The sequence below is a fragment of the Mytilus edulis genome, chromosome 5 (genome assembly GCF_963676685.1).
Source record: "Mytilus edulis chromosome 5, xbMytEdul2.2, whole genome shotgun sequence".
Lineage (NCBI taxonomy): Eukaryota > Metazoa > Mollusca > Bivalvia > Mytilida > Mytilidae > Mytilus > Mytilus edulis.
The window spans coordinates 42,130,513-42,198,585 of NC_092348.1; the positions used below are offsets into that span (position 1 = coordinate 42,130,513).

The window sequence follows — 68,073 nt, forward strand, 5'->3', positions numbered from 1 at the left end:
TATTTTATATATTTTACTTTAAGTTTAGTAAATAAATTTTTCTTAATATATAGAAATTATCTTTCAATTTTTATTATTTAAAAATAAATTGGGGTTGGATTTTGTCATCCATTACATCGTTAAAATCGTCATCTGTTATAAAGCTTAGCAATTAAAATACATAAAGTTATTTGTTTGAAGTTTTCTCAAATATAATGACTGGTTTTTTTTGTAAATTTTCTTTTAAATTAATCAATTAATAACTTTTATTAATTCAATATATCAATTTAATTCAATTCTTTTATTACTTTGACCAAACAATGCTCATCAGTACAAATTAAGACATATAACAAATATGCAAATATAATACATGAAAAATAAATGCATATAATGCATACATAACTGATTATATATCAGAATCAGAATAATTTATTATAGTGTCACATACCAATATAAAACACTATGAATACATATAATTACATAAAATGAAATTAAAAATTAAATATTACAATTAAAATATTGGTACCCAGCGAAATTACTGACTTATGAGACACTTTAAAAATATAATACATATCATAAAACAATTAAAACTAATGTACTTAAATATTACTGTACACAATATCTTCTTCGATAAAACATTTGATACAAAGTTTTAGCTAAAAAGGTTGAATAGCATCATTTGACATTAAAAAAATTAATTTGTCCTGTAAATCAAGATCGTTAAAAGAATCACAAATATCACCATATTTTTTTAATAAATCATATCTTAAATCTGCATAAAAATCGCACCCTAGTAAAAAAATGTTTTTCATCCTCAACACAATTATCTGTACAATATATACAAGTACGCACATTTAAAGGAATTTTTGGCTTGGTGTATCTACCCGTTTCAACTGCCAGTGGTAAACAGCCACTTCTAAAATTTGACAACACACGTCTATGCTGCCTGTTACGAACTAATTTTACATAAGAACTAAATTCTAAAACATGTTTATACTCTCTATAAATACGTAATTTATTACCATTACATTGATTTTTGTCATTAAACAATTTTTCAACCCACTCATTTTTATCTTTTTCACATAGTTTAGATTTGATCTCTTGCAGTTTATGTTTGATGGAAAAATTATCATTAATAACATTTTCAATACCTAAAATTTGTGCTTTCTTTATACAGTTTTTATCCCAAGACCTAGAACAATCCTTACTCCCCACATGGACCTTATATGTAAGTCTTGTATCGTAAGTTTTGCTCACTCTAAGAAAAAGTCGAAAAGTTTCCAAAATTTGTGCTGATTTCGTACTTTTAAGTCCCATATCACCTTGAATGGCTATATTTGACGCATTTGAAGCACTTCCTAAGAATAACCGATATGCTTTGTTCTGTATAACTTGTACCTCTCTCCAATTTGTATGTCCCCATATTCCAGAACCATAGTATAGAACAGGCTCAACTACAGACCTATATAGTTTCGTAAACACATCATAACTCATTCCACCACACGAAATAAATTTAGCATATAAGGCTGAAAGTGCTCTGCTTGCTGATTTAGTAATTTCTCGTACTGTATGTTTATAATCTAGAAGTTCATTTAAATGTAGTCCCAAATATCTGTAGGATGAAATATAATTAACTGATACTAGAACACACCCGCGAAATCGCGGTCATATACAGCTTGTAGACTGTTATAGGATGGTTTTTTGTAAAAGATATTATGTATGGAGAATTTCATAAAAGGTATCAAAAGCCCTCTCCCTTTTTCCAAAGTCCGATATTTGTTTCCTTTCTGTTAAATTCAATTATTTTCGTGTGTCTGGCCTCAGACCACAATTATTATTCTCCTTTGCTACAATGCTTCTTTTGGTAAAAGTCAAATGAAATTAACAATTTGCACCGTTTCAAACATGAAATAAATGTAAAGTTCTGCTTATATATAGACCATTATTAGTCTAATAAAATATACTTCTAGGACAATCCATCAGTGTTTTCTTTTTCTTTTGAGAGCCTTATTAACATGCCAATGGTAGAATATGAATCATGTATAAATGACTACTTTAAGGCTAATTTGAGGGGTGGTCGGACGGGTCCTGATCCCGAAATCCCGGGCTTAAAACCATGAAATCCCGAGATGCAGAATTTTGCATATCCCGAAATCCCGAAATCGAAAAATATATTCCCGGATCCCGTAAGGATCAATTCCCAAATCCCGAGCTTAAAAACACCCGATCCCGACGCCCCGAAAAAGGTCCTGCCTAGTTCTAATCTCTACCTTACTTTCATTTTTGCCAAATCACTATTTTCCCTTTCAACAATAAATTGTTATGCCCCATTTATGGGCATTATGTTTTCTAGTCTGTACATCCGTTCGTTCGTTCGTTCGTCCATCCGTGTCTGTCCCGCTTCAGGTTAAAGTTTTTGGTCGAGGTAGTTTTAGATGAAGTTGAGCATGTTTTACTTATTTTAATATATATGCAAGTGGTATGACCCCTTAGATAGTAAAAATTTCAAAGAAAACAGTAGACAGAATCAGGGCCGACTGTCTATACTAACATACTAACATACTAACATACTAACATAGAAAGTTCCTGACAGAATACAGACAGTCTCTATATATTAAAGTAGTATAATCGTAGTTTTCATGTAGATAAACGCGAAAAATAATTGTCTTCTCTAAGGAGGTATAATAGTTGTGGTTCTTGCGATCTAAACACCATGATATGAAACGCGAAAAATAATTGTCCTCTCTAAGGAGATATAATAGTTGTGATTCTTGCGATCTAAACAACATGATATTGAGAACGCTCTGAATGGCTTATTTTTTTTTCTCCATTTTTGTTATCCATCATACGATTGGTTGTACTTGTGTCAAATGTTTTACTTATTTTAATATATATACAACTGGTATGACCACTTAAATAGTAAACATTTCAAAGAAAACAGTAGACAGTATACAGAGAGTCTCCGGCTATATATTAAAGTAGTATAATCGTAGTTTACATGTAGATAAACGCGAAAAATAATTGTCCTCTATAAGGCGGTATAATAGTTGTGGTTCTTGCGATCTAAACACCATGATATGGAGAACGCTCTGATTGGCTTATTTATTTTTCATTTTTGTTATCTATCATACGATTGGTTGTATTTGTGCATCTTTAAAACCAGAAGTCTTATCTATGACTAAAAGTCAGTTCGATGACGGAATCATATCCGGACTCCTTTTTTGTCGTTTTTCTCCCAAAATAACTCAATCTGAATAATCATAAGAATGGATGACAAATGCGACTATGCATGTTACCTATAGGACACAGAGGCATGATGATTGATTTATTGTGGAAGGAAGAGAAGCGACACCCAAAATGAGGTCTTCTCGTTTAATAGTATAGATATCTCCGCATTTAAATTCAACGGCAGATCTAGCAATGTTTTTATTACGAAAATGAATAACCTTTGTTTTTTCTGTATATAGAGTCATTCTCCATTTCCTACACCAGGTGTTTAAACAGTCCAACATTCTTTGTAAATTCTGCTCATTTGGAGCTATCAACACAACATTGTCAGCGTAAAGAAGAATAGACACATTTAAGTCACCAATATCTACACCAGCATTAAGCGAGCGAATATCATCCGCAAGATCGTTAACGTAGTAGGGGAAGTGGGGGTCCTGGGCCACTTTGTCTAATGTTAACCCTATGGGAGAGGATACCCATGAGGATACCCTCTGACGTCATCATTAAGTATTACGATACTAATTAATTAATTTCTTTAGATAAGGTCATTATAAAGTATTACTAATTACGTTTTATTATATTGGATAATATACAGATGTGTGTGTATGGGTATGCGTATTTGTGTGTGTGTGTGTTTGTGTGTGTGTGTATTTGTATGTATCGATTCAAGGTTTTGCTCATGTTGATATAAGCAAGGAATCAACCAATTTGATTCCCCCCTTTTTTTTCTTTTTTTAAGTTGTGGCTTCTTGGTACCACACTAGTAACAATAATAACAATAATAGTATGTACAGTATTTAATATCCCCGTCAATTCAGACAAACATGGGTCGGAGAGCCATCCACATGATGCCTTTACAATGTAACAAAATTATATACAACTATTTTATACATCGAGATAATATAATTAGAGAATCGTCTACCACTCAACAGTTTCTCTTACCTCACGAAAGGGCCAACAGTATGCTATCTTTCGTGCAGGAGTGTAAACTGTCGAGACTTGAAGTTAGTCTTTCCGGGGTAGTTAACTCTCTCAAATATCAGATAAATCGCGAGCTTTAATACAAGAGTTAAATTTCTTTGGCCAGTGTAACCATTTCACATAATATTGTTTGTTGGGTCCTTTTCCTTTCGTTTTGATGATGTTTTCAACTTTCCACATATCGTCTTCTCGAACATCCATTTTCTGCACTTCTGATTGGTAGAAGGTTCCTGAAATTTCTTCGTCTTGAAAATCAATAAGTCGATAAACTGGAAGCCAACCACGTAATATTCTTTGATATATTTTAAATATCTCTCCGCTCCATTTCTCATCGTATTCCCTGGAAAAAGTATTTCTTATGTATGTAATCCGAACACTCACGGATTTTGAAACGGAAAGGTTTTCGTACTTTCTCTGTCTTAGGTTGTAATCTTTTCGGCCAATACATTTTCCACCACAGGTTTGTCTCTTTAGATATGGTGACTTTATCTGGTGCCATGCCAATCGTTCTATGGAAGGTCTTATTGTGGCTGTTAGCAAAATTCTGTAAGTTATCCATATAATATAACTCTTTCAACGTAATTAGCTTTGATTTTTGTATTTTGTGCAAATAAATGTTGAATATTTCTCTGTTTTCGGAGAGATTCTACTAATCTTGATCTGAACTCTTGTCCTTTATCTGTTCTTATTCTATTTGGTGATCTTCCTTCTGATAAAACATGTTTCAAAGCATTCGCCACGGATTCGCGTTTCTTATTCTTTAGAGGTCTTAGCCATACGTATTTGGAGAATATGTCAATCACCACCAATATGAAATTAAATCCACTGTTAAATTTGGAAAATTTCGACATGTCCATCAAATCGACATCCCATTGGTCGTCTATTCCAATAACGATAACTCTGTTCCGCTTAAACGACCTTTTTAAGGGTCTTTGTAAACTGTATGGTTCCTGTCGTTGTAGCCATTTTCGTATTTTATATTTACTAAGAACGAATTTTCCATCTGTTCGAACAAATCTGTAAAGTTTATCAGGCCCTGCAAAATTTGCTGGGTTAACTGGATTGTAATAAATATTTTTCAAGTACTTTTCCCAAGAGGCCATCTTTACACATGGAATGATGACTATAGAATGATATACAGATTCAAACGTTCTTTTATTTATATAGTTGAGCTTTCATCGTCTTCGTCCTCCTCCTCTTCTTCTTCCTCTTCATCGTCATCAATGCTATTATCACTTTCAGAACCATCATTATATGTTTCGTTATCAATAGCTTCTTCTAGATAGCTTTCCAACATAGGTTTATATTTCCTAATGGCTACTTTAATGGCTTTCTCGTTGTCCATGCCATCGTTAACTAATTCTGTAATCATTTTCATGACTTTACCATGCAGTTTACCCTTTTGTAACTGTAGTAAATATTCAACTAAACTGTTATATCTGATCAAAAACTGATCCATATCCTCGTCTTTTAGTTTGCGATTGGCCTTACTTATGGCATGGTCTTCATTCATGTCACCATCGATGTATTTATCAACTTTTTCTTCCCATATATCTACATTTGCCTCTCTAGCAAGTTCAGCTAATTTTATAAAAGCCATATCTTCTCCACCTTCTATATCAATTTCGTTTACACGAGGCTTCTTTGAGGGTATGTCTTCATCCTCAATCTCCCTTTTTCTTTTTAAATCATTATTTTCCGGGCACCACTTATTCATATGTCTAGCTAAATCAGGAACGCTTTCAAAGACTACACCGCAATCATCACACGAAGGCATGATTTCTTTCTCGTCTTGTCTGCTTACTTTGAAATGATTCTTCAAACTGGGGTTGATTTGGTTCTTTTCTGCTTATATTCTCTTCAGAAACACCCCCACCAACCATGTTCTTGTTTTCGAATATATTAATTTTTAGTCTGTCGTCTTCCGGTATATTCTGTTTCAGATCAATGAATAAGCTCCCATATGGTCGCTGTGTTCCCTCTCTGTACTTATTCATAAATTTCTTCGGATTATTAGGATAGATCTGTCTAGCAAATATGGCTGGTCCAACTTGATCACGTGGGTTTTTGAATAAGACTATATATTGGCTATTGATGCTCATGGTTCGACTCTCCTTTCCCTTCGAGAACGCATTCTGCATTATACAAGCTACACTTAGGTTTCGGTGATGACTTCTTTCGACAAATAATTCGCACACATCCTTACTATTAGTGGCGTCTCTCATTAAATCGTCTAGAATGATTAAACTTGGAAATCTAGAGTCTATGAATGATTCATCATTCAAATTTCCAGGTAAACCTTGAACAAACAAAATGTTTTTAATGGTCTGTTGCATTTCACTAAATAATGGCTGCCATCGTTTATAACACCATATTATCCTCTCTGGTGATGGTGTAATCATAGTCCGTGCTCTCTCCCATAATGTTTTCATCCAAAACGTCTTACCTTAACCAGTAGGTCCAGCCAGCATCATAGTGAACGGATGATGTAGCATCACATTATGTGGCAGCTGTTGGCTATTTTCCTTCTGCGGAGGAGGCATGCTACCTTCTTTTTTCGGATGCGGCGGAGGAGGAGGATGCGGCATGTTATCTTCCTTTTGCGGAGGCGGCGGAGGAGGAGGAGGAGGAGGAGGAGGCATGCTATCTTCCTTTTGCGGAGGAGGCGGAGGCGACGGAATCGGCTGTGGATATACACCATTGCTCTGTAGATATAATTGACTAATTCCATGTTTATTTCTATGATGTCGCAACATATTATCTTTTCTTGAAAATCCTATCTTACACACGGGACAAATATTTGACATCGTATAGAGCTCTCTAAGCACGTCCGCTTCCTTCGAATGATAGACGTAGAGTGATTAAAATATTGATTTTCATCCTGATTATATTCTCCAATGTCCATAGGCCAAACTTTGTATCCCATCATCTAGTAAGTATCTTTTATCATCATAAGGGGATAAGCCCAGTTTGTTGATTGATATATTATATAACGTATGGTCATATGAACGGATCTGTGTCATAGTAGACATGTGGATCTCTTTATTGAACAATATGATACGGACAACCAGACATTATTTATATCAAAGGAGCCTATCGTCACTGGTACTCGCCCACGGGTCGGAGAAACGACTCCTCGGTCAATCGACTGTATGGGTTCCCAGTCTTGATACTGATATGAATAAAGATCTGATTGATATTCAAGAATGTTTGACTAAGGCTTTCGCCAAAGTAGTCACCGCCCGTCAACATTTCCATCACTGGAAACAGAGCTGCCCTCGCAGTTAAGCAAAACTGCAAAGGTTTTGGTCGGAGAGGTCTTCCTGACTATAGCGGGGCATGCCACATGACACTTCCTCTCCATTGTTAGCTAAATGACACTGCCCTAAGTCAGTACACCTTACCAGTGCAGGAGACTACTTGAAACTTTCGAGAACTTAAAATTAAAATACAGCCTCCCCCCTTTTTTCCCCCATTATTTTGAAAATAATTCAATCTATCCTAATATGGGATAGATTGCTTTAACTCTGTGAAGCTGCCGTTTCAGTTATTCGAGTTACCTTTCTTTATACAGTTTCTTTATAATGTAGGTTTGCAATTTTCTGAAAATCAAACTAAGTTTCTCGAAAAAGGGTCATGTGGCCTAGCGTACCAATATCGTCTGTGACGTCAATATATCGCCTGCATTGGCGTTCAGAGATTTAAGAAGAAAAGGCAGACATTTTTCGTCTGAGTAAATTCTGGGTTTTGTATTAATATATTTCTATGTAATGTAAAAAAAACCCACCCTCCCACCTCTTGATTTCAAAACGTGTATTTTGGCGATATACTGCTGCTGTTTTGATTTATTTTTCAGGTTTTCTGGACATATTTTATTTCCTTGCACCCGATGTTGTATGATGATTCGTCATGGCTCACCAAGTGTAGAAATTCCAAGATGACTCAAGATGAGATTATATTCGCTATATTCCGTTCAACTTTTGATCGTGATTCTATAATTGAACTTTGTACACCTTAACTAATGGACAACTGTTGAAATATTTTGACACAGAAGCGTTGGATTAACGAACTTTTCATTCTATTAATTTTCAACTAATTTCTTGAAGGACTATCTGAAGAAATTTGGCGGGAAAGCGACACAACGCCAAACATCTTGCTTCATGTTCACATAATGGACTCTAATATCCGTTACTGAGCTTCTGTTCCCAGGGCCAGTATTTTTAAAGTCAATGTCAGTATTGGACAGTAATGATAAAGTGCTCTTTTTGTACAGATGGTTCTAATTGATCATTCTTGATCCATGCTAATGTTATAATTGATCAATCGTGATCCATGCTAAAGTTTTTAATTGATCAATCGTGATCCATTCTTATATTATAACTGATCAACAGTGATCCACGCTAATGTGTTAATTTTGATCATTTGTGACTCATGATCATGCTAATGTTTCATCTTTATTGATAAATTAATGTTTGATTAATTTGTGAGCCGTGGCCTTTATTTTGCCAATAAAAATAATAATTTATTTATATCTCTTTGGTATTTATTCAAGCATGAATCTTAAGTTAAGCATATGTCTATTCCATTTATTTGTTATTCGTAAAATATGTTTAAACTAAAAAAATAAAATTATCAAGAAAACTTTAATTTATATCATACAATCCTTTACTATTAAACGTTAAAAGTTGTTAAAAATAAACCAATTATTAGCCATACCAAACCTTTGAATCGTTAAGATACTGTTAATCACTGTGGTAAAGCTGATGACCGTAACTGCATTCACGGTCATCCCAAGATGTCGGATGAAAATTTAGGTCAGAATTTGTATTGTCTGTTTAATTGTTTCTAAATCATTTTTTTTACAAAGCATACCTTGGTACGATGTAAATGTGTAAAAGAATCACGCGGAATCAACAAATTTCTATCAAGAAAAGTGTATGAAACAAGAAATTGGATTTGAAAAAATCGCTAAGATGACCGTAAATCATAATCGAGATGACCGTAACAGGATCAGCAATTCATAACAAGGCTGACCGTAATTTGTGAAGGATGACCGTAACTTTTAAAGGATGACCGTCAATTCTAAGAAATATTCATATTTGTATTCATAACTGTTTGTTGAGTTTGTCTCAATAGGGGCTCGTTTAGCGGTTATAAAAAATAAATATGCTTTATCAATTTCTTTTCAACTATTTGCCGTATTTAGAGTTTATGACAATGATAGTAAATTGCATGTTTCTCGTAAATAATTAAATATTTATTGATAACAACGTTAAAATTTGAATACAAATCTTTTTTTTTTTATTTTTCCAATCAGGGCATTTACAATTATCAATAATGAAAGTATATATGCAACAAACATCGTACATTATATAACGTGACAGATATTATAATAGACGAATGCAAATAGTATTAATTACAAATATACATTAAAAGTTCTTTTTCCCCCTTCCTTCCTTATTATCATTATTATTTCTATGTCCAGCAATGCAAAAAAAAAAAAAAAAATACATTAAAAGTAAAGTTTGAACAAACTTAAATTATTATTTATAAAGATGGAAATTTGTTTATCGGTAGGAGACACCAAGGGACGGTGCTGTAGGATATACTGTTGATTGCAATAGGCAATAACAGCAATCCTCCCCGTGTCAGGAGCAGATGAACAAAATAAATAGAGAAACTGAATCGTGTCACTTAAAATTTTATTTTTTTTAATAACAACAATAGCTAATTTTGCGAAACATGGAATATAAATCTGCTATATGCAGTGTTTATCCAGGAATATACACTACTCCTTTCATACAGTTCAGTTTTCACAAGACAGCAGCCTTAGCAAATTCTCTTGGGGAATTTAAGTTAATGAAATTGGAACATGATTCAGATGTGATATAAACGGTGTCTGTCTTCGTTATATTTTGTGCAATAAAAGAGAAAATGAACTTCATTTTCAATATTACCAGAATTACATTGCTGACATAGTCTAAGGTTTGGAGGAGTACCCTGGTATCGTTCTATTTCAATCTGCAAATGGTCAGATGACATCCTCAATTTCGTTAATGATCTCCTACGCTAAAATTTTGTTATGATATTTATATAGATACTTTTCGAAATCATAATTATTCTTAACTTTCACATAAGTGCGGAGCTCTCCTGATTTCTTGGTCAGTTGATCCTTCCAAAATTTTTATGAACGTCCCTTTCAATATTTTCCTGATGGTATTATTTGAAATATTTTTCCCATCATTTAGATTTGCAAAACCAGGAAAGAGTTTTTAAAATGTGTTGGAGAAAGCCATACCATGACGATTTATACTTAGAACATAGATATTTGAATGCTGGTAATAAAGGAAATTAGTCTAAATTTTCTAGTCTAAGCCAATAATTCAAAATAGACCTCACTAATTAAAAGTACAGTCGAAACCGACCAAGTTTCAGATAAGGCTGCACAATTTGTGTTTTAATTTGAAGAATGAATTTACAAAATTTACTGTGTAGCTTTAAGATTTTTTTTTAAATTTGAATTAATTTTATCCATGCAAATTAGTTGGTTTCCATATCTAAATTATTCCATGTAGAAGAATAAGCTTAATAGCATGATCAAAAACATGCATAAAGTACTAGTTTTTAAGGATTTAGAGATGATATGCCTATTAATATTTATGGTCTAGAGAGCTTCCAAATAGTTGGGAAGGTCATTGATGAAAATCTTGAACAGGTTAGAACTAATGTTATCTCCTTGTATAACTCCAAACTGTGTAGGTAAGAATATAATACAAATTGACAGCGATACGACGAAAAGTTGAAGAAAACAAACATTGATTAAACATAAGATTATTCAGCGAAATTAGATTAAAATCTCAACATCTGCCTTGAAATATACAAACAGTCCCTTGACAATACCGGATCCGATGGAACTGTAAAATTTATCCTGCATTCAGTTGCTTTGACTGAGATTAAACATTCCGACATTTAGTAACAAATGAAAAGCAATATGTTCAGTAAATATTCCATTAGATAAGGATTTCAATACGGAAATGAAGTCTTTGTATCGCCCTATCTCTTTTAGGTTTGCTTCAATATTTGGCAATAGTTCATAAATATAAAAAAAAATATGGTATAATTGCCAATTAGACAACTCTCCACTGGAGACCAAAATGACATAGAAATCAACAACTATAGGTCACCGGACGGTCTTCAACAATGAGCAAAGTACATACCACATAGTCAGTATAAAAGGCCCCCTAAATAACAATGTAAAATAAATTCAAACGAGAAAACTATCGACCTAAGAAAGTTCATTTTTAATTTCGTTGGACACCCTTCTTGGACATAATCGCCACTGACTTTAAAATTGGAGGAACATCTTTTGAATGCTATAGTTAGTTCTTCTAAATTTATAATTTTGTTTTCGTTGTATAATTTAGATTTTTTACATTACTATATACATTGTACATCGGATAGAATTAGAAATGTAAAAATTGTTGAACAATCCAACCCCCTTGTATATATAAAAGGTGCCCTCCCATAATATATATACAACACTATCGTGCAAAGCAGGTCCAACATATATACACCTGTTTCCTTGAGTTATACTACAGACAGGTTAAAATGTTTACATTGTAAGCACATTGTCTACAATATAGCTCATGTTCAAAGCTAGCAAGATTCCTCTTTCATTCGGATACGATTTAACACAGTTGGTGAACTATGTATTTGAAGCAAGTCTTATATTCTTCTACCTATAGGATAATGCAGTCTTATAAATACGTTTTATACCAACACAATCAATTATTTGATACAAAAAAGGTAATACAAATACGGATATTTGTTAGAATCGATGGTCATTATTTATAAATTACGGTCATCCTTTACAAATTACGGTCATCTTTTTACCAATCACGGTCATCCTTGTTTTATGTTACGGTCATCTTGAAAATATTTTACTGACGATTTACGGTCATCTTAGCGATTTTTTCAAATCCAATTTCCTGTTTCATACACATTTCTGGGTAGTAATGTGTGATTTCCGTGTGATTCTTTTATACATTTACATCGTACCAATGTATGCTTTGTAAAGAAAATGACATAGAAACACTTAAACAGAGAATACAAATACTGACCTAATTTTTCATCCGACATCTTGGGATGACCGTGAATGCAGTTACGGTCATCAGCTTTACCCCAGTGGTTAATGTAAACTTGATTTCACCTTTAGAATGTCATCGATAAGACTGTACGAGCCCCGCAATTCACAGCGTTTATATAGCAGAATGTTCATGAATTGTGGAAATTAAATTTACGTAATCTGATTGGTTAATTTCAAATCCGGCAAATTTTTTCGATCGATAATCAGTTCAGTCTAATTTACCTGTTGGAGCGATCAGACGTTATTTTCTTTGCTAGCAAGGCAAATTTATGTTTGCAGTCTGGTCCTGATGTAATACAAAATAACTTGAAATAAAAGCATATTTTAATGAATAAGTTTGTCAAAAATTTATAATACTTAAAAGTTTCAATACAGCCTAATAATATAACAGGTTGAAATAATCATTATTTGATAAGAACTACTTGACATGTTTACATTCATGGTCATTCACCCATGTACTTAATCACATTAGGTTATTGAGGTCAACAGAAGTTTATCAGTAAAGGATTTCAGTAATTCTCGACTCCTTCTCGACTCCTAGGAGTCGAGATTAAGAATTGAACGATGGACACTAAGGGCGTGAATTTTTCTTGCTACCTGATTGGAAGATATCACGAGACGTGAATAATTAAAATTTATTGATTGGTTAGGACAATCCAAAACCAAGTAAATGTCCTTCAATCCCGTAGAGTATCGGATTTGTCGTCTCTATTTTAGCAATTAGATTTTACACAGGTAACCTTTATCTATAAATAGACGAATCTTCTGGAGTAAACAACAACGTTAAACCTAAACGATACTACAAGTTCATAACGTGTGACCTCACGTGTGTGGTAAAATTTGTTGATTGATGCACGTGGCTATTCTTGTAAATGAATATAATATATTATATGATTAACGGAGGGATGATAGTTGGATATTAAAACAAAAATAACAGTATGTATCATCGAACACATTAAAATTAACTACTTAATAAATCTCATATTTATTTATATATTATACTATTTAATTCAAGTAATATTATGATTTACTTATTTCAAAAGACTGCATAACGCGACAATGTTTATAATATTTTCAACATGGCGACTAATCATTTAAATCCGTTTATTGACAAGTCTAAGGCAGCAACCATTTGATTTTCTGGGGGGGGGGGGGGGGGGGGGGGCTATGGTTTTTTTTGGAAAAAAAGTTTGTTTCCAGTTTTTGGAGAAAAAAATAATTTGTTTTTGACAAAGATAAGTTAACGCACGCGTTCACTGATTTAACAATTATATTATAAATTCAAATACTTTTTTTTATAAAAATGTAAAGATGTGTCGCATCGTAAAGAGACTGAATTGCTTTTAGAAACGTTCCGTTAATACCAATTTTCATCAGCTTATACCACAACATGTCCCGATTAACATTATCAAAAGCCTTCTTCCCATCCACAAAGCACACGAAAGAATCTTTCCTTTGTAACTTTCTATTTTTAATAATTGTTGTTAGTATATATAAATGATCCAAACAACCTCGGTTACGTCTAAATCCATTTTGCTCTTCTGCTAACATGTCATTTTGTTCTAACCAATTTGTCAATCTTTTATTCAAAATATCCGCATATCAAGTTTTTGCACGGCACTGATATTAACGAAATTGGACGATATTTAAGTGGATTAAGGGGATCCATTTTCGGCTTCGGAATCGGAGAGATCATACTCGTTAACCATTCACTCGGAACGTGCCCTTCTATGAAACAAAACTGAATAATTTTATATAGTAAGCCTATACACGTGTCATTTCGCAAAATCTCACTCGGTATCTCATCAATTCCCGCGGATTTACCTTGGTTACCTCGGAAAACGGCCTCGCGTACCTCATCCCTTTCTATGGCTCTATTAATAAAGTTCAGCTGTATCAATATTATTGTCATTGACTAAATTATTCCTATTTTGAAGTTTATTTTTAATGTCCTTCAGAAATTCATCATCATACGAACCATTCATATCAGCACTGCTGTACAGCTTTTCATAGTCTATTTTCCATTTTTCTAATACAGAGTCAATGTCACTTATAATTTCTCCTGTTTCTGATCGAATTTGAAACGTCTGTCTCGATTTGCGATCATTAGCAAGTCCTAATTTGCCGATAGACTTTCAAAATTCAGAAGAATTCTTATCGCCAAGTTTTTGAAGTTTATTTTGTTGTTCTAGCTGATAATTTCGTTTCGCTTTACGATTTAATTTGTCGAAATCTTTTCGTGATTGAATAAACCGAGTACGGAGTTTAGATTTCACAATAGATTTACATCGCTTCCATTGCCTCTCAGCATCACACGTTTTGTTCCACGAGTCCTGTAATTCCTCTGACCAATACGGTTTCCGCTTACACTTCGTTCGCATATTATTCACGTCTTTACTGCTGACTTGTTGTGATTGTTAATTCGACAACTCAACAAGATAAAGGCAGCTACTGGCATTCATTCATCTCGACCTCAAGACGAGTTGCCGAGGTAGCTTTTGTCGACTTGTCGCGATAAGTATGTCGACATGTTGTGTTAACTATGTAGACAAGTCGATTAAATGCTTCCATTATGTCAACTTGTTGAGATAATTAAGTCGACATATCGAGATAATATGTCGGCTTATCGTGATAATATATCAATTTGCCGTAATAATTATCTGGGCAACTGGTAACTCGATGGCAGCTGTATGCCACCATACATCTCGACATCAAGACGAATTGCCGAAATATCTGTTGTCGACTTTTCCCGATAAATATGTCGACATGTTGTGTAAACTATCTAGACAAGTCGATTTAATGCATCCTGGAAAATAAAAGTTAATGTAGAAAAAAACTAAAATTGTAATTTTTAGTAATGGCCCAAAAATCCCAGTTTTACATATGATAACTCTGTAATAGATGTCGTTCAAGAGTTCAACTATCTTGGAATCTATTTTTCACGAAATGGCACATTCAAACACTGTAGAAATTACTTAGCAGAAAAAGCTACAAAGGCAATGTATGAGGTGACCAAAAAGGAGAGAAAACATGGGCTATCTAGATCTATTAGTTGTCAATTAGATTTTGTCAATTAGTGAAACCGGTCTTATTGCACGGTTGTAAAATTTGGGGGTTTGGGAATAACGACATTCTGAAGAGAGTTCAATTAAAATTATGTAAGCTTCTTCTGCACCTAAAGTCTTCTACCCCAAATTGTGTAATATATGGTGAACTTGGACGATATCCCATCAATTTAGATATTAAAGTCCGTATGGTATCATTTTGGGTGAAATTAGTATGTGGTAAACAGCTAAATTATCAGCGACCAATTATAAACTTCTGTTTAAGCTGTCAAATGTAAATGATGTAAAGTTTAGTTGGTTAAACTTTTTAAGCCCCAGACCTATATATATTACTGCACTAATGCTTGAAATTGCAGAATTTAACATAGAAAGCAATTGGGCTATGAATTAGTGGTTTTACACCTATTAATGATAATTTCTACCCAGTTGTGTGTTTTTAGAATAAATTATTGCAGTCGGTCAAAATCTAGTCGTTATAATTGTGATCCATGGATTTTGAACGATAACTGAAGTTGATTACACAACTTTGGTACTTTTTTGTCGAAACTTTGATGATATATTACCATGTTTCTAAGTCTGACAACTTAGTGTGTGCTAGCTTTCTGAGACAAACTAAGGATCTTGTTGAAAACTGTTTCTACAAAACACGTACCGACACATGGTAGCAATCTGAATAAAATATCAATTGCAGTTATCGTCCTTTTATATGGATGTTTGCAATTTTCTCAATAATTTATTTAATAAAACATGTTTCGACAATTATATTTGAAAAGTACATAGAATGATGAAAAATCATCATGCAAATGATAGCAAAATATCATAAACATCCTTCTGTAAGATAAAACTGCTAGAAGTCATTTGTAAAAATACCAAAGCATACAACATTATGGTTGAGATTTATAGTTTCATGTCAAATTCATATAAACTTGCCCCTTACCTAATGAAGTTGAGGGTGCCGCCCTTTGATACTGGTAGACAATGGTGTTCTCCTGGATATACTGTGATTTTTCACAGCGGAGTAGAACATAAGCATTGCTGGTGGCACGGTAGTATTTCCTGGCCCATAGGGATAATGATAGCCTTTTTAGAATTTTCAGCACTTTCTAACACTGCAAAAAAATCTACATTCACACTTAACTGAAGTACTTTCATTTTACTATTCAGAAATGAATTTGAATATGTATCATGACCGTTTACTTTTTTTGCTATTTTTAGAAACCCAAGGCCACTAGTAATTTTAGGTCTTTTATGGTGCAGTGAATACAAAATTTAAAAAAATTCTCAAAAATTCATTTTCATCTGTATGTAAAATTATTTCATATTTTTCTACACCTGATTCATCCCTCAGTTTGGGAAAGTATGTTCAGTTGATACTGTATTTTTTGTCCAATCACACTGTTTAGATACATTTACCTAAGTAGGGTACACAAAAGAGCAACCTAAATTCTGGAATGCAAATACTACCGTGCCACCTGCTTCTGCCAGTCATCGTAGAAGTGGACTAAGTCCTACTGGGTTGTAAATTGCCTAGAAGGATGTCTAAGGAAAGGTTATATACTGAGTGCCAATAAAAACGCAACACTTGGTTTTTCAAAAACAAAATTTATATTAGAAATGATAATCTTTTAAAATAAATTGTTCTTGAAAATTAACAATTTTAACAATAGATCGATATCAAACAAAAATGTTTTAGGCACTGGCTACGGTTACATGGAAATGTAACAATAATAAAAATATTATTGTTACATTGGAGACTAATTGCCGGAATGCAAAGTTGGGTGAGGAACCGATTAATTACGAATGTAACAATAATTACTGAAGCTACGGTTACATTACGTTATTGTTACATGAAAAACAGCAATGTACGCTAGATTTATTAAACTTAAAACTTCTGTAGTTGTTTTGCTTAATTCTTTCATATGTACTAAACAATACTTGTAATACTGATAAATAATAAATATTATTATTCAACAATCAAATGGTGTATAACCTGAATATATTTACGTATTAATGGTTTTGATGTTCTTAATGATACTACTCAAGATTATGAGTGTCAAAGGCGAAACATATAGTTCAATGGTTTCACTTTTTAAAAGTATTTAACTGCACACCTACTCTTATTACTGTCATTATACTTTAAACCATTTTGTTAGGGTGAAAAACTTTAAAAAATGGGATGCGTTTTAAACCGGCGAAACTTAAACAAAATCAAGACATAAATTTCATACAGCTATACTACTTGACCCAAATTGATACATCAAAAGCAAAGTTTGCTAACTGTTACTTAAATACTAAGAACTTCTGTATGTACACGTAACCGTAGTGGACGTAATTTCGTTCATCAAAAATGTGTCGGACTTTAAAAACCACTTACTTGATTTGTAGAAAGTGTCAGTGTAAATAAAAAATTACAGTAAATAAATTGTATGTAATAAATGTATGTATTGTAAATATAAAATAAATGTCTTCATTTTTATTATTTAGTACATATTACTAGTCCCATCGTACAGCTGTTTTTCATGTAACAATAGCGCTATGTAACCGTAGCCTCAATAATTATTGTTACATTCGTAATTAAACAGATCCTTACCCAACCATGCATTCCGGCATTTAGTCTCCAATGTAACAATAATATTTTTATTATTGTTACATTTCCATGTAACCGTAGCCAGTGCCAATGTTTTATTGTCATCTGTCGTGCGCAATAGGTAAACAAAACATCCAATGTCGAATCATCAACTCACAGTCCTAACAAAAATTGTTACAACCCCGTGGTGCAGCGCAATCTCAACAGCGCCGTGGCATTGATCATCCAAGACGTTTAACGTGATCCCGAGGAATGTTATTCCACTTGTCCCGCAAAGCTAACTCATGCTGACTTTATGATATTGGTGGTGGTTTTCATCGTCTAAACCATGTCAAATCTGATGCAAAATTTGCGCGATCGGACCAAAATCCGGCGAAAAGCATGACTTTTGGCCAAGGCGGGTGCCAAATGTCTATGTAACCACCAATGACGGTTTCTGGTACATAATGACTGCTTTTTGGTCTACAGAATTTGATTTTTACGCCAGACGGCCGTTGAGATGTAACTAAGGAAAGACTGTGGTGCTCTTTAACAATTTCTGCGCAAATGGTGCTTTACTGGAATTGCTCCAAAGGTTCTACCGTGACCACCATTGAACTCTCGTGACCTTTGAACAACCATCAGAGTCGATATCGGATATGTTAAAGGCCAAATGTATCGGTCTTGCTGAGCGTTACTTGCTTTTTGTATCCCGGGCTGTGGCTTATCATTAAACGATCCGTTTTGGTTGAATTTGTAGAGGCTACAACTTCAGTCTTCTTGTAATTGTATGCTGTGAAAGGCTTTATTGGATCATGCACAAAACTGCATGTAGCTGGTTGTCAGAAAGTCCTGGCATTTACTCAGATGTTTATTGCAGTTTCTTAACAATAAGGGCGGGAAAATTCATGACATTACCCAAGCTTTAAATGACAAAATCGTGAAAATGTGCGTATGTTGAAAAGCGGTGAACTCCGGTTTTGTCCGTTCAAAATAACCCTTACTTCGCATTTGTTCCAAAAATCACACAATTGTAAAATTGTCGACAATTATCTTAAAAGTCATTTTCAACCAACTATACAAAGTTCTAATATAAATATAAAAATAAAAATTATAAGATTTTTTTGCAAAACAAAAGTGTTGCGTTTTCATTGGCACTCAGTATATTTAATGGTAAGTAAGAACGAGAGAGTGAGTAAATGAGCTGGAGAGAGTGGGTCAATGAGCTGGAGAGGTGAATGAGCTGGAGAGAGTGGGTGAATGAGCTGGACAGAGTGAGTTGGACAGAGTGAGTGGGTGAGTTGGACAAAGTGAGTGGGTGAGCTGGACAGAGTGGGTGAATGAGCTGGACAGAGTGGGTGAATGAGCTGGACAGAGTGAGTGGGTGAGTGGGAGAGTGAGAGAGAGAATGAATAAGCGACAGCATGAGTGACAGAAAGAGTGAGTGATGAAGTGAGAGATACAATGAATGAGTGGGCGTGAGTGAGCTAGAGTGAGCTAAATAGAGATAGAAGGAGTAAGAGAGAGAAAGAGAGGGATAATGAGGGATGTCAGAAATCATGTTACATTATTTATTTTATGTAACAAACATGCTAGTGTCAAATTACAGCCTTCAAATTGTTACACTAAGGTAGTTTTCCCTTTTTTTCGACATACAGCATGCCCACAGTTAAGATTTTACCTGAAATTTTAATTTTTGCATTTTCTAACACTTAAAGAAATGAAACTTCTATATTATGACTAGTTTACAGATAAATATTGGTTTTGGTTCAATTATCTAGTGAGTGTTCATGTTTTATTGGGTTTCTTAGTGAATTATTTATTTCAAGGAAAATTGGTGTATACTTATATAGGAATTCCAAAATCTCACTGGAAATGCATTTCATAACCATTTTAGCAAGTTGTCTAGCTTGGAGATATATAAATTACTCTTGTTGATCCATGTTTATACACAAAAGTATGGTTCTCATCAAATCACTCTCCTTTTTAAACATGTAGAAAAAAAACAATTTTCATAAAATTTGCAAATTTTAACTAACATTTTCCACTGAAACTACTGGGCCAAGTTCATTATAGATAGAGATAATTGTAAGCAGCAAGAATGTTCAGTAAAGTAAGATGTACAAACACATCACCATCACCAAAACACAATTTTGTCATGAATCCATCTGCTTCCTTTGTTTAATATTCACATAGACCAAGGTGAGCGACATAGGCTCTTTAGAGCCTCTAGTTTGTGAAGCAAAGACATTTTCTATTTAACTACCCTCGTCACCTGGTTTTCGCCCACAACTCCCAATTCCCTCTAACCCAACTCCCACTCATTCCCAAGCTTCAATTCAAGAATCATGTCCACCACAAGGCTGATTATGGAGTGGAAGGTCCTAGGGTTGGAACTCCCTTTTCCCTTGGTTGAGAACCCACATTACAAAATGGCTGGATCCACCCGCTCTTATTTGTTATCATAGTAGTTATATGATCTAGGGATCAACTTTGAGAAAATATTTAATATTTGAATCAAAAAGGAATAACTGCAAAATTTAATTTCTAATTTATGGAGGCTCACACAGAGACAAGTTAAGGGAATATTAAGCTTCTCAATGATCAAAATTAGTATTTGTAAAACCAAGGATTTGTATACTATACAAATCATTGGTAAAACTGCTATCTATCCTTTATGTTCATAGCATACAAATCATGCAAATACTGTCTTTAATGGTCATGTATACATCATTTGTTTGCACCTGTCCTAAGTCTGGAACCTGTTGTTCAGCGGTTGACGTTTGATGTGGTTCATAAGTGTTTATGGATTCTTTTATAGATTAGACCTTAGATTTTCCTGTTTAAATTTTCTGAATAAAAAGTAAAAAATTATAGGTGAACACAGAGCCTTCAAAACAAAGCTTTGGCTCACACCAAACAGAAAGATATAAAGGGCCCCAAAAATACTCTGTGTTCACCTATAATTTTTTACTTTTTATTCATTGTGACCTAAATGGATTTGAGAGTTGTCTAATCGCCACTTATACCACAACTTCTTATATCTATGTATTATGTTTTGTAAATCTATATGCAAAATCAATACATGTAGCATTAATTTTTATTAACACGGTACTTGTAACTTGAAAAAAAACTTCAATAACATTTTATGTTCAAGATGTTTAGTCATTTCTTTCATATGGCCATCAGTTACAATATCACATGACACCTGATAAACAAACTCAAATTTTATGTGGTGTAGTCTCTTTGACCGTTTATGTGTCACACACTTCTTTTTTCCAAAGTCAATGATACACTAAAAATTATCTTGCCATTTTTCATCTCTATAAAGTCGACCATTCCTTCACAAACTTCTAAAATAACTGGTAAACTTAAGAGCAGTTTTGGACAGTGTTTCTCACTATTTTAATAACTTAATTGTGTCTGTAGGAGTTTTACAAAGAATATGTAATTGTTATCACCTTCTATAACTTGTTATGGGTTTTTTTTCTAATGAATATGCCTGTCTAAGCACTGCTCCTTGTTCAACATCCTAGGACAAAGTTCATTTTTTTTACCATGCTGACTTGGTTATCTGCTATTCACTGTTGGATTTCTAAACCCCTTTTGGGTCACAAGCTTCGAGGATTTGGCACTATGAGCTTTTTTTTTTTATCACAGTAGCAATTATTCTTATTTCTGTTTTTTTTAAATAGGACAAATAAAGATAAAATATTTGTCACAAATGGCATTTCCTCTAATTTCAGTAGTACTATCATGTACCAAAATTGGACAACTTCAATGACAAACCCATGTACATGAAGAATTTACTTAATGTTGTTAAGTCTTATCATTGCTTCCATTAATATGTCTCTGTCAGCCTTTTTCAGGAAATCTTTTGGTTTTGAATAATATATCGTTGCTCTCGAATCAATTGGATCCTCAGAATAAACTTGTGATAGGTGTTTAGGATCGATTTCCAATACTGTAAATATCACCTGAAATAGAAATATGTATAACCTTGATGCATTTCATTAAGGAATGACTGTAATATTTTTTCTGTCTATGAAGAAATAACATAAGAAATGTGGTGCACACTGAATAACGCGTGTTGCGGGTTATTTAACAGTGTGCACCACATTTTTTATGTTATTTCGAATAGACAGAAAACAGTCATTTCATATAATTTAATTCTAAATTCCATTTTAAACCATAGAAAACCATGAAAAAACGTTGATGATGTCACGGTCCAAGACTAAATTATGTCTATGGGATCATAACAAAATAACGTCAGCCAATCAGAAGACGTGTTACATCCAAAATTAAATTATTGTATTTTAACACCCCTTTTAACACCCATGCTATATCACGACAACTACCTTTTACTGATGGAAGAAGCTGGAGTGTGTGAAGGAAAATACAACTGTGAAGAAAACATTTATATAAACAAATCACATAAATGAAAATACAAGTACTTTATGTCATGATGAGAAAGCAAAACTAACATAGTACAGATAACAAAGTGTGTGTTTACTTCATATTGTTCAATATAGTTGTATCAGTACTATTAAATGAGAAGACCTCATTTTGTGTGTTGCTTCTCTTCCTTCTGCAATAAATCAATCATCATGCCTCTGTGTCCTATAGTTACTATGCATAGTCGCATTTGTCATCCATTCTTTATTATTCAGTTTGTGTTATTTTGGGAGAAAAACAAGAAAAAAGGTGCCCGGATATTGTTTCGTTTATCAAACTGTATAAGTACAGAAACAGTTGGAGAGCTATATAATAACAGACTTGGGGTAATTGTAATTGTAATCATTAATCAGCTGTAATTGATTACAATTTTTCAAGTAATCAGTGTAATCATTAATCAGCCAAAAATCTGATTACATGTAATTTAATTTAATCAATTACTTTTCAAAATACCCTGTAATCATGATTACTTTTTGATTACATTCTGATACAATGAAAAAAATCTAAAATTGTGTTTTTGGTCATTAAATGAACCTCTTTGTTCATAATTGATAAATTTTTAACAAACTAAAATGGTTTGGTTACTTTAAGCTTGTCTACTTCAGTAAAAAATAAACTGTTGTAAACAGTATTGAAAAGTCATCATTAGCCTAAGCAGAGACATATAATACAATTATATACCTTTTATCTTGGTAAAAGATATTGTACATACATGTATATTCATCGTTTTATAATGATCTTCATATTAATATTTGATAATAACTGTTACATATTCAAGTAATACTTTTCTTTAACCCTGAATTATAATCTTTTGTTAATTTTTGTGATTTTTGTCAACTTTGAATTGACAGGTAGGAGACTAATTAAGGTTTGTTTTTATTGCAATTACCAATTGAGTATAGCTATAGGGAAATATATATGATAAAAGAAAAATCAGACATGAAAGTTTATCTACATGTAATTAGCACAAACTAAATTAAAAGTTGGACAAATATGTTGTTTAAACTTTTTTTTGTATTTGGACTGGACGTGTAAAATGCAATGGTTTTTAGTACTTTAATACATATTGTTTACAATTTGATTAAACATTTCTATTAAAATTTAACATAGTTTTAACTGGTACAAATGTAACTTTATTTCATCCATATTTAAACTTCCATAAACTGCAACTTGGAATACATATAAATTATGAAAGAGGTCAGAAGAGAAACAAAAAAACTCTTGATTATGATATATCTTTATTAAATTTAATTCAAAATAATTTAGAGATCATTGGTGATAAAGTGTAATGTATATATATGTAGTGAAATTTGGTGTTTATTTAAATAGACGACGTTTAATTTGAAGTCATCATTTTATAATTGAACCAAATAAAATACGCTCTCAAAAATGCTTTAGTTATATTTAACATTTATTCATCCACATCATTCAAAATTTTTGTTTTTAAATTCATTGTAATCAGATGTAATCATGATTACTTTGCCAATGTAATCATTAATTTAATCAGATACTTTCAGAAATGATGTAATCATTAATTTAATTTAATCGTACAAATGACAAAGTAATTGTAATTTAATCAATTACATTGAAAGTAATCGGACCCATCTCTGTATAATAAAGCAGTAATGGACGCTGAGAAGAAACTTGGAATTGATAGTAAATAGCAAATACACTTTATTTATGATATATGTATGTTCATAGTATACAGAAACACGAAAAATCATGGAATTTAATAGGAAAAAAATTAAAAAAAATTATGGACTTTGAAAAAAAAGGGAGAGGGATACCTTTTCTGAAATTTTCCAAACATAAAATCTTATTCATCCTACAACAGTTAACATACTTTTAACCAAGCTCTATATGCCCATGATTATGCAGGTATGTTCTAGTATTGTATAAAACGATATAATCCAATATGATTTCAAGCAGTTTTTGAATATAATTTTTTTACTGATAACTTTTAATTTTTTTAATTTTCCTAACTTTAAAATTGGGTTTATTACTAAGTTTTGATAGACTTATTAACTGTAGTTTTCTTTTTAAAATTGTAATAAGTGGTTTATCACAATTCTGTTACGCATGTTTCAGTTAACATTATTGTCAGTAAAGAAAAATTCAGTTAAACTTCAATATTTTTTTCAACTGTTTGTCTGAAACCAGGACAATACAAATCCTTTATATTATTCTGTCTTTTACAAGTAGGTAGTCATGGTAGTGGAGTTGAGTTATTTCAATTTTGTCTCTTTTTAAAAATTATTTGTTTTTAATATACCTCTGTTCCCATGACTATTATTCCAGGAAGTAAACGTCTTCCTCTTGTAAGTTTGTTGTTATAGTTCTGCAGATGTAACAGTAGTTTACCTCCGTGCTGTCCCAGAGTTTTATGGTCTATGTCATCACATATGCTATTCTGAGTAACCAATTCCTCATGTAGCCTCCTAGATGGAAATATTTTCCCCTTTACAAAAAAAAAATGGATATAAGAAAATTTTGAGATGGCAATTCAGTGTTCTCCCTAGGGCCTTTTAGCATCATGGTAATGTGATGCTACATGTATAATCTTAAATGAGATGCTATCTGATGTGGTTTTCTTTAAGATTATATTATGGATGTGATGCTATAATTTTTAAAAACAAGATGGTATTTCAATTTCCCCTTTTTACCTGGATGCTAAATGAAATATCTGGGGAGAACATTGGGCATGTATGGATATAACATATATACTTGTTAAAAATAAATGGTGAGGCAATTTGTTTGTATCTATAAATTTGAATGACTATGCCTTCTGACTTGATATGACAGTCTCTGACTACTACCAGGGCTAATAAATATAGGAAATGACATGTAAAATTAATCATTAAATATTTATTTTAAAATACATTTATATCCTTCTAGGTACAAACTATTCATGTTAAAAAAAGATGAAAAGAAATTGAAATAACTTAAATATACTTATTTATTTGCGACAAGCTTCAATTCAAAGGGTAAAATAGTTTTGGATTTTAGAGTAAATAATATCTACCTCTACAACTGAAACAACAGCCGCTGAATCTGCTTCTGGATAGTCTTTACGGAAACTGTCAAGACATTCTACTGGAACTATTAAGATGTCTGCTGTTGATGTTACATCTGTATTACGTACTTCCATTTTATTCTTCCACAATGATCCCGGTCTAAAAGAAAATTTAACATGACTGTAAATTAATTCCTTGATTTTGATCTTCAAATATGAAGTTACTGTTTAGAGCTATGACATGCTTTAACAATCTAGATGGATCAGTGTAAAGTGATACAAATTCAACCTAAAATTCTTCCAAAAAGCTTTTTCTGCTGTATCTCTTAGCTTATTAACTTACATAACTTAAATAAAGTAACATCTTCCAAATTGAAATTAGCTGAAAGTCAAGTGTTTCAAGTGCTACAGCTTCAAAATATGACAAAAAATCTAACTTCTTCTTTATGTTCTTCTTAGTCCTTGCTATGCCTGATGGCACATAGGAAAGGATTAGTAGTAAATGTATATACCTCTATAAGGTCATTTATATTTTCTTAACTCACATTGTCATTTTGGTCTCTGGTGAAAACTTGTCTTATTACACTTAATCAATTGTGTAACCTTTGTAGGCCTTTAAAATAATTTTATTAAAGTGTAGCAGAAACGCTGCAGAAAAATGCAATTTTCAAACATCTATCTATGGGCCAGCTGATTAGATTTCAGATACCCACAAGAAATTATTGTGACAGTTATATAATTAGCTTAAAATTCTATGCCCCAATGAATATGAGACTTACATAGTTTCAACACCACACATTCTGGCAAATATGTTAAAGACTGTAACATATAAATCCTCTGTTGCAGGACACATCCTTTTTACAGACTTGTATCTTCCCAGTTCATATCTCAAAACCTGGGCAATAACTTTAACAAATTCTTCAGGGACACTCGCCATCCTTTTTCTGCAAAAATAGAGTACAGAAAGTTATTTTACTGTAATATACAACTATAAATTGGGTCATTCTATTGCACTTTAGAAAATTTCGCTACCAATAGGACTGATGATGGTAATCAGATACAGAATACAGAGAGTCAGATACCTTACGATTAAAAAAAATCTACATGTCAAAATACATTTTTGTAAATTACTACATGTGTATTTTAAGTATGCATTACTTAATTCTTGATGTGTTCTACCCTCTCAGTCCCTCTGCTTGCCTAACTTTATCCATTTCCTCCCCCCTCCCTTATTTTTTTTTTGCCAGAAATTCAACAAAGCAATTGCCTCATCTGCCTCGTCGGTGCAAACATGAAAGGAATTGAACATTCAATAAGGTTGGGGCGTACATAAATTTTGGTACATTTGTAAAAGGACCCAAATTCAACACTGAAAAAGTATTATTCAAACATCCAATACCAGGATCTAAATAAAAGTTCAGACCTTGATGAATAATGTTGACGTATTTTAAAAAGTTCTTCTTCCAACTTTGGTAGAACTTCATCTTTCAGGACAAACTGTTCAGGTATTTGTTCATTTTCTGAACTCTCTTGCAGTGAAATATCAAAACAAAGTGTTTCTTTTAAATCACCAATATAGTCTATCTGTTCACCACTTAGTGACCCAAAGCAACCGGTTTTAGAATTAATCATATCTAATATATCTAATGGTGAGGCATGATATTGGTTGTTGTAGTAAATTCCTAATTTGTCCAAACAGAGCATGTCCCATTGGCTAGTTGATTTAGGCAACGTGTCTCTGTAGGCTACGTAACAGTCATTGGAACCGCTGCTGGACACAGAATTCGAACGAGAACGTGAATAACTTGATGCCATTCCTACAACAACAAAAATTTGCCGCAATATTTTCAGCAGGGAATAAAAGTGAGGGGGAAAGAAATTAATTTGATAATGCTTGTTATTTTCTGTTGTAATTTTCGATCATTTTCATGCATTACAAATGACATGTTACAAATATCTTGTTATATGAACATTGATGTTTATGTAAAATTGTTTAATCTTATTCTTAAGTCTGGTATCCGCCCAACTTTATGGAGAAAAAAAATTATTAAGCCCATTTTCAAGGGTGGGTGTTTTAATGATCCATCTAATTACCGAGGTACTGTATAGCCCTTTCAAGTTGTTTAGGAATTTTTTTTCTAAAAGTTTTATATAACAGATTAGAAAAGTATCTTGAAGGAAATGAACTTATTTGTCGTGAGCAAATTGAATTCAGAAAGGGAAGTCGAACTAGTGATCATATTTTAACTCTAAAAACTATAATTGATAAAGCATTTAAATCATCAAAAAAGATATATGCCTGTTTCATTGATTTCAGGAAGGCATTTGATACTATTAACAGAGATGCCATCTTTTAAAAATTGTCTTATTACAACATAGATCACGGCCGACACTCGGCTAACCGAGAGATTGGTCGGTTAATCTATATTGAGTATGTGGCTATATGGGCGGTTGGTCTGTTAATCGGGTTGGTTATACGTCTGTTAAGAGTAAAACGCACAATTTAATGTCAAATTCTGTTAAATGTACAGATTTTTGGCATATTATAAGAACCAAATGTAAAAAAGAAAAGTGTCTGACAAAATGATATCTATCATAGAACATTTTCCACCTGTAAAAACAATTCATAGTCTGCGCAGTTTTCAGCAAAACAAAAAGGCGTCGCGCAGTGATGTAGTATTTATGCTTTAATTACACCTTATATAAGAATGCCAGCTTTTGATTGGCTGATAGCCAGTGTATTTTTCGCATATTCTAACATTTTTCCTCATTTCAAACGAATCTGGCTGTTTTTCACCACTGCCGGTGAATATGCCTCAAATACCATGGTATTTGCCATTTTGGATATTCCTTTTTTACCCTCGCGAGTATCTTCCCGCCATTTTTTTTCGGATATGACGTTACATAAAGACAGCGCGAACGCGTATAAGTACTTGTATAGTTCCCGCGGTATATTTTATGATAGAACTTGTCCTCAAATAAATATTTCCTTTTCCTAGTACAGAGAGTTTAAATTAAAATGTATTCGGTGTAATTAAACAGATATATCATGTTATGGAGGGGTATTTGCAAAAAATACAAGTCTTGGGACAAAATTTCCCTTGCCTAGCGGCTCGGGAAATTTAAGTCCCTCGACTTGTATTTTTCGCAAATACCCCTCCATAACATGATATATCTGTTCAATACGCACAGCAATTTTTTAATAAAATGCGAAATAAACAGTTTTAGATATCATTTAAAGGACACAAAAAAGTACTTTGGTTCTAAAAAAAATAGATTGAAATTAGTAAATATTTCATGAATGTAATATAACGTGAATAATACCACGTTTTAGTGAAAATTATGGGAATAAAGTCTGTTAATGGGTTGGACAATTAAAATTGTGTCAGTTAAGAGTTATTTAGCCACGACAATAGTTTTGCTACCTTTATATTTTCCCATTGAAAAAGTTAAAAATGAGATGTTCTTGAGTAAATAAAATGACAATACGGTGCAACAGTATCCTTCCAGTAAGAGCATTTTTATTTTGACTTTCTTTGCATTTATTGAAGGGTGTGCCACTTCAATTTAGCGTAATATAGATTGGCCGCTGGAATATGCATGCATTTATTATTAACGTTTTCAATCAGCCTTAATATTTGTGTCTGTTCAAATTAAAGTAGCACGTTCTAAAATCCGACTGAAGGTGTCTTTCTGATACAGCATTGGTACAGCAGATCTTTTTTTATTTCCTGCTATGGGCCCCAAAGGGCATAAACATTAGAACATCAATAATTTTCATAATACAATACAAACAATGATATAAAAAAAAGATTAATGAGAAATATTTAAGTTCTTAAAGAATATGTAGATAAAGAATCTATAATATGTGATTTTTTTTAAATACTAATGCATTTTAATGCAAGTGTGGTTGAAATAGGTAACAAACAAGCAAGCAACCCAAAAAGAAAAAAAGAAAAATAGATATACATATAAAAAAGAAGATGTGGTATGATTGTCAATGAGACAACTGTCCACAAGAGACAAAAATGACACAGACATTAACAACTATAGGTCACTGTACGGCCTTCAACAATGAGCAAAGCCCATACCGCATACAGTAGTCAGCTATAAAAGGCCCCGATATGACAATGTAAAACAATTCATAGAGGGGGGGGCAAGGGGTTTAACTGTTATGCTGTTATGGGGCAATTTAATTCTTTGTTATCTGTTATTCTGAAAATATAATTGCTGTTAGCTGTTATTGTCTTATTCATTGTTAGCTGTTATTGGGCTTTTAGTTTTTTTGTTATCTGTTATTGTGATAATGTATTTGCTGTTAACTGTTATTGAAAATTGGAATGTCAGCATATTTTGACAGCCAATATTCGATAGAAATTGAAGATTATTGGATATTCATGATATTGGGGTCTACCACTACTAATATGTTTGTCCCGTATTCGGAGAAGGATTCGATTAACATATACCCATTACAGAAGTGAGGTCCAGGACAATTCCGGTATATCTTATGATTATCCTTTGTAATAAATTCCATTTTTTTTTGGAACATGTATTTAGAATTATCTTATTTTTTTGTATGAGGATAATGTTCCTTGTTTCCCGTACCAACATATTAAATCAGAACAAAAGTCAATTATTAATATGACAAGAAGGAAAACATATGGCCAGGAATATCTGACAAGAATCTCAATTAAGGACTAGGTCCTTAAAACCAGTTAACCTTTTATATGATATGGTACATTGACTCAGCTCTGTGATTCTTTTCAAAGCAGAACCAAACTCATTGTACAATGAAAGTTCCAACCATGTACTGGGTCCCGAAGCAGCACATAGCTCATTAAAAACAAAGATTTATTTCGTCTTCAAGCCATTGCTCCCCTACTAAACTATATGTATTCTACTTACTTAACTAGTACACTTGGTCCAATCAATAGCCTGATAAAAAATTGTTCAAATTGAGCCTTTGAAAATAATGGAATAAATTACTTTTTGAGTGTCAAAATTGGTTCGAGGTACTTGATAAATTGCATGCTTATAGTTGGTGCTTTTGATTTTTCTACCCTATATACTGACCACTTTGCCTCTTAGTCTTATTAAGAAAAATTCACACACCTCATTAAATGGGCATTTAGAAAAAGTCAGAATGCGAATATATATATTCAAACTCTTTTAGGTCATTTTTTAGTAGCAACAAACACAAGAACTATGTGAATTGAATACCATAACAGCCCTTGAATTTTTACTAGATATCATTTTTGTCTCTTTGACATATTCCTAATTTCCATTCTCAATTTTATTACACACTATTTAAATTACAAGCATGTGTGAGTTTCTATAACTGTATAAAAATAAATGCTGAAAAAAAGTATTCTATAACAAATAAACAGCTACGTCATGAGCTCATGATATGCCCTTCACCCTTTTGAAATATTCGATAACTGCTTTATGTCATATCAGATATTTATAAAAATTGAAAGGGAGCTTCAGTCAATATATATAAGCAATACACCAAAGTTTCATGCGAACTGCTGAAAACATTTTTGAGTTATTGACCGAAAACTGGAAAATACCACCTTTTTTAATGAATAAAACCCCTTAACTCAATAACATAAAATCTAAAATTAATGAAAATAGAAAGGGCGCTTACAACAATAGCTATAAACAATTCAGCAAAGTTTCATGATAACTGCTGAAAACGTTTTTGTGTTAATGTCCGAAAACTGAAAAATCCCCCCTTTTTAATTAACAAAACCCCTTAACTCGGAAAAGTAAAATCTAAAATTTATAAAAATTGAAAGGGAGCTCATGTCAATACATGTAGATAGTAACAATTCACCAAAATTCCTTGCAAATTTGTGAAAGGATTTTTGAGATATTATAAGAAAACTGAAAATAAAAACAACATTTTTATTGAATAAAACCCCATTACTCAGAAACTTAAAATCTGAAATTTATGAAATACGTCAATAGATATAAACAATTTCCAAAAGTTTTATGCAAATTGGTTAAAGAGTGTTGGAGTTAATATTCGACATGTTGACGCCGGACAGACGGACAACAGTATTCCATTACGTCCTGTAAACGAGCGTATAAAAATATATTGAGTAGTAAACACATTCTAAATACATAATTTTAAAATCATGTTCATGCAAAATGGAATTCATTACAAATGATTATACCCGTAATAAGAAATACTGGATTTGTCAAGGTCCCGACTTATTTTAATATTTCATTTACTGTTATCTGTTTTTGTCCATTTTTTAAAATTCCTTGTTATCTGTTATCAGCCAAATCAATTTGCTGTTTTGCTGTTATTGGGACCCCCCTTGTCCCCCCTCATATAAGAATATATGTATAGTACACAATAAGTTGGAGCAATTAATATACGTTTATCATATGTTTAGTAGTAAATACAGTAGTTTTGCATATGTGATAAATAGCCTGCTGTTTAATCCATATCGCGCAACTTTGATGCGCACCCTTTATCGCACCCCTACTTTTTTTTCTTTTTTTTTTTTTTTTACATAAAGTCAGTTTTGGGGTTTTTTTTGCTTAAGAAAATTTTTCCTTAAAATAGGTAAATTTTTTTGAATGACGTCATTGTTTGGTATGTGACGTCACGAACGTCGAGTTTTCATATTGTATGTGACGTCACGAACGTCAAATTTTCATATTTTTTGGCACACTAAATGCAACTATGAAAAATACAAAACACACAAATTAATACAATAATAAACAAAATATTTTTAAAACAACAGCACGCAAATTGTAAGGTAACCCAGGTGCTTCGGATAAGTTAAGGCCTTTGAAACAAGACAAAAGTAGAACTGAAGGTAACCCAGTGCTATGGATCAGAAAACAGTTCATATAAAATAATACTCTTCTGTTGAAATATATGATAAAGTGTATAATAAATGGCAAAATCCGTATCACATGCCGTATCATCCTCGACCAATATCATCCCTCGGGCCTAAAGGCCCTTGGGCTGATATTGATGTCTCGGGATGATACGACATATGATACGGATTTTGCCATGTATTATTCTCTATATAACGTGTTGTCGTTCTCATATGCATGTATGATATTTGTCACTGGACGTTAAACCCTAATTCGTCAGTATCATCCAATTGTTTCTTTTCTTCTATTGCTTGATCATATGTTGTTTACAAATCATTCTAAAGAAGTAAATGGAAAGGATGGAATGTAGCTACATTTGGTTATCTTAAGTTTTAATTCATTTTATTCCGTTTAGTTCCTTTCTACATAAGTGCAGAGGAGAACTGCAGTTGTCCGCATGTAAACTTCTAGCATTTGTCACCAATTTGAGTACATCGCAATCCGTTACTGTTTCAACACCCAGGGGTGTTTCATGTCTGTATTCTTAAACAATTATTATTTTTTTCTCTCTTTTTTAGCAATGCACCACTCTCTACTGTCCTTATCTATTATTCTATATTCTGCATCTCCATCCAGATTCTCGTGTATACCATGAGGGTCTGGATTGGTGGTGTTGTTTATTTCTGTATTCTTTAAATTGTTATGCCACTTTTCTCTACATTTTATTTATCTTACTCATTATTCTTTCTCTATTCTTTATATTCTAGCATCCCAATATATTTTACTTACTGATGTTTAGTTACATTACGACGTTTATCTCTGATTTATATGCTTGTTACTAATGTAGATGACTTTTGAACAGAATCCACAAGATTTGGATGAAATTAATATTACTTTAATATTACACTTTTTGAAACCATTTTTATCAATTTTCAATTTCTATTGAGTATTGTCTAAATTGTTCATTGATCATGTGTTGTTTCCGTATATTTTATGTTTCATTGTTCATGTGTTGTTTCCCTATATTTTATGTTTCAGTGCTCATGTGTTGTTTCCGTATATTTTAGCCGTCCGTCTTGAGCTTACCCATGATGCGACAACACCCCACATAGTAGCAATAAAATTATTCTTTTATTGCCATTCATAACTCTTAACAGACCAATTAACAGACCGAGTTTCATACATCCGACCCATTAACAGACCAGGTTTTAAATAAAAATTGATTAATGTCACCAAAATACAGATTTTCGTGAAGATTTTTCACACAATGATATTATTATGGTTAACAAACATAATGTCTGTCTTTTTTCGATGTTCAAAATATTGCATGCAAGTAAATTCGAACAATGTGCCATTTTGTGTACATTTTGTGTGTGTAAAATGTGTATAAATTTATTGATGAGTAACCCGCCTTTTCATTTTATAGAACGTTTATCGAAGCTAGAAAAAAAATTATTACACCACTGGATTCAGTAAATTGAATTGTTTTGTCAGACATGAATATTTTTTATGATAAAAATATTTTTAAAAAGTTATACAATGAAACATACTAAACTTGCAATGATTTTCTCGATAACACATGATTAACAGACTTTAGCCAACCCGATTAACAGACCAACTGCCGATATAGCCGCATACTCAATATAGATTAACCGACCAAATTCTCGGTTAGCCGAGTGTCGGCCGTGTAGATGGTCCCTATTTTAGTATAATGAAAGATATGTATAAAGAGGTTTTGTACTCGGTAATTAAAGATCTCGGAAGGTATCACTGATTTTTTTAATTCCTCAGTTGGGGTAAAACAAGGGTGTATTTTAAGCCCTACATTATTTTCTTTATATATTAATGATTTACCATCTATTTTTGACTCAACATGTGAACCACCCAAGTTAAATGATAATGATATATCATGTCTGTTATACGCTGATGATTTAGTCCTTATTTCTGAATCGGCTAATGGCTTACAAAAATGCCTTGACAAGCTTAGTTTATATTGCACTAGTTGGGATTTAACAGTAAATCTTGACAAAACCAAAGTTATGATTTTTAACAAATCAGGTAAAAAACTTACAAAAGATAAGTTTGTTTTTAGTGATAATATTTTGGAACACTGTACAGAATATAAATATTTGGGTATACTGTTTAAACCATCTGGTAGTTTTACAGAAGCAGTGAGACTTCTTTGTAAAAAAGCCTCAAAAGCTATATTTTGTATTAGAAAACTGTTATTTTCTGAAGATATCAATGTATTACCTCACTTAAAGCTTTTTGGTGCTTGTGTTAAACCTATACTTCTTTACTGTAGTGAAGTTTGGTCTCTGTATATGATAAAAGATATTACAAATCTAGAGTCAAAATATTGATCATTAACCGTCATTAGCTACCATCAAAGTCCAAATTAAATTTGCAAAAACTTTAATTGGAGTAAATAAATCAGCTGTCAATTTAGCAGTACTAGCTGAACTTGGTATGTATCCGGTTTTTATAGAAGCTTTAAAACTGTCAATTGGCTTCTGGTTGCATGTGATCAAATCTGATAACAATTGTTAACTAAAAGATGTATATTGTTCCAACCTGCAATTAACCAATGGATTTGCTAAAAAGATTGAACAGTTACTTGCTACATTAAATTTTTCACATGTTTGGAAAAATCATGATACTATTTCAAAAAGGCGTTTATTATATGCAATTCATACCAAACTTAATAATAGATATCTTAATTATTGGAAAGAAAAGATATTTTGTGATAATAAATCAGTACATGGTAATAAGCTGAGAACATATAGACAGCTTAAAGAAAATTATAAATTGGAAACCTATTTATTGTTAAATATAGACAGAAAAGTAATAGGGCATTTTGCTAAATTTCGTATTAGTAATAGTGTTCTTAGAATTGAACAAGGGCGTCACACTAAAACCCCTGTAGAAGAAAGAATTTGTCCTTTGTGCCTCTTAGAAGTAGAAGATGAATTTCATTTCACTTTAAAATGTACAAAACTAAATATAATTAGAGACCAACTGTTTTTCAAAATTAGTGAAATAGTTCCCTCTTTTTTAAATATGACTAATGAAGCAAGATTTAAATTTTTGTATACGTGTGTTGAGACTGATATAATTAGAATTATTGTTAAATTTATAAGCGACATGTACATTTCTAGAAATGCCTTATTAAGCACTAAATAACTTTGTGGTACCACCTCCTCATATAATGTTTATGAAATTGGTATGATATATATAGATGTTTGTATACTAGAGGTATAGGGGGAGGGTTGAGATCTCACAAACATGTTTAACCCCGCCGCATTTTTGCGCCTGTCCCAAGTCAGGAGTCTCTGGCCTTTGTTAGTCTTGTATTATTTTAATTTAAGTATCTTGTGTACAATTTGGAAATAAGTATGGCGTTCATTATCACTGAACTAGTATATATTTGTTTAGGGGCCAGTTGAAGGACGCCTCCGGGTGCGAGAATTTCTCGCTACATTGAAGACCTGTTGGTGACCTTCTGCTGTTGTTTTTTCTATGGTCGGGTTGTTGTCTCTTTGGCACATTCCCCATTTCCATTCTCAATTTTATTGTATGTTTGTGTATAACATTTGTATTGTCTTGGTATCAATCCTGTAATTTTGAATTTTAAACCAATAAAAATTACTTACTTACTTACTTACCGGTACTTACTTACTTACTTACTTAAGTAAGGAGAACCGTACATTTAATTCTGATGAGGACCTTCTCGAATTCTTAGTTGACTGTTCTAGGAACAACCTTATAACTGTCTCAGCAGAGAGATTTAGAACGAAGACTGGATCTATGCATTTTATGCTAAAAGAGTCCAACTTTTGGAAAACAAATGAACAATCAGTTAAAGTTCGGTGCTTACCTTGCAGGTGGCTGTCAGTCGTGGGAATGAAACATGTAACAAGTATTATGTTACTACTTATGTGTATATACTTAATTAAATACTAAGTGATATCGTTATTCCAAAGCCTTTTTCTGATAATGTCAAGACTACCTCCACCATTCTGTCTTCAATTTCAATTGGTATGGTTGGTTTTCTACCAAATTCTAGTGCTATTAGTTTCTTCCCGGTTGTTCTGTCGTTTAAACTTGACTTGGGAACACCATAGCGTATTGCTGCCTTTCTAATTGACATTCCACTTTTCACTGCATCAACTGCATTTAAGAGTGCCTCGACATCATATTGTCCGTAAATCCCTTTTCCCTTATGGGGTATTCTGATATCTTAAAATTGTCAAGGTTAACTCATTGATAGATTGATTGATTGGTTAATTAATTACAGACAGACAGACCGATCGACCGACCGACCGGCCGACCGACAGACAGACAGACACAGAGACCGACAGAAACATTTAATAATAATAGCTAATGTTTCATTATATTCATTATAATTATGTAATATGCCTTTAAATTTATTACTTGATTACTATAAATACAAAAGAACCTTCGTTATTTGCGATGTTCAGATAAGTACATACATTTTCTGTAAGAGATACCCTTTTTTAAAAACTTTTTTTAATAGATGCATTTCGGTGAACTTCCAAGATTTGTTATACTTTACGAATAATATGCCTTTAAATTTATTACTTGATTACTATAAATACAAAAGAACCTTCGTTATTTGCGATGTTCAGATAAGTACATACATTTTCTGTAAGAGATACCCCTTTTTAAAAACTTTTTTTAATAGATGCATTTCGGTGAACTTCCAAGATTTGTTATAGATATGTTTCAAAGCCGTCGTTCACTCTGATATCGGTGGATGCAGGAACGAATGAGTTGGTCTTTTTTTTTTATAATTTTTTAATGATCAATTTCACGAATCAACAAATATATTATCAGCACAAAACGACGGACATATTGAACAGCAAAAATCTTCACACACATCAGTGTAAAAGAGAGGCCAGAAAAAATACTGAGGGGACATTCAAACGCATGTAAAGTAAATAAAGAAGTATAATTTTTACTTCAATTATCTTACACAGAGAAAATGTTAACATTTGATAGGGGTACATAATATAAAAAGTCGTGTTGGTCATCAGTTATTTCATCTACACAATTTTGCATTCGTATGATATCGATGCAAATTATTGCATTTTCCAAATGCATTGTTTTGAAAACAGATTTACACAATAACACTACACTCCGAATCTCAGAATCCTTGTCATACTCAGATTGCGACAATTCCGTTAAAACGTATTCATGTAGACTACATTGTTTGCATGTTTCACAATGAGTGATAAGATCTTGGCCGAGTAGATATACTTTAGGGTGATAGAAAAACCATTTATTTTCAAGCATTGCTATAAGCTCTTTTCTAGTGAAAAATATTTTCATCTTGTTCACTACAGAAAATGTGCCAATATTACGTAAATTCTGTAGCTTCGGAAAGGACATGGTAACTTAATGTTCTGTGTTTTTGGTAAAGGAAACTATTGCAGTTTAACTATTGAATTCTAGGGGACACTTTTTCCAACAATAATATGTCAAATTATGTGTAGTTTATAACTGAAAGTGTTTTTTTTAGGAGTCTTAAGTTTATTATGTGTAAATTGTTTCTTACTGTTCACAGAATTAATAGAACTAATTAGAAATTGTAAAAAAATAATGTGAAACTGAGAGGGTGATATTATGCCTCAATTTCACCTAGAAATATTTTAACAACTTTCAATTGTCATTGGATTCATTTCTGTACGAAAAAAATGTGTCCGAATATCCCCTCTTTAATAGAAAATAGGGTTGGGGATGTTCGGACACATTTAAAGGGACAAAAGCACTGTGAAAAAGCTGTTAAAACCTGATGGAAGAGGGAGAAACGGCAGAAGAAGAACATTGAAACCATAGAAAACTGTTTTTGCAAAGGATACAGATATTAAAGATGTGTAAAATTCTCCCAAAGTAATTCACTGATCTAACGTTTTGCAGTTCCGGTTTTAGTGTTTACAGTTAAATTTTGCCGCCGAAAAACTTTTTCAAATATGAGCCAATGAAAAATCTTATTACAGAAGGGTATTCCCCGAGAGTTTGGAGTCAAATTAAGCCCATTTTAATTGGCTGTTCTTCAAATATGATGTCATGGGCTGCAAAATATGCCGAATCAGACGGGAGAACTGAAACAAAACTGTCCGAACTTCCCCCTCTAGTCCGAACATCCCCGGTTGTATCCTAGTAAAGACTAGTACTCCTAAGTTGAAATTATAACTAGAGTATATGGATATTCATTATCCCTGTAAATAAACTTGTAGATCTTAAATTGTGTTGACGACCTCTACTGTTTTTAAAACTAATCTTTATAGTTTTTTCTTTTCTTTTTCTTTTTCTTTTTACCATTTTAGATTTTTTATATCATATCCACTAGAAATCTCATCAGTTGAATTTGCAGCAATTGTGAGTACTTGAAGCATGCTCACAAAGGGTCTTTTGTTGATTTCATTTGCATATTAGTAAAACAAAATTGACCATGGCTTTGGAGAAGACATTTTTGAAGAACTAACACAGAAGTTTACTTTCTAGCTCATCTACATCCAAGCATCATGTAAGGAATTGTCATTTCTTAAAACCATTAAATATTTTATAATCATAGAAACAATTTCGACATTTAAATGAAATATTTTACTAATGATACTGGGAATTCGAAGATCAACTACAAAGTAACATAAGTAGTCCATACATGCATGTTCTCAGGTACCATCTCCCATACAAACAATCACACCATAATGCCGAATGAAACATATTGTGTTCCTCTTCTAGCTACATATTTATCCAAAATCAAAGATGTGATACCTATTTTATCATGATATTATGGAATCAATACAATTAGGTTCTCCTCAATGACAGTCGTGAACATTAAAACTAAATATCAAATTAAATAACACTGCTAATGTTTAGTGTTTGGCTAAGGTTGGCTGTCATTGTGCAACACATTTAATGTAGAACCCTGTGGAAAAAAACTCCATTTGTCAGATAAAACTGTCAAACATTCAAACATACTATCAACACTGATCTGTGTCCACACTTGTTATGATAATTATAAATTGTTCACTGCTGTACCCCTTACTTTGACATTATTACCCATTATGTCTGTTTGTTTTGTTAACGCGTCGTTGTCACTATAATTGAATTTGATGCAACTGTCGTACAAGTGAGAGGTTTAGTGCTATAAAACCAGGTTCAATCCAGCATTTTCTACATTAGAAAATGCCCGTATCAAGTTAGGAATATGACAGTTGTTATCCATTCGTTTGATGTGTTTGAGCTTTTGATATTGCCATTTGATTATGGACTTTCCAGTTTGAATTTTCTGCGAAGTTCAGTATTTTTGTGATTTTACTTTTTAAGCGGTTATGTGTATGAATTAAGGACGATTTATCATTACGGAATAACAACACCACATCATGTAATGAAACAAATACGCTAAGACTGATACACATTACTGTTAACACAATATTGCCTAATGACACAACTGCAATACTTAATGTTGAAATCATATAGAGTAATGAAAAAACATATTCAGAACTTAAAAGTTGCATGAAACCTGCAAAATTGGAGTAGAACATTATACCCAAACGTCCAAAAATTTTGGTCTAAAGTAGAATGTCAATCCATTTCAGTGATACTTTTTTTTATCTATAATAAGTCAAATAAAAATCATATGTGTTTCACCTCATTTTTCCATAGAACTGAATTGAAAAGTGCAAGGGTCATCTGTTTTTAGAAAACACTACAATAACAAGAGGCTCTCAAGAGCCTGAATCGCTCACCTGAATTTTTTTGGTTTAATCTCATATCAATGATTATTTTGGCTTTTCAATTTATTCAAATGTTCTTTGAATCGTCCTATTTTCTTCAAAAGCAAAAAAAATCATTTTCTCCTATGTTCTATTTTAGCCATAGGAGCTATGTTTCTTGACATACAAGGAAATGAAATATAAAATTTATACTAGATACTCTGAAACTCTAAAACTCATTTAGCCTAAGTTTGGCTGAAATTGATACAGCAGTTTCAAAGGAGAAGATTTTTTAAAGTAAGTCAACATGATGAACAAATTGTGAAAAAAGTCTTTAAAGGGCAATAACTCCTTAAGAGGTCAATTGACAATTTTGGTCAAATTGAGTTATTTGTAGATCTTACTTTGCTTAACATTTTTGCTTTTAACAGTTTATCTGTATCTATAATAATATTCAAGATAATGACCAAAAACTGCAAAATTTCCTTAAAATTACCAATTAAGTGGCAGCAACCCAACAATGGTTTGTTTGATTCATCTGAAAATTTCAGGGCTGATAGATCTTGACCTAATGAACATTTTTATCCCCTGTCAGATTTGCTCTAAATGCTTTCGTTTTTGAGATATAAGCCAAAAACTGCATTTGACCCCTATGTTCTATTTTAAGTAACGGCGGCCATGTTTTTTGACGGATCAAAAATCGAAGCACACACTTTGTGCAGGATAATCTAAGGAACAATCATGCTAAGTTTCATCCAAATCCATTCAACAGTTTCAGAGGAGAAGATTTTTTAAAGTTAGCAAATATGATGAACAAATTGTGAAAAATTGTCATTAAAGGACAATAACCCCTTAAGGGGTCAATTGACAATTTTGGTCATATTAACTTATTTGTAGATCTTACTTTGCTGATCATTTTTGCTGTTTACAGTTTATCTTTATCTATAATAATATTCAAGATAATGACCAAAAACTGCAAAATTTCCTTAAAATTACCAATTAAGTGGCAGCAACCCAACAAGGGTTTGTTTGATTCGTCTGAAAATTTCAGGGCTGATAGATCTTGATCTAATGAACATTTTTACTCCATGTCAGATTTGCTCTAAATGCTTTCGTTTTTGAGATATAAGCCAAAAACTGCATTTGACCCCTATGTTCTATTTTAAGTAACGGCGGCCATGTTTTTTGACGGATCAAAAATCGAAGCACACACTTTGTGCAGGATACTCTAAGGAACAATCATGCTAAGTTTCATTCAAATCCATTCAGTAGTTTCAGAGGAGAAGATGTTTGAAAAATTGTTAACGACGACGACGACGACGTCGACGACGACGACGGACGCCAAGTGATGAGAAAAGCTCACATGGCCTTTTAGGCCAGGTGAGCTAATAATCGGACTTAATACAGTCATATGAGATGTGAAAATGTGGACTGTCAAAGAAGAAATGGAATTTCTCAGCCTTTAAAAATCTATCTTATTGCCTAATGCATTTCATATTAAAAAATGGGAAAACAAACGCATATCTTTGCATTGCTACCTGAGGCTATAGCTATCCATCGCCTTAGATTCCAATCAAAAGTTTTAGTTTCGGGTCGTGTTAAAAAAAAAGATGTGTTATGATTGCCAATGAGACAACTCTCCACAAGAGACCAAAATGACACAGTTGTTGGTCACCGTAGTCTTCGAGTTTGAGTTAGAAGTCGAGTAATATATAAAATAAAAGCTCTAGTAAGAATTGGGCTTGAAGATTAACTTCTAGTTTGCGTCACATTTAAGAGTATAGTCCAAGTAACAATTAAATCAGTTTTGAACTTTTTGTTACTTTGTGGAGTTCGAGCTTCGAACTTAAATCTTATTTATATTACGCGAATTTTAATATGAGTTCGTATTCAAATGCTATCGCGGATCAGTGCTTACACTCGGGCTTTCGGAAAGAAGACTGATGGACATGCATACGTTATGAGAAAAAAATACAGAAAAGAAACAAATTTTCAAACGCCAAAATAATATTCTTCCGCCCACTATTTTCTTCAGTTTTTTTTCAAAATTATTTAGATATAAATAGATAATTTGTCCAGTATTACAAAAGAGAGATAAACAATGATATACGCCAGCAAAACGATATTTGATTTATGATTTGAAAATGTACTGACGAAATGGCAAAATAAAAACAAACAAAAAACAGACAATGTGTCAGTACACATAACACAAAATAGATATTCTAAATTCTAAATACAAATTACGAGAGTGGTATGATTACTAATCAGTCAACTATCCACCAGAGTTCAGACGATTTGGATGTAAGCAATTAAAGCAACAGTACAAATATGACAGACATGAACCAATGACAATCACTGAACTATACAAACTTAAATACAAATAAACCTGGGGTGATCTCGGGTGATCTAGAAGTATAAGCATATCCTGATTTACGTTTGTCACGCGTCGTATTGTTTATGCAAGTACAAATTTGATGATTAGTCTAATTCACAATAGAGAACTTTCGAGGAAAAGAAGATATGATTATGAATTGTCGTTACGACAATTTGGACATATCTGTCATCATTTTGGAAACGAAAGTTTCATATAGTTGCTTTCTTGAAGATAGTGCGAAGTATTATATCAGAGAATGCAATTTATAAAGATAGAAAAAAAATGATATTCGCATATGTTCCAATTATTATCGCTGTTAAATTTATATACAACTTGTAGAGACTTGGAGGGATGTTGAGTTTGACATACTGTATGGACACTTTTTTTTTTATTGTTGAAGACCGTACTTGGTTGACCTCATGCTGTAGTTGGTTTTTTTTTAAAGTTTTTACGTAGTTTGATTTCTGTTTCATTGACTTGTCCCATATATGAAGGGGGCGCGTGGGTTATCATTTCCAAAAACCCTCATTTTGTAATGTTTTCCTATGTCCCAATTGATTTTCTTCTTTTTCCCAGATCCCACTTTTTTGTACCCAATATATCCCCCCATTTCCAATTTTGGTATCCTTTAAGTCCCTAATTCCTACTGTTTTACCCCTTATATCCAGCATCCAAAAAAGCATTTCATCCCGCTCTCATATCCACTTTTATTTATGTCATAAAACAGGTCAACATTTTTTATATACAACGCGAAATTTTAGAATTGATCTCAGCTAATTTCTGCATTATCCTGTTGACGAACAATTTCACCACATCAATAAATAAAAATGAATAGAATTATAATAAACAATATTTTTAAAAGTTTCCATGGCTTGATTAAATATAAACTTTGAACTAAGCAGGAACTATTAAATTTATACTTCGTTGCACAACACTCCACGTCTACTAAATTATTGTTTTAAATTCATAAATATACCAAAATAGGTTTAAAAACTAAATATAAAGGTAACGATTGATATAAAAGTAAACATTTGCGGTAGAAATGTAGGAGTATACTATGTCTTTCATTTGGTATTTCCTCTTTCTGGTTGGTTTTTCCACTTTCGTTGGTTTATTCCAAGATTTAGTGATAACATATTTTAACATTTGTCAGTAAATAAAAAATGTCCTATCATTTCAACTAAAATTGATATTTTTTCAAAAAACAAATAATACAAAGTGTCCTTTTGAGTGATTTTTAAATTATAGATGCCATAAGATGTAGAAATGTCAACTTTTATTGTTTATTTGCAGTCAGAATTCTACTTCGTCAAAATGATCTCCCCATTACGCCAGTTTATTTACACAATCGTAGAAATGGAAGCCATTGTAGGGATGACGCGCTACCAATTTTGCTCTTTGAAACCGATAAATTTATCCACATTGTACCATTACGATCCTTATATGTCAGTTGTATTTAAAAGACAAATGTATCAACTAGCTAATGAGCATCAGTTAATGATCTTGTCTGCATTGATTAAAACTATTGCCTGATCGGTTGTCAGGTAGAATTTTTGAAAATTCATGGAATTTTTTAGTGATTGAAGACTAAACCCTAGTTATCACACACAAAAAAAATTATAATTTTTCGAAGATATGCATTTTCATCATCCAACTGGAAAGACTGTCGTCAAGTACTTTCAGTAAAAAAATATATCTATTCGAACACACCTACTCTGTTTTAGTGATTCATTAGATAAGTATTTCACTTGACCCATATATTTCATCTTTTAGTACTGTGATTTTTTTATGTTAGCTTTGATATATAAAAATGATAGAATCTGAAGCGAGACGATGTATGAAATATTCTTGCATTCTACGATATCAAGACAAAATATTCAACTCAAACACGCCCTAACATACAAAGGTGCACTCGATTTTCTCTTTTCGATACTATTGTTACCCATTTTTTGGATTTTTTCTTGAGTCACATAATGAAAGGGCAACACGAAAATTACTGAACTAATAGATTGATATGTTTTCCGTCCGTGGTATTATTTTTTTTAAATCGGAGGTTATGCATTTTCTACATCCAACTTGAAAGATACCCATGTCGTCGACTTGATATCTAATTGTTCTGCTTAACTATGTACTAGATAAATTGAAAACTTAGGCAAACGGTGTTTTTAAAATAAAACACTTCGTTATTGAGGAGAAATTTGTAATTTTGTTTGTTTCTATTAACTTTTTAATTTTTTGTCACTAGTAAACATTACAGTACACATTTATCGCCTTCTCTAACAAAGAGCTTCGATTCTTTTGTTCTATTTCAACCGGGTTTCCGACTGTTTGGTGATAACTTTTGTGAGGGGTGTTTTCCTTATCTGATTGGTTAAACACAAATGCAAATTTTTACGATTTAAGTTTAGTTAGAATACAAAGAAAACTTTTCCAGAAATATTTTCCTCTGTGCTCACCTCATCAGAAAATAAAAATGAGCCTGAATAATGTCAAGGCCAAATAATCAATTAAACTTTAAACATTACTCACAGTGTAGATACTATTCTGTACGCTATCCGGAAGTCGCGATTTTCGAAGCGAGGATTTCAAACTGGCTAACAGAACGGTTTTGTTTTGGTGCTTTTTCTCATCATTTGTTTACTCCTATATCTATAAAGTGCTTTGCACATCTTAAATGTATGTACAACATCATAAATATGAGTATCTGTAACAAAAACATGCAGTAGAATATAAAATATTCGCGTGCATCACACCAACTTCATAGAAAAAAGTGAAATCGATTGACAATTTTGCTCCCGTAGTACAAAGCAGATAATCTTTTATTGCGAATATTTGCATCAGTTTACAGTAAAATATATACTGTTTCAATATTCCTACCGTATTTAAGTAGAATGTTCGTATTTCAAATAACAAAATATGCTTTCCTTGAGGAACCCAAAATAAATTACTGTACGATCAGTCTAAAACTGACTGTATTCTAGTAGCGATTTCAGATTTTTTGTCTGTATGACCAGTCGTGATTTTGAAGAAAAAAACAACAACAAATGGAAGTTTTTAACGACCTTGACTGAAAAACAACGGCAATTTGAAGGTATATATGTGTCTATGTGATATTATGATTGTGTCCATGGAACTATAACGGGTAATTTCTTTCATCAGACAATACAAATATATTTCTGATGATTTTTGTAGACGGCAAATTAATTTTTGTTCTGTCAGTCTTACTTAAAATCAAATGCCTAAAAAGTAATACATGATTCGCTTGTGGACTGTATTAGTGTGTCGTTGCAGTTATCTGTTTAACTATTACATTTTTAAAGACTATTTACACCGTCTACCGTTGATCAATTGGTGATTACATACATCAAGCCTGTCTCTTTTAAAATGACAAAAAATAGATAGAGAAAGCTTTGTTAAAAAAACTTTAGGTATTGAGGAAAGAATTAACGAAATTATACCCCGCCACTTCTATAGTCCATGTTTTGGAAAAAAATAAACCACCAGAAAAACTAAATTATAGGTGCACAGGGGCATCATTTAATAACGAATATGAGAAAGTTTTATTAATACTAGTATATGGTAAGTTTTTGAAAGTTGCGTATAGTAAGCGGGTACCACCCAATAAGGTAATGGAAAAGTCCATATCATGGAAATAAAAAACTGATGATTTTTCGAAAAACCAAAATAAGAGGTACACAATTGAATTAAATGATAAGGAATCTGAAAAAAAAAAGATTCATTAAGTTATGACAAGTGTCTGAAGGAAGTTGTGGATATAAAATAGGTACGCCCAATATAAGGTTATGACAAAGTCCGTATTTACGATAGAAAAACATCAAAAATATGTTTACAAAATATTCGAAATAGAAGGTCCATACATACATTAATAGATTACAAATGGAGCAATTTTAGAAAAGTTTAACAATTGGTTTTGGAGGTCACGGTTGAAAATATCTGATGGGTGCCCCCATATAATGCAATGTTCAAGTCCGTATCTTATATAAAGAGACCCCATAAAATATTCTTAATAAAATCAGAAATACATTCCTTTTATTATATAAATAAGGCCGTTAATTTTCTCGTTTGAATTGTTTTACATTGTCATTTCGGGGCTTTTTATAGCCGACTCTGTGGTATTGGCTTTGCTTATTGTTGAAGGCCATACGGTGACCTACATTTGTTAATATCTGTGTCATTTTGATCTCTTGTGAACGGTTGTCTCATTGGCAATCATACCGCATCTTCTTTTTTATATTTTTTATATTTATGATACGGAATCCGAGAAAAAAATAAGTAATAGTTATACCATTGACGGATTCAAGAAAATTGGGATCCGGCGGTTTGAAACTCTTTTTTTTAACTTTCAATGCATTTGTATGGGAACATATATTTGGAATCCTCTTTTCTCCTGGATTGGACCCCCTCTCCATTTAAAAATGTCTGGAAACACCAATGTATATTAAGTGGTGTATGTGGAGATGCGCTTGCAAAACCGGCGAAACATGTTGTACCGGTCCAACGGACAAACGGAAAGACGGACTTCATTATCACTATAAACCATCGCCTCACAAAGTGGTGTACAATTGAGTGTGAAAGAGACAGATCTACATCCAAAACAAAGTGAAGGAACTGTGATCAATTATAGGCTACAGTACGGCCTCGAATGTTTGTAAATTCATGCATTTTTATATAGTAACTATTAAATCTGTGTGTTTGTACAATTTTAAGTAAAACGGAGGACATTTCTGAAACTTCTATAAACAAACAAACCTTTTTCTTATTTCAGCCACATTCAAACATCCTTATACTTAATGTAATAAGTCGAGTACACCCTATCAAGCTAAAACATGTTTGAAAAGTTTACAGGATGTGAATTTATTAAAATATATTTGTGTTATTTAGAAAAATGCCATCTTCTAATGTATCGTAAATAACTTTGAAATCACTACTAGAATACAGTGAAATAACGACTGATCATACAGTTTCAAAATATACAAGCGAGACTGATCGTACAGTGAGAAATTCAAACAAGTGTAATTTTCTTATTTCTGGCTTCAAAGATCTGGCTGAAACTTTTACCACCACTTAAAATACACTTTATCTAGTAAATTAAGTCTGGATTTTACGTTAATTTGTACAGTAAGAGTGCAAAAAGATTGTTTTTAGGTTCACCAACTGATTTTCCTTAGTGATGCACTTGAAAATCTCTTAATTAAGGCAAAGATACGAATAATGAATGTGCTAAATTTAATTATAAACCATTTGTGAGTATCGATGTCAGCTGAATTAATCATTAAGCAATGTACAGATGAACATCTTACCGTTTAATATAGTATATCCGACAAATTTAAAATGTGATCCAAAAAGTTCTCGCTTCGAAAATCGCGACTTCCGGAAAGCGTACAGAATAGTATCTACACTGTGTTACTACATTCTATGGTATTTATTTCATATAAATCAGTCGTGATCAATAATCAAAAATTAACAAAATTAGAAAATATGCAATTGAGTTTCGAAATTGTGACAAACGGGTCTCTATAATGCAAAAAAAATTCCAAACGAATAAAAAACATATTTTTGCAGCATACGATAAATTTATTCTTCGTTACACATCACTGTACGTCTATTAAATGAGACACAAACCACTAGAGTTCATAGACAACCATGCGGTCTTCGGTCATGAGGAAACCCAAAACCGCAGAATCGGCTGTCAAAGAACAAGACATGCAATATGTGTAGCAAATCAAACTAAACAAGATAAATAACGGCCTAATTCATTACAAAACATTTTAGAAAAAACAAATATGGAGACATAAAGTAACGACAATAACTGAACTACAGGATTCTGACTTTTAGCAGGGTTTATCATTTTTGGGAGCGCTCAATTCTCCCCCCTAAACAGGGACAGTTTTTGTAGCCAAATCTTAGTCCGTTTCTGTGTGTGTTACATTTTAATGTTGTGTCGTTGTTCTCCTCTTATATTTAATGCGTTTCTCTCAGTTTTAGTTTGTTACCCCGATTTTGTTTTTTGTCTATAGATTTATGAGTTTTGAACAGAGGTATACTACTGTTGCCTTTATTTATGGTGATAAAGCACACAAGTTTTTTTTGGTGTAACACAGTGGCGGATCCAGAAATTTTCATAAGTGGGGGCCCACTGGCTGCCTAAGAGGGGGCCCGATCTCGTCACGCTTCAGTGATTCCCTATATAAGCAACCAATTTTTTTCTCAAAAGGGGGGGGGGGCTAAATCCGCCTCTGTAACAGCACGACATAAAATCGTTTGCAATTGGATCAACTCAAAAGATCGGTACGAATACACAAAGAAAACTAACATAAAAACACCAAAATAAGAATATTCGCAAGTACTTATGAGTTTGAATGACCCTTTGGTATCCTTCGCCTCTCCTTTACTGTAAGCCAGTTTAAAGCTATTTACGACTAATAAATAAATCATTTTTCACCAGATTTAAGCATCAATAAGAACACAATCGATGCTTATTTTCATCTTTTCGTAGATTGTTGAGATGCTAAGACACTTTTTTGCTTAATTACACTATTTTTAATTTATTTTGCCTATAATTCTCTATTTTTGGGGGTCTTTTTTTGCTCTGTCCTTTTTGTTCGTCATTATCTATTCTGAAAACCCCACCAGCCCCTCTTTGGTTGTCTCTGTTAAATTTTACAACTAGTCTAGACGCGGACCAAATTAGAGTTTGACATATTGTATTGGCTATTGTTGAGGACCATATGTTCACCTCATGATGTACTTAATGTTTTTGAGGAATTTGATAGCTGTCTCATTGGCTTTTTCCCATATCTCCTTTTATTAATGCCACAGAACAGGTATGCATCATTATATATACACAATGCACAATATCTTTAACGCCTCCTTGTGTAATGGTTTATGTTTGGATATGTAGAAGAACGAAATATATGTACATGTAGGTCACTAAAAACATCTTACGAAAATAAGCAGTGATATTATCCGATGTCATCATCAAACTGTGAAACTAATATCATCATCTCAATAAATACTTATGGCAAGGATTATTATACAAATAGTTTAAAAGTATTTCACCGCTTGGTCAAATATACGGCTTGATATTTTTTGCAGGAAATGCTAAATTTATTCTTCGTTGCACATCACTGCACGTCTATCAGATTAATATTTTTGAAAAATCATAAATTAAATCAAAATAGGTTTCAAAACTAAATATAACGTTGACGTTTGGAAAAGAAAGTAAAACGTACCGTGAGAAAATGGATCATGTCTTCCTGATTGGTCCGTCGCCGATGCTCAGTTGAGATATATATACTGATCAGTTTTGTTTTTTTACAACCTGCGCCTATCAGTTCTTGTTGTCTTGTTTACCTCTCTAAATATGCATTGGTAAGTTTAAAGTATTTCGTATATCTTAAATTTTGCTTCATTTCATTTATTTGTGTATTTGATCTTTTTATTTATTTATTTTTGTATTCAAGCTTTTTTATTTATTTATTTGTGAACTGAATCATTTTTATTTATTGATAGACAAGTTTATGAATATATATTTGTCGTTTAAAGGGGCATAAGCTATGAATTTAAATTCTCATATTTGATTTGTAACATACTAAAACATACGGATATAAATAGATAGTGAACTCGTGCAATTGTTTCAGCGGTATACTACTGTTGCCTTTATTTATGGTGATAAAGTACAAAAGTTTTTTTTGAAATGGCCAAATGTTCGTTTTCAAAAAACTTAAATGTTCAATTTTTCATAAAGCCCAAATGTTTTTTAAAGCTCAAATGTACTTTTTTTAAAAGCCAAAACGTTCTTTTTTAAAATATTTTTTTTAACCCCATGTGTCCTAAAATTAAAACGCAAATTAAATATAAAAAGCACAAACGACCCGCGCTGTATTGCAAGCTATGCTTGCTATATTACAGATTTATCCGATTTGATTCTTTAAATATTTGTTTAAAGGATGCTCCCTGCAGTGATTTGCCTGTGCATTGCAGAAGTAGCAAGCCGTTTATCGTACCAAAACAAAATTCCAAACGGCAACAATGTGACATGGCAAGGTGTTGGACATTTAGTAAAGGAAGGGGGTGGTGAAAGAAATCCGTTTGGTTTAGATTTTTATGCCAACATCATTGTAAAGAATGAGGTATAGTTTAGTTTAGTTTAGTTTAAACAATATGTTATCCCCCCCCCCCCAAAAAAAAAATGATTGGATTGGGCAACAGACAATGTCTTTGTAAATATAAAAAAAGATGTCGTATGACTGCCAACGAGACAACTTTCCACGAGAGACCAAAATGACACAGTAATTAACAACTATAGGTCACCGTACGGTCTTCAACAATAAGCAAAACCCATACCGCATAGTCAGCTATAAAAGGCCCCGAAATGACAATATAAAACATTTCAAACGAGAATATTAACGGCCTTATTCATATACAAAAAACAGTAGATCTCCTTGCACCGAGTACTAGTATTTGAATGCATCGCACCAGGTAGATGTGCCTGCATCAAGAATGCAGAGTATCAGAATGCAGTGTACCCAGTAAATTTGCCTGCACCAAGTTTGCAGAATATTAGACTTGCACGGAGCGCTAGAAGAATTGATTTATTATACTTGGTGCATATTTGAACTAGATACGACAACCGATTATGCTAGCTGTTCAAAACTCTCCCTCTAAAAAAATCACAGTGCCAGTCGTTTGCTTCTTTACAAATAAAAAGGGAGGTTCATGGAAGAGCCTACACAACTGGCACTCTACACTTATACATATCGGACATAGGAATTACCTTAATTTCGAAATAGTTGATGCAAGCTATACTTTATTGTAGCTTTAACATACTATCGCTCGGGCAAAAATAATCACGAATATATAATAATGACTACCCATGTTAAAACTGCAATAAAGTATAGCTTGCATCAATTATTTCTTCAACATATCCGTTACCGATGTTTATCTGTAAAAATCTCATTTTAAGTTATAAAATTTCATTAAATTCAACTGACAAACTTTATTGAATGCAATAATAAATTCAGCTTGCCAAGATATCAGGGCCGTAACCAGCCTCTTTTAATATTGAGGCAAAATATATTCGCCGAGCGTATCGAGGCGAACAAATTTTGGCGAGGGGTCTGGGGGCCGCTCAAGTCCCCCAGAAGCTCGGAGAAAAATAACGCAAAATCGTGCATTCTGAGCGTTTCCCGGACTCTTTCTTACATTGAAATGCAATGAATTTTTAGCTATTTCTTTCGACAATATTCTTGTCTCAAAGCAAAAACATAGATTCATTGTAATTTAAGACTTTTAGGTTTTACGGGGACAACATTGAAAGTAGACCGATATGTAGGATAAAGCGAAAACCGAAATGCTCATAATCATTTTGTCTGCCTGTTCTTGTGCTTTATTTAGACTTTGGTCATTTTTTTATGACTAGATTTAAATAAAGTGACAGTGTGGTATTATACTTTAAGTACTAGTACTGATTAAGTCGACACTAAGGACCATCTTGACCTTGTTTTACGGTATTAATGATTCTTTTATTGTTGAAGACCCTCTATCAACTATCAAGATGAAGAATAGGAAAAACATCTCTGGCCATTGATCATTTGTATTTTTTCTATGCATTGACTTTATGTGAGATAAGGTCCTGTGCACGTTTACTCCATATTCTTTTTTTTTCTGTTTAAGAGTCAGTCTGAACACGACTTCATGCAAGTTTAATCCTTCAATGTAAAAGGTCATATGGCAATACATGGACGTTTTTTTAAAGATGGTTTGATACCGGGAAATTGGTGGTCTTACTTTAATTTAAACCATTATGTCAGCTATCTAGTTTTATCTACAAATAAAGAGCCAGTTTTGTATTCTTTGATATCAAGTCCAATTCTCCATGCAGAAGCGACATTTTTTCTATGTCCATTAGCATCGTATATTCTTAAAATAGTTTCTCGTACAATGTTTGGGCATCGTTGGAGATGCAACATTGCAAAACCACACTTTTCAAATGAACATAAACACTCTGCAGACTACAGTAATAAAGTAGGACAATAAATGAACAAAAGACAATCCCGGTACACAGAAGTACAAACAATAGACCATCAATTATGAAAACTAAAAGTAAAATAGAAACATTGATCACGAAAACCATGCAGGGGCGACATCAGAGAGTGAATAGAACTTGCTTCTTGTAAGACACGTTCCGTGAAAACAATTCAGGTTGATATGAAGACAATCTTGTTTCAGTTTGTTTGTTTTTTTTGAAATTTCCAACATGAGGCATTTGCCTCATTTGCCTCAATGTAGTTACGGCCCTGGATATAATATATATGTCTTTGAGCTGGCGTACTTTACTAGTAATGTGTTTATGAAATGTTTATTCACAATTTTATTTGAGAGGTATTAATTAACCAATTATAAATAAAAAACCACGCTTTATATTACAGATTTTGATATTTGCAAACGTAATATTATCTGCGTATTATAAATCTATTCTAGAAATTCCCAGCCGACATTATGACAATATGCATACACAAATAATAGAATTTGGACTTTTTCTGATATATTCCTTAAAATTGCACATTGGATTTCTATGACCAGGCTAAAATAAATGTAACCCAATCGCAAAATATACTTTATTGTTCACGGCATTTGAATTTGATGGATGTTTATTTAAAAGAATTTCTGTAAATATAATTATGAATTTAAAATATATGAAGTAATCAATTTAGGTATGGAACACAACTCTGTGTCAAATGGATTCAGATGGGGATGGAATGACGAATGGATATGAATTAGGAGACCCAAATTGTGAGTGGGAGGCAGAAAAAGATAAGACACCAACAAGAACCACAAACATCACTCATCCTGGTAAGTATTGAACATAACATAATTTAAACATAATAGAAGTTGGAAGCACAGCGGAAACAATTACTCCTTAATAGGAATTTATTGTTAAATGGTGACTTCCCGGTTTTTTGGGGGTGTTTTTTTCAGAGTTTGCATTCCTTAATCTGTAAAGAAATATAATATGCCTCTGTACAAATGGAAAATGTCGGGTGTAACGTTGCGAGTCGTAATGGAGGGGAACAAGGCACATCAACCTGTGGTTATCAAACAATTTACCAAACTGGACAAATGTTTGAATTCATATGTTTCTAAACTTGTATAAAAATGTAAAGGTTCGGTAATTGCATTACATGGAATAACGTAATAGTTCTTTGCAAAGAACTGTCGAAGAGTCAGTAGTATTGACATGAATATTGAATCATTGGTGATGATCGAGCCGCGGGTAATAATAGCCAATTGTAATAATACCAGATTTTATTTAAACATGAAGTTCTCCAAGTGTCAAACTGTAGTTGTTGAAGAATTTTTATTTAAGAATTGAATGCTTCTTTTTGTAACTTCATTGGGGTGTAAAAGCGTTGACCGAAGTACATTTATTTATGAAGCGCGAAAGCGCTTCATTCTAAAATTGTTCGCAAGTGTCAACGCTTTTACAACCCTATGAAGTTACAAAAAGAAGCATTCAATACTTATAATTACATTTTTTAGCTATGATCATGAAAACACGAATTTTATAATTGTTTTATTTAATTCACCTGTGCACTTTATTGTGGGACCACGTGTTATCATGAATGAAAAGTTTTATTGAGTAATGCAATTGCTTAAGGAATAACACGTGATGTGCAGTTAGCCAATCAGAATGAAGTATTATAATGAAACATACATCTAATGTAATTATTTCCTCATAATGTTTTTTGTTTGCAGTATAAAATATTTTTTTTATTATTTATTTCAGGAATGTGTGATCCTTTCAATGCTCCAGAATGCCATGAAGCAAATATAAACTTCACAATATCTTGTACACCAAACCCTTTTAACTGTAATGCAACACAAGATTCTGGTGAGTGAATACCTTACAACAGAACCAATTTCTCTATTTAGGCAAAATGTACAGAAATAAACTATTTTAAGCAGAATTCGGGATAAAAGAAAATGCACTCCGTATAGTTACGGAAATCATTATTATAACATAACATATAAAATAAGAATACGTACATAATGGTCAGTTTGCAACATCAAAAAACTTATTCTCTGTAATATCGTCACTGATAAAATACATATGAGATTCTTAATAGAGGCAAATCGTCGTGTGTTTGCCCTAAGATTCAAAACAAACTGGATGCATGAGTATTAAGACTAAGAATTGTACTGTAGTTTTTTTTTTACAAAAAAAACCCAAATGTTCTTGATCAATAACTGAAGTTTTGTTAAAGTATCATCTGATTTTTTTATTGTATCTTTTTTTTCATAGGATGAATAAATTAGAAAAGACTGATAATGTCACAAACAAATGTAAAATGTAACAATACTCGAATTAAAAAATGTGTGTGTGTGTGTGTGGGGGGGGGGGGGGGGGGGGTAAGTCACTGATTATCAAACGTATTTGATATCCTCTAATTGTTTTCTTCTTTTTCGCAGGTGTTGTCAATTATACTTTCTCAATCCCTCCGATGACGCCAGTTCCAGCTAAAGAAACAACATATATGTGTATGGTATTTGATTTCCCACAAGGCCAAGACCTCCACCTGATTGCTTATGAACCAGCTATAGACAACGCAAATGTGATGCACCATATGACGATCATGGGGTGTATGCCTGGGCGTATGTATTTCATTCTTATATGTAAATATATGAACCCTTGTACAAGTCGTTAATGTTGGGTTTTTTTTAATTAAAAAAGATCACAATAATAATCAATGTCACACCATGGAAGTATTATTGTCAATATAATACTTCCATGGTCACACTAAGTTGTTTTATGCGGGACGTTTTTACTGTCGGTGTCTTCTGTATAACGCAGGTGAAAAGGTCTGTAGAGCTAGGTTTAACATTTTGGTATGCAATAGGTCATCTACTGTAACAAACCACTAACATTGTTATTGTAATGGTGTTTTACGTGCAAAGAGCACGACATTAAATCAAGAGAGGCGAAATATACCAAAGGGACATTCAAACTCATAAGTAGAAATGACCATGCCATGGCAAAAAAAAAAGAAAAACTACGAAAATGATTGTGGATTTCTTTCCCAATTCCAGCTAGAAATTAGTGCGTACTTATACAGCAAACACGGACAATTGCACAATTGAACACCCTTTAACATGAATCTTACTGTTGTGAAACCGAAGTGCAAATGACCATGCTGTAGTTTCACGTAATTACCATAAATGTATGTTTGATCGTTATCCACGCGACTATTCCTTTTCATAAAATACTCGCACTATGCTATGACCGCTGTGTGATTTGCAAACGTGTAGTTACAGTTGTTGCATGTCTATAGCAAATTTAAGACTGTCATCTTCTTATGACACAACATACGCTATGCATTTGTAAGGAAGGGGGGTTTATAGAGACAGAACGAATATAACTACGTAGGTGGTCTAAACCGTAAATCTATAGATACAATGGAGTAGGTTTAGTAAGACCCCTTTTTGGCCCCAAAATATAGCAGTTTTAGAAAATTGTGAAAATGTAATCTTTAAGTTATATTTTGGAAAGTAAAATGCTTCTGCTACATAAATATGAGCTGTTTTTGACAATACAATGCACAAATATTGCGTACTAGCATAATTAAGTCCTGCTAAATTACTGAAATCTTCAAAATTTTAGCATTTTGGTTAATTTTGAGACGGTTTCCGTCTAAAATGAAAGTGGCCGCATTCGTGTTCATTCATATATTGAAATGTAAGTTGTATTTGATGATAATACAAAACATATATAAAGGTTGAGGATGAACACGGATGCGGCCACTTTCATTTTTGACAAAAACCATCTGAAAAGTGACGTTTTTTGGCATGCATGTATTTAATAGATCTTTCATATTTAAGCTTGAATCAGAGAGTTTTTAATGACTAAATCAGTTAAAATCTTTCACATAAACTAGTCGAATCAATTGAAATAGACATTAAAGGGTTTAAAAAAGTGTCCAAAAACTTTCGTTAGATGAACCTGAAATTTGAGGCCAAAATCGACCCTTACCGGACCTACTCCTTTGGAAAATACATGCAGAGCACGTGTTGTTCAATCTTTAATTGTGTGTGCAGTGTTTCGTAAAATGTTCTTTTTTCTGATATGAGTGCCAGTGATTTGTCCAAAGTTTTTTAGAAGTGAACACAGATTTTTTTTTGGTTACAGTTATATTTTTTTTTGTATGTTATTCTTTTTTATAAGAACAAGTAAGCAGTATATTTTCATGATTTAGAGACAATACCTCCTGATGATGTTGGCATTCCTCATGAATGTGGAATGGGAGCTTCAAGTTCTTGTCAAATTGTATTAGGTGTATGGTCTTTAGGATTCCCAGGTCATTGTCTTCCTGAGGAAGCTGGAATCAGAATTGGACCAACCAAGTATACACAAGGCGCTATACAAGTATGTATATTTTTTAATTTGTATGTATTAGATCGTTGATAATGATGTGAGAATTGTTTTTTTCTGAACGAAAATTAAAAAAAAAACATCCTTACAGCATATAGTCTAACAACTACCGAAGCAAGGTTGTCGGCTCTCCGGACACTCCCGAAGACCTGCGTTTAACATTTGATAGCCGAGTTTATGAGCTTCAGTCCTTGCTTGGAAGTTGATAGTCTAAGTTTTAAAAATTCTGACATCTCCAAGTAGAATGCAACAGTCGCATAAAAAACAAATACATAAAAAAACAAACCTACCTTGTGAATGATACAAATATTGCGGAAACTGCATTTGCCTGTTTTGCATTGAAGGACATGAATAACAAAAAATATTGTGTATCATTTTCAGATTCCACATTTCCACTTCAAGTAAAAATTTGCCGATCTTCAAAAAATACTAGTAGACTGGCAATATATTAAATACCCATTGTGTATTTTTACAGCTACACTGGACAAATCCACTACTTTCAAACAGCCTAGTTGACGGATCAGGGATGAAACTTTACTTTACACCTAACTTACGTCCAAATGACGCTGGAGTTTTCATCACTGGTCAGAATTATCTGAAAATACCATCGGGTCTTGAGAGTCACCAAGAAGAAGGCAAATGTCCAGCCGATTGTACCAACCAGTTTTTCACTGGAAATATTCAAGTGTTTTCAGCATTGAACCATATGCATTATTTGGGTAAATTAAATTATTCTAGAAAACATCAATGTTGCAATTTGCTTGACTGAATATAATCAAAGCGGTTGTATTTCTGATTAAAACTCCTGGATATAATCTATTCCTCAAAGTAATTCCCAACGTAAGAATTGTTGGATCTAATGTCACTAACTAACAAATATCAGCAACCGGTTTATAATCTGAAAAATCATTACGAGTAGATGAATGTCACACGCAGTTGTAAGGCACTCAGTATAGAAATAACAAAATAGTAAAGAATCGTCCTTTATTGCTGTTCTACATTTTGAAACGTATTAGCAAGTCTTCAACGATTAGCTGAAAGGACCATAATACTTCATGTGAGATTGCAATCATACTTTGTTTATAAAAGTAAAATAACGAAAATACAGAACTCTGAGGAAAATTCAAAACGAAAAGTCTCTAATCAAATAGCAAAATCCAAAGCTCGAACACATTAAGAAAATGGATATTCACTCTCCGCTTGTCGTTGCCTTGACTTGTTCTAGTTTTTTTTAAAACATCTATTATGTAGGCAGTGAAATGAACGTAGAATTACACAGGAACGGGGCAAAGATTGCAGATATAACAGATGATCCATTATATGTTTATGATTCTCCTCAACTTCACGAGTAAGTATTTTTTTCTTTTCGCTTTCTCTTCTTTGTTTACCGCGTACCCCATTTATATTCTATAATAACTACGTTAGCCAAATTTAAGGACGACAATTCTGTTTGATAAGGTATGTTTTAATTTTGTAGAATCATTAAGTATTTTTCATGTACTAGTTATAATTGTATATTTCAATAGACATGTACAAATGGGGAGGGTTGAGATCTCATAAAGCATGTTTAATCTTATCGCATATTTGTGCCTGTTCCCAGTCAGGAACCTTCGGTCTTTGTTAGTCTTGTATGTAGTTATTAGTTTAGGTTCATTTATGTGTTTCGGAGTTAAGTGTGACATCCATTTTTGCTGAACTAGTCTACATTATTGTTAACGGGACAGCATAAACCCGCTTCCGGGTGATGTATTGAAAACCCATAGGTGGCCTTGGGTTGCTCTTTGATCGGATTGTTTTCTTTTTGACACATCCCCCGTTTCCATTCTTCCATTTACATTGTCCTATTATTGTTTATAGCTATATCCGATCACAACGTTGAAATTGATTTCTTTTATGTGAGAAGGGGAAACAAACGAACAACTTCATAACAGGATTTTCCATTAAATGTCCAATCAACGACATGACATAGCTACGTATTTATACATCCCACAAAATCAAATCTTTCGATCCTTGTTAGTGTGGGTTCTACTGTTTGATTGGAGCACTCCAAGTGACCATATATACTGAGAGGTTATTGTTTAAAAAAGATAAAACTAGCAACTCTAATAGCAATAAGGAATCCGAGACTTGTACACTGGTGATGATAGGTGCTCCTATAGGATAAACATGTCGATTTAATGATGCAGACTGTTTTTCATGGTTAACATCGCAGCCTTTTCTATATTTATAGTCTATATAATACAAATAAGCGATTAACATATAGTGAACCAACACTTCTGTTTTACATAAATTATGTCATAATACTATAGAATACTTTTGTATTTCTAGGCTTTTTCCAGCAATTGAAGTTATGCCTGGTGATAGTATCACCACCAAATGTACATATAAATCATCATCTCGTTCCGGAACTACGTTATTTGGTCAATCAACCTTTGATGAAATGTGCTTTGGTTTATTATATTACTACCCAGTGGCAAATATTGCGGGCGCGTGGACTTGTATTTCGTTCAAAGGAATTTCCCAATGCGAAATTGATTCAGGAAACGTCGATGGTTGCAACATATTTGAATTCTTCAATTTTGGTAATCCAGTCAGTAAAGATAGATACGACACTGTAATACAAAAATGTCCGTTATTCGTTGCCGGTTCATATGATTGCATGGTTGCACAGATGTCTATCAGAAACGACCCCTGCATGGCATCAGACGTATATGATTTGATAATTAGTAAAAATAATGGTTGGTACACTGCAGATGCCTTTCACACTGCGATGTTGACACACAATCGCTGCTTCATGTTTTACGATTTATCAGTAGAACAAAACCAGCAGTTTTATAATTCTATCGTAGACAATTGCGAACCATGGGGTAGTTGTTTGGAGCAGTGTGACACAGCAATTGATGCTCAAATGAATCAAGCATGCATGCGCCCGGGGACATATGAGCATTTTCGATCTTACGCGGTTATCAACCAGAACATCCAGTGGATTAGATTTTTTGCATCCGTTGCATCTTGTAGAATCATATAGAATGAGACAAAACCCTTTTTCAACCTTTTTTCTAAATATATTCATTTCACTCATTTTCACAATTTAGATACTTTTGATTATTATATAGAGAGACTTTATGTACATATTTCTGAAGGAAAGGCATATTCAAAGACACTACAAAATCCTACTCTTTGTCAATTATCCTGGTAAAATTCGTAGAAAATCATGAACAAAACTGAAACTTAAATAGATAGGTGTCATCTTCATTAGAAAATCAAATAACTTGTTATGATATATACATGGTTTCGTATCATTTTTGTAACTGCTCATTTTATTATATTTCTTTTTTTATTATTGTGTATTTGCCTCGTGTTATATATACGAGTTTTATTGTCTGAGTGCAGCTTAATAACAAAATCTTTAAAATCTTGAATTTATGTAAGAGTAGAATCAAAATTTTGCGAGAGTCTTAATGAAATGAAAAAGTAGAAATGCCATGATAAAGAAGACGCAATATTTGTGATGATATGAAATATTACCATTAGAAAAGGGAATAATTCGTATGCATCACAGATGCCACAATTCATCCAAGGAAAGCATGGTTATTTAAGGGAAGAAACAAAAGAAATCCGTCCAATTCAGCAGAAGAACGAACTAATTCATTGAGATTTTACTGTGGACAAAAATAGTTAACGAAATAATATACTAAAACATATAACCTTACCATAACTAAGCTTTCATATTTATTTTCTTATTTTTCTTGCATATATATCTGTATTATGTTCATGCTTCATTGCAATATAAATAAAGTAGTTCTCATCAAATGTTTCTTGATTGTTTTGTTTTCTTGATTGCATAATGCTGAATACCGGTATATTAATTTTTGTGTCTACTATATTAGTTTTTGTGTAAACTTGATTTTTTCAAGAATACAGCATGCCGTTGGTTTTCTCGTCGTTAGACACTTTTTTGTCTCTAAAATCACCTAGCCTATTTTGATAAAAACTAAGATATGACGAATCTTGTATAAACGTTTTTTCATTTTGTTTTGACACTAGGCAATCTTTGAAAAATTGAAAAATCTCCTCTGCTTAAACTACATTGAGAAATTTTTTGAAATATTAGATCAGTGCTGATTTTAAGATTCTCATTTAAAGTCGATGGGTCGTCAAACATAGCAGTAAAGTTGACGTATTTCCCATTTTCCGATTCTCATATTCTTCTCTGAAGTTCCCTTCCCAATAGACTACTTTCTAGTTCGTTGCTTTTCCGTAAAAAACTTCGGTTTTATTGAACATCATTCGTGCACTTAGGGGCATCACCATTTACGGGCGAGCGGTTGAAAAAATATGATGCTATATTGCACGTATTATTCGGCAAATTAAATGTGTATAACTGATAATTTGCACTGCTGTCATTGGGGAATTGTGAAAAAGTATCTACAGGTAAAATTGAGAATGGAAATTGGGAATATGTCATAGAGACAACAACCCGACCAAAGAGCAGATAACAGTCGAAGGCCACCAACGGGTCTTCAACGCAGCGATGAAATCCCGCAACTGGATGTTGGCCTCAGCTATCCCCTAAATAAAAATGTGTATGAGTAAAGTGAAAATGGATGTCATACTAAACTCCAAAACATATAATTGAACTGAAATTAAAAAACCACAAAAGACTAACAAAGGCCAGTGGCTTCTGACTTGGGACAGTCTCAAAAATGCAGCAGGGTTAAACATGTTTTGTGAGATCTCAACCATCCCCCTATTACCCTTTAAATGCCACGAAACGGGTCAGATATGTCACAATTATTTCAGTAAAAGGTCATTAAACTTATCATAAATACAAAGAATTAAATAGTGTACGTTAGACGGAAGTTTCCTCTACAAATAAACATCAGTGACATTTGAATTAAGAAAATAAAAAGGCCTTATAAAGTATGAGCTTGGAGAGCATTAAAGATCCAGAATTACAAAAGATTTTGTAAATTAAGCTAAGCAATCTTAATATAGTGTACACAATTCTGAATGTTACGGTGCTTAATCAAATGTCCCAAATGTGTTCTTAAATCGCTTCAATGAAAGAAGCTTTCAAAAATGAACAGCATACACTACTTAGGTTAACAAAATAGTGTATGTCTAATTTGAATTGGTGTATGCATTCATGTTACGATGAAAGGGTTTTAGACAATTTACTTGAAGTTGACGGTCAATACGACAGTACAATGCATAACACGATTTTCTTGAACAATCTTCATCAAGTATGCTGGGTTTTTAACGTTTGAAATATACACAAACAAGAAGCTTCATGGGTCTCATATGACACATGATACATTAGTGGCTCTCTTATAAAAGACTTGGGAGGACAAAATAAGGAGGGAGTTTGATGGCATTGCAAATCTAAATTCCCAAAAGTTGTGCCAATTGCGAATAAGGGTATATGTATGTACCAGTGTAAAACAGCTTCACTTAACAAATGTATCGAATGGTTCAAGATTTTACAAGTTGGTTTTTGTTGTAATAACTCATCTAAGATATACCGCTTCAAGTTGGTAATTCTCGACGTGCGTATCGTCTACATAAGAATCATAAGTTGTACCCGAAAAAGAATTAAGAAAACAAAGCCAAGCACGAAATAGAAGAGCATTGCAAGCTAAAAATATCCTCCTAAACGTGTGCCAAATACGGATAAGGTCATCAATACCAAGATGTATAAAAACTAAAGTGTTTAGATTTATTTAAAGTTTTATAAATGGATAAATTACATCAATGGTGCTGGACTGGTAATACCCTCGTGGACGATACGTCAACCATCATTGGCTGTAACAACTCACAAAAGACACAAGGATTATAGTTCGTAATGCCATACACGCGTTTCGTTTACTATAAGACCCATCAGTGGCAATGTAGAAAAACAAGTGTAAAAGCTGAATGGCAATGTAGAAAAACAAGTGTAAAAGCTGAATGGCAATGTAGAAAAACAAGTGTAAAAGCTGAATGAGACACTAGATTAAGAGCACTACAATCAAATTAGTCAGAAGTTACAAATATTTAAAACAGAAAGATAATACCATGGCAGAAAGAAACAGTTTTGGAAAAGTACGATATTCGCCACCAAATTAATCTTAATATACAGTTCCATGGTAATTAAGCAAATTCTCTTATTTCCAACATGTTGATTTTTTTCTTAATAGTAATCAAAGGTCCCAGGATTATAATTTAGTACGCCAGGCGCGTGTTTCGTCTACATAAGACTCATCAGTGACGCTCATATCAAAATATTTATTAAGCCAAATAAGTAAAAAGTTGGAAGAGCATTGACGATCCAAAATTCCAAAAAGTAACTGGGGCCATATATTTCAAATTATAGTCATTTTTAATGTTTGTGTCTTTTCTGTGATTTCTCCGATTATTAGGCTACAGATACACATGCTGAATGTTGTTGATGATACCATTCATCACATACAGTAACAATTAATGCTATGATCAATGCAGAGAAACCTAAAAATAACAAATCTGCAAATCTCTAGTCCGCGTGCGATCACTGTGCATAGTTGTATAATGTTGATAGAATAAAGGCAACATTAGTATACCGTTATTCGAAATTCATAAATCGATTGAGAGAAAAAAAATCCGGGTGACAAACTAAAACCGAGGGAAACACATCAAATATAAGAGAACTACGACAGAACAGAAACACAACACTAAAATGTAACACACACAGAAACGAACTATAATATAAGAATGGCCATTTTCCTGACTTGGTACCGGACATCTTGAGAAAAAAAATGGTGTGCTGAACCTGGTTTTGCGGCTAGCTAAACACCGCGCTAATGTTATATATAAATTTAAAATGACATTACATGACAGGAATACAAGAACATTCAGGACAGAGAATTAAGCAAATTAACAATACAATATAATACATTTCGAAAAGAACATAAACAAAAAATAAGGTTGACACCAGCTGGGATGGTAATGTAACTTATGTAGTCTTTACTTAAATCAAAGCGCTGTAAGCGCTGAAGGCAGTTAACCAAAAACCAAGGTAAACGTACTTTTGAAAACTGTGGTGCTTCAACATTAAACATTCATATATAGTACATTTATGTTTATCTAATGAATTAATTATTAAGGCAAATAATTTATACGTTATCAAGGTTTGAAAAGCAATGCATATATCAATGTATATTTTTTATGGTGAGTCTGCATTGGTACAAGTTCGCAATGATTGCAGTTGTTCTACTTGGTAGTTAACGTTGGTTTTAGTTGACTGCTAGTAGTACAAGTTGACTTAGTACGAACATGTAATATTATGAATGCACTGGTTTCCCTGGAAAGAAAACTGAGTTTGTGTCCTATAGTACAAAAGTTATGAGACACGAATCAGACAAATGTTCAACAACTACAGGGATCAAAGGTGAGGTCTGACAGATCTGCCCATAGTAAATGTTAATGATTTGTTATTTTGTCCCATACATGGATATATATGGTTTAGGGGTGGGGATCTCGACGGTGTTCAAGTTCTCAACAGGAAGGGGTAGGGTGACCCTAGGGACTTCCCCTACATTTCATTTGATTTGTTATATTGTCCCATACATAAATATATATTGTTTCGGTGTGGGGATCTCGACCGTTTCCAAGTTTTCAAACAGGAGGGGTGGGGTGACCACAGGGACTTCCCCTATATTTCATTTGATTTGTTATATTGTCCAATACATGAGTATTTATGGTTTAGGGGTGATGATCTTGACCATTTCCAAGTTCTCAAACAGGAGGGTGTGGGATGACTCCAGAGACTCCCCTATATTTTATTTGATTTATCATATTGTCCTATACTTGAATATATGGTTTAGGGGTGGGAATCTGGACCGTTTCCAAGTTATCAAACAGGAGGGGAAGAGTGGCCCAAAGGACGCCACCTATATATCATATGATTTGCTTACATTCAGGTATTATATAATATAGTTGCATTTTTGTGAAAATAAAGTTAGAAACTTCCAGCTACTTTAATTGACCCTTCAAAATTGAGGGAAAAAAATACCCTTTCAAAATTGCAGTTATATGTTTACACTATAAAAGCATCTCACATGCATAATCATCATTTATCACTGATAAGGAAAATTTATACTGTGCCATGAACATATATATTGTTAGATATACTGTTCCCAGCTGTCACATTGTATTGGATTTTGACATTAAAATTTGTCAAAAAGTAATTTTAAGTTTCTGCATAAAATATTTTCTGCTTTTTCTTTCTTTTACATATATCTTTTGGATTTCAATTCTAGTGTTTATATTCATTTATCATGCATAGATGTATTTTGTCACCTGCCTGGATTTTTTTGTAGTTGATCGCCAAAACCCAGAATTGTCATTATCGGCTTCCTGAATCGGATCCGATATTGTAAAATTTTGTCTTCACGACAGACATTGTTATTGTGTTTACAATGTTGTTTTTGTCAATCAGATACGATTTTACTTGAAATTACACCTTATTTGTCGGCGATTTTCTGTATAAAGCTAGCGGTTGAACAAAATGAACATCGATGTCATGAATAATAATGATGAAAATAAGTTGTTAGATCGTTGAGACTTTGGTGAAATGGTTTGCAAGGTTATTTCTTATTTTCTTTCAAGCGGAAGGTGACTCCGTCGGGCGTAGCTGAAACCAAGTCGAAATCCCGCTCGCAAAAGTGGAAGGTCGCGGACCTCGGACCACCGCTAATTTGCATCCCTGCCTCCAAATTGAAAAGATAATAATTTCGTCTTCTAATTGAAATTGCCGCCAACAGCATTAACAGTTGAACTTATTATATAATAGACTACTGACGTAGTTGTACCGCATTGGTAATTACAAAGCTTTTCCGTCTTTTGAATTTTGGAGAGAAAAAAAAGATTCTTAAAATTGCATTTGTCAGTTACCGTATGTGTTAAACTGTTAAATGGACTAAAATATTAATCATTAGTATTGATTTTTTTTTATAGTTAATCGTTATCTGGGTTACTCATATCCATCCTTACTCATATATGGTAAATGAAGCCAGCCTAACTTAAAATGGTATATCCAGTTGTGAGTTTAATTTGTTTGTGGTACATTTACTTTCAAATTGTACGTATTGATATATTTTGCGTCAATTTTACAATAAAAAAATCTTTTATTTAGGTAAAATTGTATTTCCATTCCTTAAAATAAATGTTATTATTTTATGATGTTATATTTTCTAACACTCTTTCTATTTACCCCTGAACTGAATCCACTAACCAGTGAAAAAGTTCAAAATTCAAACCTATAACAAAGTGAGAAAAAGAAAAACAAACAAGAAGGTGAAAGCTTTATGGAAGTTAGGCAAGGTGAATAATTGAAGTTAAAAACATAGAACTAAGGCCACACCAATTTAATTTCTTGTTCTACGGATTTTTGGACCACAAAAATTGGGGCGAGCGAGCGATTTGAAAATTTTAATAAAAAAATATTTAATTTGCAAATTTTTTAGGCGAAGCTTAAAAAGTAAGGGCGAGCGATTATATATTTTTTTTTGTAAACATGAAATAGTAGGTTTTGACTATATTAAAACTTGATTTATCACTTGTACCTTGACATTTCTTTGATTTATTAAGTATTTTTTTCCTGTTCAACAAGAAATAACTGAATAATTAAATCTGGTTTCTGTATGTGTGACTGACAATGAGACAATTCTCCATCCAAGTCATAATCAGGTTCAGAACAACCCCTTAATGTTATGAATATCCCTTTTATGAGGGGTAAATATAAGTTATAATATTTTTTTTTTTTGTAAAAACACTTATATAAATAAGTACAAAAGGGCTAATATTTTCCCAAAGAACTGTAATATCTATATGGTATTAAATGGTCAAAACATGTCCAAGAATTTTGTAATATGCCTGGACTTTAACCATGTTAACACATTCATTTTAACAGTTTAATATTATTCAAAATAAGTGGACCCCTCTTTTAGAAAAGTTGTTTAAAATATAATGTATTTCTCCTCGTTTTGAGTAAAGAATTCTAAGTTTTCAAAGGTTTTGTATAGTAGCACTATACAAATCCTTAGTATTTCTATTTTCTTTTCTACAGCAGTAAACATGATCATCACCCTTTATTAAAATTTACTTATGAAATTTCAAACGAAGAAATTATTTTTCTCGATACAGTCGTACATAAAGGGTTGAGGTTCAGGAACACCGGTATCCTTGATATAAAGAGCTACACCAAACCTACTAATACGTTTCAATATTTAGATAGGACGTCTATGCATAACCCAACAGTCTTCTCCGGATTTATAAAAGGGGAAGCTATTCGCCACCACCGAAACAACAGCAACACGCAATATTTAAAAGATACACTTTGTAAATTCAAAGGCCATCTTAAGCAAAGGGGATATAAGGACCATGAAATACTTCGTAACTGTGAATCGGCTCTCAATATCGAACGACCAGAGTTACTCCGCTTTAAACAAGAATCAGACAAGCAGATACCATTAGTATTTGTAACTAAATATCACTTCTCGTTAGGAAATATAAATAAAGCTTTACGAAAACATTATAAAAAACTAGTTCGTTATGCGAAATGTAGGGAGCTATTTCCAAAACCACCAATGGTGGCATATAGTAGACATCGGAACTTAAAAGAAATACTGACTAGATCGGTAGTCAAAACTTAGTACAATATGAAGGATTGGGTCAGGACCCCTGATGAAGCACCCACCCTTCATATGAGCCACGGAATATTATAGATATTGTCCTATTCTGTACTGCACGATGTGTTGGGTCCTGGAGAATAGGCAAACGTGGCTGATAGGTACTTCCAGACATTCAACATATAGGCAAACGTGGCTGATAGGTACTTCCAGACATTCAACAGGTTCGATTCCCGTTCGGGATGAAAATTTCAGGAACTCAATTTTTGGCTCTCCCTCGACCCCATTTGCGAGTATGTTCTTGAGGAAACGATGATAAACCGTCGGAAGGGACGATAAATGGCTGACCCGTGTTAAGAGAGAGACATATTTCTTGCACGTTAAAGACACCCTTGTAGATTTCGAAAAAGAGTAGGCTAATGCTGTACAAGGCAGCACTCGCACCCGCAAAATGGAAAGAGATTAATATAAGTTGCAAAACTTGTTTCCCAATCCACTATAAATAAATATGTTTAAACTAATAATTTTGGACCAACTTGAAAACTGGGCCCATAATAAAAAATATAAGTACATGTTTATATTCAGCATATCA

The 68,073-nt window shown here is 32.9% G+C and overlaps 2 protein-coding genes across 2 annotated transcripts; one reads left to right on the forward strand and one right to left on the reverse strand.

Annotated features, from left to right (window-relative positions):
* Positions 1-21,053: 21,053 nt before the first annotated feature.
* On the reverse strand, positions 21,054-27,298 carry LOC139523705 (uncharacterized). Its single transcript, XM_071317918.1, has 5 exons — positions 26,857-27,298; positions 26,213-26,377; positions 25,443-25,593; positions 24,693-24,878; positions 21,054-21,942 (listed from the first exon to the last, which is right to left on the reverse strand). Exons 1-5 carry the CDS (start codon positions 27,246-27,248, stop codon positions 21,772-21,774), a joined length of 1,065 nt encoding a protein of 354 aa, XP_071174019.1. The 5' UTR covers positions 27,249-27,298; the 3' UTR covers positions 21,054-21,771.
* A 22,257-nt stretch (positions 27,299-49,555) lies between these two features.
* Positions 49,556-60,652, forward strand: LOC139523706 (tyramine beta-hydroxylase-like). The gene is made up of 9 exons (XM_071317919.1): positions 49,556-49,778; positions 50,356-50,539; positions 53,123-53,261; positions 54,196-54,300; positions 54,879-55,061; positions 56,660-56,829; positions 57,311-57,554; positions 58,087-58,183; positions 59,164-60,652. The coding sequence occupies exons 1-9, from the start codon at positions 49,771-49,773 to the stop codon at positions 59,861-59,863; spliced, it is 1,830 nt and encodes a 609-aa protein (XP_071174020.1). The 5' UTR covers positions 49,556-49,770; the 3' UTR covers positions 59,864-60,652.
* Positions 60,653-68,073: the final 7,421 nt, after the last annotated feature.

Coding starts and splice junctions, on each gene's coding strand:
- LOC139523705 (XM_071317918.1), bottom strand. CDS start 27,248: ATGGCATCAAGTTATTCACGTTCTCGTTCGAATTCTGTGTCCAGCAGC. Junction 26,378..26,856: donor CGTCAACATTATTCATCAAG/GTCTGAACTTTT, acceptor CTATTTTTGCAG/AAAAAGGATGGCGAGTGTCC. Junction 24,879..25,442: donor CTGTTGTTTCAGTTGTAGAG/GTAGATATTATT, acceptor TTTTTTGTAAAG/GGGAAAATATTTCCATCTAG.
- LOC139523706 (XM_071317919.1), top strand. Junction 57,555..58,086: donor GAACCATATGCATTATTTGG/GTAAATTAAATT, acceptor TCTATTATGTAG/GCAGTGAAATGAACGTAGAA. Junction 58,184..59,163: donor GATTCTCCTCAACTTCACGA/GTAAGTATTTTT, acceptor TTGTATTTCTAG/GCTTTTTCCAGCAATTGAAG.